The following is a 71,937-nucleotide window of genomic DNA, read 5'->3' as shown; positions in this document are numbered from 1 at the left end:
ACTATGTGCATGTGCCACAACTACTGAGCCTGTGCTCTAGAGCCTGGGAGCCACAACTACCGAGCCCATGTGCCACAATTACTGAAGCTCACGTACCCTTGAGCCCATGCTCTGCAACAAAAGAAGCCAGAGCAATGAGAAGCCCATGCACTACTAGAGCATAGCCCCTGCTCACAACAACTAGAGAAAAGTATGTATCAACAAGGACCCCGCACAGACAATAAATGAATAATAATTAAAAATATCATAAAAGACAACCGCTTATATTGTGGAATTTAAGTCATGGTGCACCCCCAAGGAAAGGCACACTGAAAAGCCTGTCAGTTTACATCTCATATCAATATACAGGAAAGAGACACTCTAAAAACATCAAAAACAAAACAAAAAAATAAGTAAAATAAAATAAAAAAATAAAAACATCAAAAACAAGAACCCCCCACCCCACAAACCCTGGTTAATGGCAAGCACAGTATCTTCAGAGTTACAACCATAAGATGCCAATGTTCAGTTTTCAACAACAAAAACTCACAAGGCATACAAAGAAGGAAAGGACAATAACAATCAACAGCTGCTGTACCTTATGAAAAGGTACAAGAAGAATAGATGGTAACCATACTTAGTTGTTCACTCATGTCCAACTCTTTGCAACCCTATGTCCATGGGGATTCTCCAGGCAAGAATACTGGAGTGGGTTGCCACACTCTCCTCCAGGGAATCTTTTCAACCCAGGGATTGAACCCAGGTCTCCCACATTGCAGGTGGATTCTTTACTGCCTGGGCCACCAGTAGAGCCCATAGTGACTAGAAAAAGATTTGTCTGAAAAAAGATGCTCAAACTGGTAAACAAATGAACCAAAAGAAATTTTTAAAAGCTGCCTCAACAAAATGGAACTAACAATAAAAGATACAGCAAGTTGTTTTGCTTTGTTTTTTTGTTTTTGTTTTTTTTTTGATAGTAAGTATTTAAAGAAAAAAGAAATTTGGGAGCTGAAAAGTACAATTGCTGAAGTGAAAAAAAGAAATCACTAGAGAAATCCAATGCAGAAAAACATCCCAGATTTGAGGCAAGATATGAATGTAAACATCCAAGAACATAAATGAACTTCAAGCAGAATAAACGAGAAGACCCACATCATGGCACATTATAATCAAACTGCTGATACAGAGAATCTTGAAATCAGTGAGAGAAGTGACTCATCACAGACAAGGGGTCCCAAACAATATCATTAGCAGATTTCTTATGGGAAACCTGAGAAGACCAGAAGACAGTGGGCTGATATGTTCAGATGGCTGAAGGAAAAAAACCTGCCAACCAAGATTCTTTCAAAAATGAAGGACAAATTAGCATATTTAGGTAAATTAGAAATTAGTATATCTAGGTAAATAAAAGATGAGGAAGTTCAAGAAATGTTAAAGGGAGTCCTTCAGGTTGAACCGAAAAGACACTAATGAGTAAAATGATACAGATAAAGCTGTATAGAAGCAGAAAAAAAATTTTTTTTTGGCCTGCCAGCACGGCTCTCAGTATTTTAGTTCCAGACCATGGACTGAACCCAGGCCCATGGCAGTGAGACTGCAGAGTCCTAACCACTGGACCACTAGGGAATTCCCAGAAATTTTTTTAATGTTACTGATGGTAAACTGGTATAAATTAAAATTAGTATACTCTAGCTTTAGGATATTAAATGTAATCCCCATGGTAAATACAAAAAAATAAAGAAGTTTTATTATGCACACAAAGGAAATGAAAAGGGAATTAAGATATTTCACTACCCCCCCCCCCAAATCAACTAAATACAAAAGGAGAAAATAACAAAAAGTAAGGAATGACAAAGCTCCAAGGCGTATATAGAAAACAAAGAGCAAGATGAAAAAAATAACCTTTCATCAAAAACTGCTCTAAAGTGAATAGATTAACCTCTCAGAGCAAAACACAGACTGGCAGAATAGATTCAAAAAAACGATCCAGGAAACTCCCTGGCAGTCCAGTGGTTAGGATTCAGCAGTTTCACTGCTGAGGGCACGGGTTCAATCCCTGGTCACAGGAGGAAGAATTCACAGGCTGTGTGGCACAATCCAAGACGACAACAACAACTGTGTGCTGTCGACAAAACACAAGTTGAAACTGAAAGGTAGGTAAAGATATTTCATGCAAATAGTAACAAAAAGCACACAGGAGTAGCTATAAATCATACCAAACAATAAGGATTTTAAATCTAAAGACTACGAAGGACATATATTTTGGGAAGATTCAATGTAAGATGATGCAATAAGTATAAATAGTCACGCACTCAACAGTAGATCACTGAAATACATGAAGCAAAAACTGACAATCAAGAGGAGAAACAGACAGTTCTACCTTAATATTTGGAAATTTCCATACTCTACTCTGGATAGGAACAATAGATTTAATTAGATAAAGTTTATACCAACTATCCTCTCTAACCACAACAGAATGAAGATCCATAACATAACATATGGAAAACTGAAATATCTACAAAATTCTGGAAATAAATAGGTTCAAGAAAATAATCACAAGGGAAATCAGAGAATATTTAATAGACCAATGTAAACAAAACACCACATACTAAAACTACAGGATGCAGCAAAGGCAGTACTAAGGAGAACATTTACAGCAATAAATGCTTATATTAAAAAAATAAATATCATAATCTTTACAACTTGATGAACTCCAAAAAAAAACCCCACACACATTAAATAGACAAAGCATTCTGAAAAAGAAAATGATAAAGATCAGACAAATAAAATAGCCAGAACATTCTGTTCTTCTTAATAAGGTAACTGACAAGAAAAACAAGTGCTCAATTCCAGCCCTCTCTACACATGGCTGTCCCACCTAATGGGAGGAAAATAAATTGAAAGTAACTTGTGAAGTTCATAGTCCAGACACACAAGCTCATTAAAAGACTGATAAGTAAACATACTATGAATCCTTCCAGTACTGTGGAGGCTTCCCTTCTCCACATCTTACCAACACATGAATAAAGGCCTACTTATAGTGGTTCCTCTTACTCCATACATCATGCCAGTTATCAAGAAAAAATTACACAGCATACTAAATAGTGAAAAGCAATCTGAAGAGACAAAGGAAACTTCAAAACCAGAATCAGCTATCACAAAGATGTTGTAATTATCACACTGGAAATACGAAGCGAGTATGATATATATGCTGATTAATGTTTGGTAGAGTTGGGAGTTTGTGATGGACAAGAAGTCTGGCATGCTGCAGTCCACAGGGTCGCAAAGAGTTGGACATTTGAGAAATGGAAATTCAAAGAAAGAACTCAAAATTCTAGAAGTCAAAAAGACTATAACAGACATGAAGAATGAATACGATGCGCTTATTGATACACTGGACACAGCTGAGGAAAGCATCTCTGTGCTTGATGTGTAGAAACTTCCAAAACTGAAAAGCACAGAGAAAAATGAAAGAAAGAAATGCAAATCAAAACTACAATGAGGTACCACCTCACACCAGGCAGAATGCCATTATTAAGAAGTCTACAGGGGCTTCCCTGGTGGTCCAATGGCTAAGACTCCATGCTCCCTTGCTTACCAAAAAAAAAAAAAACCAGAAAAGAAAACTTCATGCTCTCAATGCAGGGGGCCCAGATCCTATCCCTGGTCAGGGAATTAAGATTCCACAAGCTCGAGATAAGAGTTTGCATGTAGCACCTAAAAGCTCCCAGGTGTCCCAATTAAGACCCAGAATAGCCAAATAAATACTTACATACACACATATTAAAAACAAAAGTCTACAAATAACAAATGCTGTTGGGCAGCCATTATGAAAAACAGTATAGATGTTCCTCAAAAAGTTAAAAGTAATGTTGCCATTATGATCCAGCAGTTTAACTCCTGGGCATATATCCAGTCAAAAATTTTAATTCAAAAAGATATAGACTCCTATGTTCACAGCAGTCAAGTCAGGCTCATGAGGATAAAAACAGAGAACACAAATTAATAATAACACAAACAAAAAATTCAAAATAAAACATCACTGCGGATACCATGGAGATTAAAAGAATAATAATGAAAAATATGAGTAATCTCTAACCCCATGAATTTGATCACCTAGATGCTGCTAAGCTGCTGCTAAGTCGCTTCAGTCGTGTCCGACTCTGCGCGACTGCAGCCCACTAGGCTCCCCCATCCCTGGGATTCTCCAGGCAAGAATACTGGAGTGGGTTGCCATTTCCTTCTCCATCTTGCATCTCCTAGATGCAAGGGATCAATTCCCTGAAAGATAGTCTACCAAAACCCACACAATAGATAATCTGAACAGGTCTGCGTCAATTAAAGAAAATGAATCAGGGGGCCGCACTGGGGTTCCAATGGTTAAGCTCTGTGCTTCCACTGCATGGGGCATGCATTCAATTCTTGGTCAGGGCCTAAGATTTTTCTTTTTTTTTTTTTTTAAGATTTTTCATGCTATGCAGTGTGGCCAAAATGAAAATTCTTCCAAACATGTAATGAGAGAATGTATTATACAATTCTCTACAATCTCTTTCAGAAGACAGAAACAAAGGAAACAGCTCCTAACTCATTATTTGAGGCCAGTATTACTTTAATACCAAACCAAAAACATTAAAAGAAAACTATAGAATTATATCTCTCATGAACACAGACACAAAAAATTTAACAACTTTTAAAAATCAATTAAAAAACTATATAAAAAGAATTATATACCATGACCAACTGGGCAATTGAAACTGGTTTAACATTTGAAAGTCAGTTAACATAACACCTATCAATACTTAAAATACATATTGATTGGTATCCAGTTATATAAGTTCTTATATTTTGGAATATTTACCCCTTAAATATATGGCTTGCAAATATTTTCTCCCATTAGGTAGGTTACCCTTTGATTTTGTTGATAGTTTCTTTTGCTGTTTAGAAGCTTTTTAATTAGGAAAAGATATACTCATTGGGAAGGAAGGAAAATTGTCGTCACTCTCAAATGACATGATCAGGTACGTTAGAAACCCCAAATATAGACACCCTGCCAAAAATATCCTAGAACAAAAGTAATTACAGGCCACTCTTGCCTTCTGAGATGGCCCACATTCTGGGTGTATCTCTCTAAATACGCCTTCTTTCACTAAAAAACAACAAAGTTTTCAGGATACAAAGTTACAATATAAAAACCAATCACTGACCTACATACCAGCCCCACAAAAAACTGAAATTTGAGGCTAAAAACTAAATACCATGTACATTAGTACAAAAAAAGAGAAAAAGTGATATTTAGTTATAAATCTACCAAGACATGTACAAAAGGCAAAAGCTTCAAACTGTTGGATTTGGGCCTGATTTCTTGTCTATGACAACAAAAGCCCAGGCAACAAAAGAATAAATGAGATCCTGAACCTTAAAAAAAAAAAAAGAACATTTTGTTTGTTTGTTTCATACCTTTAACTTAATGTCATCTGTCAATTATACCTCAAAAAGGTATAGGGGAAAAGGAAAAAACTGACCTATTGTACATCACAGGGAACTATAAACATAGTAAAAAGGCAACCACAGAGTACAACAAGGAATTAATATCCAGAATATATGGATGAAGTCTAGAACTCAACAACTAAAAAAAACCAATCTGATGAAAAAAATAGGAAAAGGACCTGAATAGATATTTTTGAAAGATATACACAGGAATTCCCTGACAGTAGAGTGGTTAAGACTCTACATATTCACAGCCATTAGGCCCAGGTTCAATCCCTGGTCGGAGAACTAAGATCCCAGAAGTCAACATGGCTTGGACCAAAAAAAAAAAAGATATACAAATGGCCAATAAGCACACCATAAGGGAAATGCAATGGAAATGGTAAAGATATACCACTACACATCCATTAGATGGTAGTCATCAAAAGACAAAAAATAAAGCTGCAGGCACGTATGTAGGAAAACTACATACATGTAGGAACCTCGGAAAAGGTTGTGGGAAGAATAGCTCACCGTCTGTTTAGTAGTGCCCATGTCACTGACAACACTCTTCTGTACAGACAGGCAAAATAAATATCAGATACATGGTAACCATGGTCCACATGTAAGAAAGACAGAGCTGTCCCTGGGGAAAAGAAGGCAGAGCCTAGCTCAAGAGGATAGAGGAGGGAGTGGGGCCTTACCCAGCATGCATACAAGTGCAAAGTTTTCCAACATGACATCAAGGTACAGTTGTATCTGAGCCTCATCAAGAAGACACCATTCTTCCTGGGAGAAGTACACGGCCACATCCTCAAAGGTCACATGGCTCTGGTGTAACAGGGACAAACAAAATCATGAACAGTCTCACACTTTCCATCTTCTCACACATCTCCTCTACTGTCCAACCTGATGGAGTCTCCTGATACCTGGGGAAGAAAAACTCCCTCCTCTGATCTGAACTTCCTGTTGCCTCTGGAACACACAGGCATTTAATTTCAAGCTGAAATTCTGCTCTTCCCTGTTGTTTATTCCCACCAGAAAAAAAAAGACCCCCACTTACCTTAACCAGCTTAGCCTTACCTCAAAGCACTTCAACATACTGGTATGGGTTTCAATGTTCCATAATTCCTCCATAGAACCAGTGTGCACTCACTACCCCAGGCACAGGGTTGCCAAGGTCCCCAAACCGAAATGTTGGGAGAATGGCAGGTTAAGAGCCCCAAGACCCTCCTCAAATACAGAAAATGTGTGCGTGAGAGTGTGAACAAGTAAGGGACTGGGACAACCTCCATTTACTAAATGTTCTTCTGCAGCTGTGGGAATCTGTGGGAACATGCAGACCACAGAGGAAAGTGACCAGGGCAGTGCTCCAAGGACTCAGGACTTGCCAGGGCAGCTGCCTGGTACCATAGCCCGATAACCTCAGGCTGACTGGCTAACATCTACTGCATGACTTCATCCTCACTACTACGTTTTATCAGCTGTGAGCTCTGAGAAGCCATACTTTCCATTGCTCAAGTCCTCATCAACCCCTACAGACTTTTCTTCCACTGAACAGGCCTTGGAGAGCTTTTATTTATTTATTTATTTATTTTGGAGAACTTTTAAAAGCCCACAGATCATATGCTTCCTTTACTCAAAACTCTCCAGCGTTCCCAGTGCCCTGAGAAGAAAGGTACAACCTCTCATCTGCCATTCCACGTGCAGCCTGGCCTCAAACTTTGTTTTTTGAAGAAACACGATGGACTCCAGGTTCCCCAATGTTCCTGGTTCAGTTGCATCTCCAAGCCTCACCCACACCACATTACACCTGTGGTCAGAAACAGGGACACCACCCCTGAAGGCCTCACTGCGGTTGGGCCAGGCACATGAGATAAAGTGTGAAAAATGGGACACTTCCTGCCATATAGGTAAACAAAAAAGATGCCACAGCGATCAGCGACTGCAGCCCTCCAGTGTGAGCCAGTGAGCCCTAGGAATTCAGGAAGGAGAATACTTGCCATTTAGCAGTCAGCAGACTACAGTCACTCCTATGCTGAGTCCCGAGAAACTCAGGATATGAAAACACAGGATACTGGCACCAGATAGCCGAGGTGCATATCAAAGGAGTTGTGGAGCCCTATATCGAGATGATAGGACAATATCTCCATGATTAGCCAAGCTCCAGGGCAACCATTGTCATGTTCATTCTGTTCCTAACCAGCCAGCTCCAGCCTCCATATGACATAATACACAGAATCCTGACTATTGACCTAACATCACCCCTCTCCACAGGAATTTTCTTTTCCTTGAGGCTATAAAAATAGTCGGCAAGCCCTTGAGCCACCCGCTGTTCTAACAGTCTCCTGGTGGCTCTCCCTGGTCAGTTAGGGAGTCCGCCCTCTGTCTTTGCAGCACCCCTTTCTACCTCTCCGCTTTGTTCTCAATAAATTCGCTCTAGTCTAAAATGCCTTATGTCTGGAAATTCTTTTTCAACTACAGCTCAGACTGCCACGACAGAAATGATTTCAGTGAGCCCAGACTCACATCTTTCCATACACAGAAAAGTGCTTAATTCCTTAACTTGGGTTATCTGACTTTCCTTAACAATAATCTATTGATGTTCAAACACCTGCCCTTTGTTGCAAAACTTATATATACGCTGGCTTTGTTAGGGGAAGCACACTGAAACCGCCTGCCCTGGCCAGGTACCATAGTAACTATTTGCATGCGTTGTTTTACAACAGGAGGTCCTGGTAAGGAACACTGGAACTAATAAGCCACCACCAACACAGAGAGTTCTGGAAAGGTAAAAAAGTGACACCAGGTGTCCCAACACCTTCCAGAATCATCCTCACTGGCATCCATCTTGGCTGAACAAGGTGTGCACCACCCGGAAGGACTCTTGAGTCAGAAAGATTGGCTAAAGACAACCAAAGCTAATCCCGTCCCCATAAAACTCCAGACTGCAACCCACGTGGCAGAGCAGTTCTCCTGGGTTCCCTTACCCTACTGCTGTCCGACCCAGAGCCCCTTCCCAGTAAAATCTCTTGCTTTGCCAGCACAAGTGTCTCCTCGAACAATTCACTTCCCAGTGTTAGAGCCCACTTTCGGGTCCTGGAGGGGGTCCCCCTTCCTGTAACAGTTTCTCCCTTCACCTCCCAGGGTTCCTTGAGATGTTTCTTGGGCTGGAAATCCTAAAAATCCCCACGGAATAAAACACAACTCAACTTCTGAGTTGCACGTTTTTTAAGGCCACAAACAACGTGAGCAGGAAGCTGCTCACCTGGGGTGTTCTCATTCCGGTGGGGAAACGGGCAGCGGAGAACCCAGAACTCACTGCACTTACCTGACCGGGGTCCTTCAGGGCAGGCACCGCCATCAGAGCTTCTTTCCACAGAGCGGTGCGGCGACCCTCCACTGGTCAGGTCGGACTTGGCGCGGACACACCCTGCAGGCGGCAGTGTCCCCAGCTCTTACGCCGTCCCCTATGCAGTGCCTTCGAAGACGCCCCTTGCGCTCTCTCGGCCTGCAACAGGCCTCCCGACACCGCACGCTCAAACCTTCCGTCCGGCTCCACAGACTTGAGAGGAATCAAAATGTCCGCCAGGAAGACACCTGAAGCCCCTCCCCGGAAACGCTCCTTTTCTGTATTTTCATTGGATAAACGTCACTGCTCCGTAGCGCAACACTTCTGGGTAATGTAGTTCTAAGGCCTCAAGGAAGCATGGTCCACACCTGAAACACTGGGGCAGAAAAAGCCAAGATGAATTGCCAGGAGAGCTGAGAAGTGACCTCTAGGGCTAGAGAAGGAATTCATCCTTCCTAAGGGAGAGGGGGGAACCATTAGAACATGTAGCCTTTTTGTCGTTAGGCACAGATTTGATTGCGTTGAAACTGTGGATCTGGTCAGAAACTCTGCAGTGAGATGTTGGGAGGTAGGTGAGGGGCCAAAGGCGGAAGTGGAGGTTTTCTTCGTACTGCACAAGGTTTTAGACTTCGCCATTGGCGGGGAATAACCATGCGGAATCCGACCTGGTCGCCCTACTGTCACCACTCGGGTCCCTGCAGAGGCTCCGATGGCAGCAGTTGAGCTGACGCCCCCACCACAGGTAAATGCTGCGTGCTCAGGGTTCTCCCCTGCCTGTGTCAGCACCATAATATGAATGCCTCGAGTGAGAGGCGCCTGCTCACATTGCTTTATTTTGCACCATTGGTCCAGGACAGTGGGGCCTTCAGGAATGGTGTCCCTATTTCTGAGCACCACTGTGCTGTGTGGGTGAGGCTTGGAGATGGAACTGCAGCAGGAACATCTGGAATCCTGAGTCCATCCTGCTTCTGCAAGTCACATTTGAGGCCAGGCTGCACATGGAGTGGCAGATGAGAGGTTGTACTTTTTTTCTCAGGGCCATGGGAGTGGAGGAGAGTTTTGAGTAGAGGAAGAACACAGTCTAAGTTAGGTGTTTAAAAACTCTGGAAAACCTGTTCAGTGGAAGAAAAGTCTATAAGAGGTGATGAGGAATTTGAGGGAGAGGGAAGTGGCTTTTTCAAGGTCACAACTGATAAGCAATAGCACTGAGGACAGAGGCATAGAGGAGATGTTAGCCAGTCGACCTGAGGTTGTCGTCAGAATCTTGGCTCTGGGCACCAATGCCAAACAGGAATACTGAGTTATGGCAGTGTCAGCTACAAATTGGCACTTGCAAGAGCATTTGGTGGGCTTCACTGGTGGTGCTAGTGTTAAAGAACCTGCTGGCCAATGCAGGAGATGCAAGGGACAAACGTTTGGTCCCTGGGTGAGAAAGATTCCCTAGAGGAGGAAATGGCAACCCATTCAAGTATTCTTGGCCAGAAAATCCCATGGACAGAAAAGTCTGGCAGACTACGGTCCATAGGATCACAAAGAATCAGACACGACTGTAGAGACTTAGCTTGCATGCACAAGAGCATTTGCCAGCGATTGAACAGCAACAACAAAAGCATTTGCCTTCTGCCTCTGCAGAGACTGGACCCTGTGCTGCTCTAACGGCCCAGCTTCAACACCCCCCGAGGGGAATTCAGGGTAGACAGTGAGGCACTTTGTGCTCCAGGGAAACTGGTGGAACAGGTCTTTTAGATAGCTGGATATTTTGTGGAACTGATTTCATGATCCCAATCCTAGCATCTCTTCATATCTAGAAAAACACTAAATCCCTTCATGGTGACGTCAGTTCCTCATGACTAGCAGAAAACCTTTCTTAAGTGCCAGATTGTATGGAACTCACCCTTCACCAAAATCTTATATATTGACCTTCTGCCACAGCCTTTTTGGAGCATTCTCTCAGGGCTATTTGAAGCGCTGTTTCCAAGGCTGCAGTCCTCATTTTGCCCCAAATAAAGTTTAACGTGTGACTCTCAACATTGTGCATCTTTTTAGTTCATGGAGGAGAAAGAGTGGCTTTATTACTTTTCTAGGCAAAAGGGGAACACAGTACCTAGCACTTAAAGAACTGTGTACCCCTGCTTCCTGGTGAGTAGAGAAAGGTTATGTAGCCAGATGGGCTTCCCAGGAGGCACAGTGGTAAAGAATCCACCTGCCAATGCAAGGGATGCAAGAGACACAGGTTCAATCCCTGGGTTGGGAAGATCCCCTGGAGAAGGAAATAGCAACCCATTCCACTATTCTTGACTGGAAAATCCATGGACAGAGGGGCCTAACATGCTATAGTCCATGAGGTCACAAAGAGTCGGATGTGATTGAGCACGCACGCATGTAGTCAGGCAGATATATGTAGTAAGGATCAAGGCAGTAACAGTCTTGTATTCTTTCTTCCACAAAGTTTCAAAAGGGTAGTAGGGTTGCTGACAGGATTAGGATGTGTATAGGATCTTAGGTGATCCAGTCTCCTAATCTTGATGAGATTCTTTGGTTCTTTAATCTTGTTTCAAGTGGTTTCTTTGCTGTTCCTCTTTTGATTAGCAACTGTTCTGTTATATGGAGATGAGAGAAGGTCATGGAGACTGGAGTCTTGACTATAAGAAATGGAGGACAAAAAGGCCTCTGTGCCCAGGAGTCCCACAGGGCCCTTCTCAGCATCAAGGTTACCTGGCTCTGGTGTCAGGCAGCGGTCCCGGCAAGTCCTAGTCCCTGGAGCATGACCCTGGTCACTTTCTTCCATGGCTTGCCTGTTCCCACAGACTCCCAGGAGTGGAGAAACACCTTTGATAGGTGGAGGGTGTCCCAGTACCTCACTTGTTCTCACCCCCATGCACACATTCTCTATATTTGAGAAGGGTCTTGGGGCTCTTCACCTGGCATTCTCCCAGACCCTTGGAGAACCACATGATAAGGGTCTCGATTGAGTGCAGGCCAGGTTGTTGCCATTTCCACCACCACTGGAAGGAAGTGTGGAATCAGTACCAGTATATCCCATTTTAAGGTGACAGTTAGCTGGTTTAGGTAAGTGCAGGTCTCTCTTTCTTGCTCTTTTTTTTTTTTTTTTCCTGGTGGAAGAAAAACAGCAGGGAAGAGCAGGATTTACGCTTGAAATGATTACCTGTGTATTCTGGAGGCATTGGGAGCTAAAGCTCAGAGGAGGGATGTTTCTCACCCCAGGTTTTAAGAAGCTCCATCTGGTAAGCATCCTGGAATGTGAAGTCAAGTGGGCCTTAGAAAGCATCACTATGAACAAAGCTAGTGGAGGTGATGGAATTCCAGTTGAGCTATTTCAAATCCTGAAAGATGATGCTGTGAAAGTGCTGCACTCAATATGCCAGCAAATTTGGAAAACTCAGCAGTGGCCACAGGACTGGAAAAGGTTAGTTTTCATTCCAATCCCAAAGAAAGGCAATGCCAAAGAATGCTCAAACTACCGCACAATTGCACTCATCTCACACGCTAGTAAAGTAATGCTCAAAATTCTCCAAGCCAGGCTTCAGCAATATGTGAACCGTGAACTTCCCGATGTTCAAGCTGGTTTTAGAAAAGGCAGAGGAACCAGAGATCAAATTGCCAATACGCGTTGGATCATCAAAAAAGGAAGAAAGTTCCAGAAAAACATCTATTTCTGCTTTATTGACTATGCCAAAGCCTTTGACTGTGTGGATCACAATAAACTGTGGAAAATTCTTCAAGAGATGGGAATACCAGACCACCTGACCTGCCTCTTGAGAAATTTGAATGCATGTCAGGAAGCAACAGAACTGGACATGGAACAACAGACTGGTTCCAAATAGGAAAAGGAGTACACCAAGGCTGCATATTGTCACCCTGTTTATTTAACTTTTATGCAGAGTACATCATGAGAAACTCTGGGCTGGAAGAAGCACAAGCTGGAATCAAGATTGCTGAGAGAAATATCAATAAACTCAGATATGCAGATGACACCACCCTTATGGCAGAAAGTGAAGAGGAACTCAAAAGCCTCTTGATGAAAGTGAAAGAGGAGAGTGAAAAAGTTGGCTTAGAACTCAACATTCAGAAAACGAAGATCATGGCATCTGGTCCCATCACTTCATGGGAAATAGGTGGGGAACAGTGGAAATGGTGTCAGGCTTTATTTTGGGGGGCTCCAAAAATCACTGCAGATGGTGACTGCAGCCATGAAATTAAAAGACGCTTACTCCTTGAAAGGAAAGTTATGACCAACCTAGATAGCATATTGAAAAGCAGAGACATTACTTTGCCAACAAAGGTCCATCTAGTCAAGGCTATGGTTTTTCCAGTGGTCATGTATGGATGTGAGAATTGGACTGTGAAGAAGGCTGAGCGCCAAAGAATTGATGCTTTTGAACTGTGGTGTTGGAGAAGACTCTTGAGAGTCCCTTGGACTGCAAAGAGATCCAACAAATCCATTCTGAAGGAGATCAGCCCTCGGATTTCTTTGGAAGGAATGATGCTAAAGCTGAAACTCCAGTGTTTTGGCCACCTCATGCGAAGAGTTGACTCATTGGAAAAAACTCTGATGCTGGGAGGGATTGGGGGCAGGAGGAGAAGGGGACGACAGAGGATGAGATGGCTGGTTGGCATCACCGACTCGATGGACGTGAGTCTGAGTGAACTCTGGGAGATGGTGATGGACAGGGAGGCCTGGCGTGCTGCAATTCATGGGGTCGGGAAGGGTCGTACACTACTGAGCGCCTGAACTGAACTGATCTGCTAGGGCAGTAGAGGAGATGTACTGGAAGATGGAAGGTGGATTTTCAGAAGTGAGACTGTTCATGGTTTTATTTGTTCCTGTTATGTCAGAGCAGTGTGACCTTTGAGAATGGGCCATGTACTTCTCCTGGGAAGAATGGTGTCTTCTTGATGAGGCTTAGAAACACCTGTACCTTGATGTCATTCTGGAAAAACTTACACTTGTGTATATGTTGCATACAATCTGCACACCTACCTCTGTCCTCTGAGCTGGGCTCTGCCTTTCTCCTTTTCCCCAAGGGCGGTTCCATCCTTCTCACATCTGGACCATGGGCACCACTTTCTTAAAGAGCTGACTTATGTACTGGGGTTAGTATGGCTATGGAGTTGCATCCCTACTGAGAGGGTAACAGGCAGCCAGGGAGCTCCAAATGGAGGAAATAGGCTGCAAGTGTCAGACATTTTTTATCTCTTTTAAGCGGCAGGAGGAAGCAAACCAGTGTTATGTATTTTCCACTTCTCTATACAAATTTGAAAAAAGGTTTCTTAAAATTCTGTGTTGCCAGAATGACACCTGGTTCCACCTGAACTTAACTTTTCTCAAACCTTGAGCTAAGCAATGCACTTTTCTTATGGAAATGTTTGTCTCAAGCTCTGTTAATGTACTGTGTATTTACCCTAGACTCTGTCTTCAAGTCGGTTCCCCAAAGGCTCTGAACCGACTTGACAAAGCATCATGCTATACTCATACATTGTTCTCCTAACCTATGTTAGTGAAACTTATATATGTATGGAAATCTGCCTTTCTTCAAGATTCATACCCATCGTTCTGTGGCCCGGGATGACTCACCTGGTGCCTGCATTATCTCAAAACTCATGTTATGGGTGAGGGGCCTGGTGGCATTCTCTGAGTTTTGAGACATTTCCTTTCTTTAGTTAGTAGGCTGCTAGTAACTATATAGATTAGATCAGATCTGGAAACTACAACAGAAGGGTAAGACCCGCTCTGGACAGGGGAATCCTGAAGATCACATAGCCCTGGGATTTCTTTGGAAGGAATGATGCTAAAGCTGAAACTCCAGTACTTTGGCCACCTCATGCGAAGAGTTGACTCATTGGAAAAGACTCTGATGCTGGGAGGGATTGGGGGCAGGAGGAGAAGGGGACAACAGAGGATGAGATGGCTGGATAGCATCACTAACTCGATGGACGTGAGTCTGGGTGAACTCCGGGAGTTGGTGATGGACAGGGAGTCCTGGCGTGCTGCGATTCATGGGGTGGCGGAAGCGACTGAACTGAACTGAACTGAAGAGAAAACATACTCTAATCTAATCACCCCTGCCTCCGGACAGGTCATAAATTCTTTCTGTATCTATGGGAGTGTAACCGCAGGTTTATGGATTATTAACTGTTTGAACACCTAACACTTGATAACACTTGAATAATGGGGTTATTGTGATTGTATTTATCCTTCCTTTGTTTTATGTAAGTTTCAAGGAAACTGGGGTGGTGTATTTGGTGGTGTGATCTTCTTTTCCTTGTTCTTAAGGATGGTCTTAGTCTCTCGAGGGTCAACAGGGTCCCTCTGTGCAGTCCTCTCAGCGTTTTTGGGTCTGCGTGGTATGTTCTCTTCACTCTCGTATGATGGATGCAAGGGACAATACCTGCAACTTTAACTGCAGTAGGGGTAGTTAGAATAACATAAGGGTCCTTTCACCAAGGGGCTAGCAAATCATGTTTCCAATCTTTGGCCCATTCTTGATCACCAAGCGTAAATTCATGAATCTCTTCCTCAAGGGGGAACGGCACCCTTTCTTGTACAAACTTAGTTACTCGATTTATTACCTTACTCAGTTCCATCTGCTGTGAAATCCTATTCCCCCTTCAGATCAGATCAGTCACTCAGTCGTGTCCGACTCTTCGCGACCCCATGAATCGCAGCACGCCAGGCCTCCCTGTCCATCACCAACTCCCGGAGTTCACTCAGACTCACGTCCATCGAGTCAGTGATGCCATCCAGCCATCTCATCCTCTGTCGTCCCCTTCTCCTCCTGCCCCCAATCCCTCCCAGCATCAGAGTCTTTTCCAATGAGTCAACTCTTCGCATGAGGTGGCCAAAACACTGGAGTTTCAGCTTTAGCATCATTCCTTCCAAAGAACACCCAGGACTGAGCTCCTTCAGAATGGACTGGTTGGATCTCCTTGCAGTCCAAGGGACTCTCAAGAGTCTTCTCCAACACCACAGTTCAAAAGCATCAATTCTTTGGCGCTCAGCCTTCTTCACAGTCCAACTCTCACATCCATACATGACCACAGGAAAAACCATAGCCTTGACTAGACGGACCTTTGTTGGCAAAGTAATGTCTCTGCTTTTGAATATGCTATCTAGGTTGGTCATAACTTTCCTTCCAAGGAGTAAGCGTCTTTTAATTTCATGGCTGCAGTCACCATCTGTAGTGATTTTGGAGCCCCAAAAAATAAAGTCTGACACTGTTTCCACTGTTTCCCCATCTATTTCCCATGAAGTGATGGGACCAGATGCCATGATCTTCATTTTCTGAATGTTGAGCTTTAAGCCAACTTTTTCAGTCTCCTCTTTCACTTTCATCAAGAGGCTTTTGAGTTCCTCTTCACTTTCTGCCATAAGGGTGGTGTCATCTGCATATCTGAGTTTATTGATATTTCTCCCAGCAATCTTGATTCCAGCTTGTGTTTCTTCTAGCCCAGCGTTTCTCATGATGTACTCTGCATATAACTTAAATGAACAGGGTGACAATATACAGCCTTGACATACTCCTTTTCCTATTTGGAACCAGTCTGTTGTTCCATGTCCAGTTCTAACTGTTGCTTCCTGACCTGCATACAAATTTCTCAAGAGGCAGGTCAGGTGGTCTGGTATTCCCATCTCTTGAAGAATTTTCCACAGTTTATTGTGATCCACACAGTCAAAGGCTTTGGCATAGTCAATAAAGCAGAAATAGATGTTTTTCTGGAACTCTCTTGCTTTTTCCATGATCCAGCGGATGTTGGCAATTTGATCTCTGGTTCCTCTGCCTTTTCTAAAACCAGCTTGAACATCGGGAAGTTCACGGTTCACATATTGCAGAAGCCTGGGTTGGAGAATTTTGAGCATTACTTTACTAGCGTGTGAGATGAGTGCAATTGTGCGGTAGTTTGAGCATTCTTTGGCATTGCCTTTCTTTGGGACCGGAATGAAAACTAACCTTTTCCAGTCCTGTGGCCACTGCTGAGTTTTCCAAATTTGCTGGCATATTGAGTGCAGCACTTTCACAGCATCATCTTTCAGGATTTGGAATAGCTCAACTGGAATTCTGTCACCTCCACTAGCTTTGTTCATAGTGATGCTTTTTAAGGCCCACTTGACTTCCCATTCCAGGATGTCTGGCTCTAGGTCAGTGATCACACCATCGTGATTATCTGGGTTAGGGGCGGCGGCCGGGAGGATCAACCCCATGTCCAAGGAGCCGTGGCTTCGGGCACGCAGGAGGGCCTAGAGGAGCTATCCCACGTTGAAGGTCAGGAAGGGCGGTGGTGAGGAGATACCCCTCTTCCAAGGTAAGGAGCAATGGCTGTGCTTTGCTGGAGTAGCCGTGAAGAGATACCCCACGCCCAAGGTAAGAGAAACCCAAGTAAGATGGTAGGTGTTGCAAGAGGGCATCAGAGGGCAAACACACTGAAGCCATACTCACAGAAAACTAGTCAATCTGATCACACTAGGACCACAGCCTTGCCTGACTCAATGAAACTAAGCCATGCCCATGGGGCAACCCAAGATGGGCGGGTCATGGTGGAGAGATCTAACAGAATGTGGTCCACTGGAGAATGGAATGGCAAACCACTTCAGTATTCTTGCCTTGAGAACCCCATGAACAGTGTGAACCCCATGAACAGTATTCCCCCTTACCTGAGGCAAATTTGTTGACACCTGTTTTATTATGGGAGAGGGCCTCCCATACACAATTTCCTACGGAGAAGAGCCATGGGACTGTGGGGTCATCCCACTGAGTCTGAGCAGAGCCGTCAGAAGCAAGTCCACCCAGGAGCAGTCAGTCTCTATGATCCACTTGGAGAGTCTCTTTAATGTCCGGTTGGTTCATTCTACCATCTCAGAACTCTGGGCCTATAGACAGTGTGCAGTTTCCATTTGATGTTTAAAATTTTGCTTACTTGTTGTATTAAATCAGCTACAAAAGCCGGGTCATTGTCTGAACCAATGCTGGTAGGAAGTTCAAATCTGGAAACTATTTCCCTAAGCAGGCACCAGGCTACTTCTGATGCTCTTTCAGTCCAGGTAGGAAAAGCTTCTACCCATCCCGAGAACGTACAGACCATGACCAGCAGGTAATGGTAGTGTCGGTGAGGTTTCATCTCAGTGAAGTCCACTCCAGGTGTTCAAAGGACAGCGTGCCTTTCAGCTGAATCCCCGGAGGTTTCTGTCTGAATACCCGAGAGGCAGCGTTAACCTGTGAGCGGGCAGCATGGCCTAGGCGGGTCGCTTGGTGTATTTGGCTTACCAGAGTGGGTGCCAGCTCCTCCAGTACCAATAATTTGCCACTTGGCAATTCCCACCATCCCTTTTCAGCCTTGATGGCCCCTTCCGCTTTGGCTAACCTGACAGCCATTGTCCTTGTTTTATCAGGTGAGTGCCATCAGTATACAGGACCCAACTAGGGTGTGGAACCTTGTGTCCTTTAAAACGAACCCCAGATACCTGACCTCCTCCTTGCAGATCTGTGCCTTCTTCTTCGACACCCGGGAACCTGCTTCCATCAGCAGCTGGGGCAGTGCTTTTGTCCCTTCCCAGCAGTTTCCCTTGGTCTCGGCGGCCAGCAGCAGATCATCCCCGTATTGTAGGAGCCAACATCCATATTCTTCTGGATGGAATGAGTTCAGGTCAGAAGCCAAGGCTTCCCCAAAGATGGCTGGGGAGTTCTTAAACCCTTGTGGGGGAGTCCAGATGAGCTGTTGCTTGGTGCCCCCAACTGGATCTTCGCATTCAAAGGCAAAGAAGGGCTGTGACACTGGGGCGAGGCGTACGTAGAAGAAGGCATCCTTGAGATCTAGGCGAGTATAAACTTTAGTCCTCGGCGGGAGGAGGCTAAGTAAGGTATAGGGGTTTGGAACAGTGGGGTGTAAAGTCACAGTAGCCTGGTTGACTAGCCTGAAATCCTGTACAGGCCTATAGTCCTGTCCTCCTTCCTTTTTGACTGGCAGGATCAGCGTATTCCAAGACGACTGGCTCGAATAGAATGCCTGCTTGTTTCAATCTATTGATGTGGGGCAGTATGCTGGCCCAGGCCTCTATCTGTATCGGGTTCTGGCATTTTCTGACCGGGATGGTGTCTGGTTTGATTTCTACTATCACTGGGGCTTGATGTTTAGCCAGCCTGGAGGGAGGAGGTGGGGATTGTCTTCCGCCCAGACCTCAGGGAATAATTGAATTAGCTCGCTCTCATGCTCTTCTGGCCCACCAGTTCTTCCTTCAGAGGCTCATGCAACCTTCACTTATGTTGGGGTGATATTGAGAGAGAGAGCAAATAAGTCACAGTGTCCATCCGGAAGGTGGGCCTCTCCTCAGGGGAGAAAGTCACTTGTGCTCCTAGTTCGGAGAGCAAGTCTCTTCCCAACAGGGGTACTGGGCACTCAGGACTTGGTGCCCCCATCTGACATTTTCTGGGCTGGCAAAAAGATTTAGTCACGTCTTCTCCCGATACCCAGTTACAGCGGTAGTCTTTTTGGACAGTGGTGCCACAGGTTTTGTTACTACCGACAGTTCTGCTCCTGTATCCACCATGGAGTCAATGTTTCGGTCCCCCACTTTTAAGGTTACCATGGGTTCTCGGGGACCTGATATCTCTGAGCCCCGGCAGCCCTATTTAATTTCCAAGTCAGCAAGCCCCACCACTGCGGGAGCTTCCTCTTCCTTCCTTGCCTTAGAGCATTCATTCTTCCAGTGGCCAAAAGCTTGGCACCAGGCACACTGGTTTGGCTGTAACGGGACCCGAGACCTCCGTTGGGACCGGTTGAAGGACTGTCCTGTCCCTGGGGCAGATGAGGTTTTCTGGAGAGCCCGAGATAGACTTTCCCAGAGCAGCAGCTAGCACTGCAAATCTCTTGTCTGTTCTCTTTCGTTCCCTCCGGCTCTCTGGCAGAGCGCAGTCTCTGCTTAATTCCAACGTCTCCCTCCCCTTCTTGTCAGTACTCACCAGGAGAGGCGGGTATAGCTTGGGCGGTTTGGCTGGAGCCGGATCCTGGAAGTGTTGGCCAGAGGCTTCTGTCACCGGGATCGGAGCCTGCCGAGGTGGCGGCTCTACGACCTCGGGGAGAGCTGGCGGAGGAGCAGCGGCTGCTGCAGGACTTCACCTGGCCCTGGATGGGGCATTAAGGCGGCCTCCGGTCCTGGTGGAGCACTGGAAGGCAGGCGTATCATTATCCAGTATGGGGAAGGGATCAGGTCGTCCCCGTCCAAATCCTGTAGAATTTCCTTTTTTATTATCAATTTTTGTGCCATTAATATTTTTCCCTTTCCCTTCTGGATACAGAACCTTGTCCAAGTAGGAGGGCCTTGAGCTAACCCGAGCCATGAGTCAATATATGGATGTTGATCCAAGTGTCCTGGCTGTCCTGTGACTACTGTATAGGCTGCTTCCACTATTTGTAAGTTCATGGTGTTCTCTGGTGGCCGTCCTACTCCCACAGGGGGCCATTCAACCCCACAGAGTATGTGGAGGTGGTTAGGCTTCATCTTCACCCCATAGTCTCCTCCGAATCCCTTCTTTAAATTTTTAATCATGCGCTCCTATACAGTTGCCTTAGATTCACTTCCTTCCATCCTGCTTACCTTCACAGACCTTCTTCTACTTTTCCTTTTCGTTCTGTCTACGAAGTTCTCAGTACCCTATGCACTTCCGATATTTCCACTCAATGACACTTAAATTGCCATTCTGCCTCCTTCCTAATTGGGGTGAGAAGGGCCTTACCTGCCAGATCCCAGAAAGAGAAGGGGGATAGGCATGCCTTCACATGCCGGTCAGGACAGCCGAACCAGAATACCACCACGTGATCCAAGACTGTTTCTCCCTTAAAGTCCGTTCTGCCTTGGTGGGCTTGATCAGGTGCGGATGTAAACACAGATGGGTTAAATATCCCATGTCCCAGGCCATCTCTGGGAAAGCCAATTCATACTCACTTATTTATCCCCCTCCTTCTAGCCTAACAATTCCAAGGGGATCAAGAATTTCACAGCAGACGGGACACGTCCTGGGGGAGGGCAGAATACGAGCATACAAGGACCAGTTTCCTATCCTAAAAATCCCTTGGCGATCGCTGGTAACAATTTTCCCTGAGACAGCGTGGACACAACTCCTAGATGACCTTCACAAATTTCCTTCCTAAACCTAGCACGCTCGTCGACCTATGTACCAAGCGATCGCTGCTTCCTGCCTATTCCAGGCCCCTGTGGGTCCGTGCCCCTTCTAGTCCCTCCCAGGGGGGTGATCAGGCCCCCTCTTCCACCCTGCCAGGTGGGTTCCTCCTCACCTGAGCGCTCAGTTCCCTTGATGCCGTTCACTACCTGCCAAAGAGAAGAAACGGGGCGTTGAAAGGCTGAATTCTTCTAGAGGGGCGAGGGGCCTTCCCTCCTCTAGGAGATTCAAGCCACAAAGCCTCAGGGTGGCTTCAAATGAGACCTGTCTCCTCAAAGTGAGGAGTTTCCCAGCCCATGCACCAAATGTTGTAGCCACGCGTTCCGGGAAAGAAACTCACTCAGAAGGACAATGCAGATAGTGGAGTGCAGTTTATTACACCGGCGGGTCCATAGCAGACTCTCCTCTTAGCCAAGGACCCCGACCAGCATTTGCGAAAGTCTTTTATACCCCATGTGTTCGTGTCTGAACCCACCACTCCAAATTCCTTGAGACTCACATAAACCAAGGAAAATACAATCCCAATAACCCCATGATTCACGTGCTATGTGCTCATGTGCTCAAACAGTCAAACAGTTAGCCAATAATCAATAAACCTGAGGTTACACTCTGATAGATACAGAAAAATTTATGGCCTGTCTGGAGGAAGGGGTGATTAGTGCATGTTTTCTCTTAGGCGATGAGTAACCTAGATATGATCTTCAAGGTTCCCCTGTCTGGAGGGGGTCTTATCCTTCTGTTGTTGTTTCCTTAGGCACTAAACACAGAGTTCAGAGCCCATTGGAAAGGGTGGCCAAGCATGATCAGCATGAACAGGCCTAAGATGGAGTCCAGGCCCTGTGAATTCCTTCTTCATTAGTAGTTTGCATCCTATCTTGTTTTCATGTTTACAGTGAACAGAATTTTTTTATTTTGTCAGTCATATTAAAGAACCAACTTTTGGGAGGCTTTGTTGATTTTTCTCTGTTGATTTTTAAGTATTTTTTTCTTCTTCCTGTGGATTTAGTTTTCTCCTCTTGTGATTTCATAAGGTAGAAGCACAGCTAATTGATTTTAGGTCTTTTCTGATATCTGCATTCAGTGCTATAAATTGCTAGAATGCTAGATTTCTAATTTAAAAAATAGATATGCAACAAGTGACTAAGGTTTACTGTATAGCACAGGGAAGTATAGTCAATAGCTTGTAATAACTTATAATGGAAAATAATTGCAAAATAATGTATGTATATATCTATAACGGAATCATCTTGCTGCATGCTTGAAACATTGTAAGTCAACTGTACTTACAATGTTTTTGGGAATTCACTGCTGGTCCAGTGGTTAAATTATATATATATTAAGAAAAAAGAAGAAAAAAATAGATAAATTGCCTTATCAACACTGCTGTCACTGTATTCACATATTTTGAAGTGTTGAAATACTTAAAAATTTATCTAAAAGTTTCTTCTTTGGGGAATTCCTCTTTGACTCATGTTTTATTTGAAAGTATATTGTTTAATTCTCAGTATTTTGGGATTTTTTCCAGCTATCTTTGTGTTACTGATTTCTAGTGTTAATTCCTCTGTGCTCTGAGAAAAGACATTCCATGATTTCTGTTGTTTCAAAGTTGTTAAAGGTACGTTTTCTGGGTTAGGATGTGGTCTGTCTTGTGAATGTTATATATGGCAGCATGAGAAGACTATGTGTTGTTTTTGGATGGAGTAAACTAGTAGTCTATGGGTGTCCATATATCCAGTTATATCAAACACAACTGAGCAACTGAACTGAAATCCACTATCACGTAACACTCTGCGGCTTCCTGGGTGATTTGAATACCTTATAATTTTTAAAACTCCTAATTGCTTTCTCTCTTCCTTTTTATTATTTTTCTCAATTGTCCCTCTGCTTCCACAGAGGATTGGTTCCAGGAGACCCTGCCTATACTGAAATCATTGGATGCTAAAGTCCCATAGTCAGCTCTCCGATTCTGAAGTTTTTGCATTTATGATTCTTCCAAGTATAGATCCTATAGTCATCTGTATTTATTGAAAAATATCCATGTTAAAAAAAACCCATGTATGAGTGGATCCAAGCAGTTCTAACCCAGTTAGATCCAGAATTAACTGTACTGTATGATTATTCTAGGAGAAGGCAATGGCGCCCCACTCCAGTATTCTTGCCTGGAAAATCCCATGGATGGAGGAGCCTGGTGGGCTGCAGTCCATGGGATCGCTAAGAGTCGGACACGACTGAGCGACTTCACTTTCACTTTTCCCTTTCATGCATTGGAGAAGGAAATGGCAACCCACTCCAGTGTTCTTGCCTGGAGAATCCCAGGGACAGGGGAGCCTGGTGGGCTGCCGTCTATGGGGTCGCACAGAGTCGGACATGACTGAAGCGACTTAGCAGCAGTAGCAGCATGATTATTCTAACATGTTGAATATTTAAAATAATATCAACAACACCAAACTTAGATACAGACTAACAATTGATGCTTGCCAAAGAGGGGGAAGGTCCATTTATAAAATAAGTGAAGGGTGTGAGAAATTATAGATTTCTACTTATAAGATGAATGAATTTTTTAATGTAATGCACAGCATGATGACTCATTAACAAAACTGTATCTTATATTTAATTAATTAATTATTTATTTAGATGAGTTGCTTGTGGGATCTAGTTCCCTGACAAAGGATCGAATCCTCATCCTCTGTAGTGTAAGTGTAGAGTCCTAACCACTGGACTGCCAGGAAAGTCCAAAAACCATACTGTATATTCAGAAGTTTCTAAGAGAGTGGTTCTTAAAAGTTGTCATCATGGGAAAAAAGTTGTAACTCTGGTAACTAAAGTTAATTTGTTAGTTAGTGCAGTGTATATGCAGTGCTTAGTCACTCAGTTGTGTCCAACTCTTTGTGACCCGAAGGACAGTAGCCTGCCAGGCTCCTCTGTCCATGGAATTCTCCAGGCAAGAATACTGGAGTAGGTAGCCATTCCCTTCTCCAGTAAATCTTCCTGACATAGGGGTTGAACCCAGGTCTCTTGCATTGCAGGCAGATTCTTTACCATCTGAGCCAGCAGGGAAGCCAAGATCAAATCATGTTATACAGTTTGAAGATACACAGTGTTCCATTGCAGTTATATGTCAGTGAAATGTTTTAATTCTCGGAGGCTCTTACTTTCTCCATGAAACCCATATTTTTAACAAAGTATTTATTTTTATTTATTTTGGCTGCACAGGGTCTTTGTTGGAATATGTGGGATCTAGTTCCCTGACCAGGCAGGGATTGACCCCAGGCCCCCTGCATTGGGAACATGGAGTCTTAGCCATTGGACCACCAGGGAAGTCTGAAACCCAGATTTTTAGTTGATGTCATTTTTCATCTGTCTAAAGGATTTCCTCTACTATATTCCCACCATTTTTCTGTGTCTAAGAAAGTATTTCACCATCACTCTTAAAGATTAATGTTACGGATATTAAACTCTAGATTGGGGGTGTCCACCCTCCCCAAACCCCATCATAATCACCACACCCACTATTAAATATTTTATATTATTAAATATTTATATTATTAAATATTAAATATTTAAATATTTTAACTCCATACCATTCTTATTTGCCTGATTTCTGAGGAGAATTCAAATGTCATTGTTTTTGTTGCTTCTCTAAAAGCCATTTATTCCTGTGGCTTCCTTGAGGATTCTTTTTTATTTCCTGCATTTGAATGTGATATACTTACCTGTAGTTTTTTTTATTTCAATCTGTCTGGTGGTTTGTGAGCTTTGTGGATCTATGGGTTGGTATCTAACATTAATTGGATTAAAATTTCTTCATCATTATTGCCTCAATAATTTCTTCTATTCTTTTTTCCTTTTCTCTTTGACATGTTTCCATATGTGTATGTTAAACCTTTTGCAGTTTTCCCACAGGTCTTGAATGTTCTGGTGTTCTTCAGTTTATTTTCTATCATTTTTTTGTTTGCTTTTTAGTTTTGGAAGTTTCTACTAAGAGAAAATCAAGCTTAAACATCCTTTTCTCAGTTGTGTTCAGCCTATGAATAATATGTGCATCACAGTCATTCTTCATTTCAGTTACAGTGTACTTGACTGTAGCTTTGTTTTTTGGTTCCTCTGTTAGAATTCTCATTTCTCAACTTACATTGTCCTTCTGGTATGGTATGCTGTTTTCTTTATTCTTTAGCAGAGGTTAATTAGCTTATTCATAATTATTTCATATTCCCAATGTGATCATCTTAACCTCCATGTGATATCTGATTCTGGTTGTGAATCTTTATCTCTTCAAACTCTGTTTCGTGGGACACTGCAGGTATTCAGTAGGCTCAATAGTTGCAAAAGTGTTAGATAAATTAGACTCTGTTAGTACAATTATTCGGAGAAGGCAATGGCAACCCACTCCAGTACTCTTGCCTGGAAAATCCCATGGATGGAGGAGCCTGGTGGGCTGCAGTCCATGCGGTCGCTAGGAGTCGGATACGACTGAGCGACTTCACTTTCACTTTTCACTTTCATGCACTGGAGAAGGAAATGGCAACCCACTCCAGTGTTCTTGCCTGGAGAATCCCAGGGACGGGGGAGCCTGGTGGGCTGCGGTCTCTGGGGTCGCACAGAGTCGGACACAACTGAAGCAACTTAGCAGCAGCAGCAGCAGTACAATTATTAATACGTTTTGGTGGAGATAGATTCCTAAAATTCCTAAATTCTATCCACTGTCCATCCCTTTCCCTGGATCCACTGAATTTTTTTAGTGTAATATTTAAATGCCATATATTGTGTTACTGAGTTCCTCTGGGCCAGTGTTACCATTCACCCATCTTGACTGAGTTAGAAGTTGTATAGTTTGTGTCCTGTGTAGTCTTTCAGCTTGCAATGGAGAGTCCTTGGGGCTTCACGGTATGGACATCATTCTGGTCTCAACATAAAGTGCTCAGAGGTACCCTGGGGAAATAAACGGCAGCTGGGTGAGGGCTTGATATCAGGTCTGTGTTCATACCAGAAAGAATGCCTTTCTTCCTTTGGACAAGTGTCATGGTGCCATCGTCAGTGGCTACAAATCATTTCTCTCATCTTTGTCTATTCTTGACCTTTTGTCAATTTGTCATTTCTACTACTTCCCAGTTTTCCCAGTTTCACTGCAGCCTACGATTCTTGCAGGTGCTTCCTCAATTTGACTCCAAGCCTATTTCCGAACATACTCCTGGGCAGTGGTTCTTTCACGTGTCCGACATGGATTTGTGATGTCATCCTTCCCTCCAAAAAAGTCAACAAGGACTTCTTTACCACTTCTTTGTTTTCATGTTCTTGGCATGGAGTTCAGGATAAGGAGACACCTTTTGAACAGAGCGAATTGCAGAAGGAGTCTCACAGATGAGGACATCCAGCACAGGTTTGTCTCCTGAGAAGGTCCAGCTCTGTAAGATGTGCATTCTAGTCTTGAGAGACATTTTGCATTTGGCTGAAGAACAAGGAACAAACAGCAGGCAGAAAACTGCTGTATGTGTATGTGGGTCATGTGGGAAATAGTTCTGTTTCGCTGCCAACATTCAGCAGCACCAGAAGCAGCCTGTTGGGGAGAAATCCTGCCGATATGATATGGGCAGACCCACATTAAAAAAATATATTTATTTATTTATTTGGCTGTGCTGGGTCTTAGTTGGGACACTTAGTATCTTTTAGTTGAAGCACATTTTACCAAAGCTGGGAGCTCAGTAACCATAGGAAAATCCACACTGCAGAAAAGCCATATCAGTTCAAGGAATATGATAAATCTTTTACCAGTAAGTACTCTTTCATTGAACATCAGGGAACTCATACTGGAGAAAGGCCTTATGAGTGTAAAGTATGTGGGAAATCATACACTTTTCTGCCTGGTTTTCATTATCATCAGGGCATTTACAGGGGAGAAAGGCTATATAAGCCTGGAGAATTTAGGACATCCTTTACCAAATCCACCACCTCAGTTCCCATAGGAAAGTCCATCTTGGAGAAATTTACAAGTGCAGTGAATGTGGGAAATGTCTTATTGGTAGTTCAAATCTTCATTGTCATCAGAGAGTTCACACTGGAGAAAGGCCTTATGAATGCAGTGAATGCAGGAAATCTTTTATTAGTAAATCCAGTCTCTTTGTTCATCAGAGATTTCACATTGGAGAAAGAACCTTATGAATATCCCAAATATGGCTGGCTGTTACTTTGAAGGAGTTTAAGGCTGTTCAGTTCAGTTCAGTCACTCAGTCGTGTCCTGCTCTTTGTGACCCCATGAATTGCAGCACGCCAGGCCTCCCTGTCCATCACCAACTCCTGGAGTCCACCCAAACCCATGTCCATTGAGTCGGTGATGCCATCCAACCATCTCATCCTCTGTCATCCCCTTCTCCTCCTGCCCTCAATCTTTCCCAGCATCAAGGTCTTTTCCAATGGGTCAGCTCTTCGCATCAGGTGGCCAAAATATTGGAATTTCAGCTTCAACATGTCCTTCCAATGAACACCCAGGACTGATGTCCTTTAGGATGGACTGGTTGTTAGAAGATGCAAAGAATCTCTGCATCAAATGGACACTTTCTAGAGAGGAAGCACAGAGACATAGTATCATCTGTTTGTGATCTCGGCGATCTTGGCACAATGGATATGGACCTGGGATTCAGTGTTGCCTGGTTCAGGATTTGAGGAGTCTGGTCATTTCAGTCCTCTGCTGCCTCTCCCCACCGCTAAGTTTGGGGACTAAAAGAACACCTCCATCTTAACGCTTCAGCATTCCCACTCCCTACCGCATAAGCCCTGCCTGTACCATAGCCAAACCAATGCTGTGAGGGACTTACACAAGTGCTCACTACTGCCAGACCTTCATGAGAGTGGTCCCTCTACACTGCATGTATACACTGACTTCTACCCCTCAGCACAAGGACTCTGTCTCCTGTGTCCTGACCATGAATTACACACATCTTCCTGCCTTACCACCAGGGACTCCAGCTTCATTTCCACCCATGCATGTCACCCTCCTGCTTGGGAAGTTCCTCACAGGGACAGCAGCACTAAGCCAGGCATTCCAGACTGGGTCATTGGTATCACCCCAGACTTCTTCACCACCATATGCAATGTTTGGTTTCTAAGGTCCTTTCCATCTTCATATACAGACTTCAGCATATTTCTAGTTGTTGCTGATTAGTCTCTCAGTCATGTCCAACTCTTTGTGACTCATGGACTGCAGCACACCAGGCTTCCCTGTCCTCCACCATCTCCTTGAGCTTGCTCAAACTCATGTCCATTAAGTCGGTGATGCCATCCAATCATCTTGTCCTCTGTCATCCCCTTCTCCTCCTGCCTTCAATCTTTCCCAGCATCAGAGTCTTTTCTAATGATTTGGCTCTTCACATAAGGTGGCCAGAGTATTAGAACTTAAGGTTCAGCATCAGTCCTTCCAATGAATATTCAGGACTGATTCTTTTAAGATTGACTGGTTTGATTAGCATGTCCCTATTACTCCATTATTTAGTTGACCCACTGATGGTTCTAGTTAATGTGAGGGACAATGAAGGAATAAGAGCATCCACTGTGGTTCCCACATGGACTGGTTCCCAGGTTCTTCCTCCTGTCCTTGTTACTGATCTTCTCACTGCTCCTCCCATCCCCACACCCTTCCATAAATGTAAGAATGCAAGTCACCAAATGATTGTTAAGCAACAAGTACTTGCCTACCCATTTTGGGACCCACACTAGACCAAGCTATCTTTTTTCTTTATTTTTAATATTTACTTTTAATTGGAGGATAATCGCTTTACAATGTTTTGCTCGTTCTGCCATATAACAATGTGAATCATCCACAAGTATAAATATGTCCCCTCCCTCTTGAATCCGCATCCCATCCACACACCCAGTTCCACCCCTCTAAATTGTCACAAAGCACTGGGCTGAGCCCCCAGTTCTATATAGAACTTTCCCAATAGCTATCTGCTTTATGTATGGTAGAGGGTGTTTCAGTCCTATTCACTCCATTTTTCATACCCTCTCCTTCCTCCAGTGTTTCCATAAATTTCTGTCTGTGTCTCTATTCCTGTATATGCATTAATATATGACATTAATGTATATGTATATGCATTAATGTATATACATGTATACATTATATGCATTAATATATGACATTTTTTTCCTGACTTCACTCTGTTTAATGGGCTCTAGGTTCATCCACCTCACTAGAACTGACTTGAATTGATTCCTTATTACGGCTGAGTAATATTCCATTGTATACGTGTACCACAACTTCTTTATCCATTCATCTGTCAGTGGACATATAGTTTGCATCCATGTCCTAGCTATTGTAAATAGTATGCAATGAACACAGGGGTCCATGTTTCTGTTTGAATTATGGTTTTCTCAGGCTCTATGGTGGGAATATACATGGATATCACCATTATGCAGAACAGAATGGAGATTTCTTAAAAAGCTAACAACTACCATATGACCCAGAAATCCAGCCTATCTCAAACTCTAAGACTGAATGCATGCTGACACCTCCAATGAAGACTGTAAGATAGCAGTATGAAATCATTATGATTTTAATTGCATTTCTCAGGATTTTGGATGTTGAGTGTTGTTGGTTTTTAATGTCTCTTTTCCTGTGTGTCTTGTTTGGGTATCTTTCTGTTCCTATCTTTTTGCCTACTTTTATTTTGTGGGATTTCCCCATTTTCCCTTTTTGTGACAAATAGGCGAGCAGGGAAACAACAAAGATATCCGTGATATTTCACTTATTCTTCAATAATGTGAGTGTTTCCTGCATGGAATTTGAATTTGGAATACTGAGAGAACATGTTCTCATGTTTTCCTCAATTTCTTTACTACGCATAATGCAATAATCAAATACATTATACACATTTAAGATAAATGTATACTATTAACATAAGCTACCTCAATCTTAAGTGCAGACATTCAGTTACAAAGTAAATCCTTTTTTATATTATAGCGTTTGCCAATTTCCATGAGTGTAAATACTTCCATAGCCAATGTCGGACTGCAAACATAATGTCACTGAACATGGAGTTGGGAAGCATTGCCAGTAGTGCACCACTGTATACTTTCCCCCTTACAGGTTCAGTAGCCAAAAATAACTTTTAAGAATGCTACCATAGTTGAATGATCATATGGTGACAGGTTTTGCATATTTTAAAACTCATTTTATGGTTGTGCAGTAGACTTAAATTTTACGTATTTAATAAGTAAATGTCAATATTCTGATACTTTGTGTATACCCCTCAAACCAGTTTCTACCTGCCATTTTAATTCATCCTCAACATTAAAATTACTGATGTAAGAGCACATTCCACTTTTTACAATATGTAATTTTATTTATTTGTGATGGTGCTGGGTCTTCATTGTTGCACAGGCTTCTTCTAGTTGTGGAGAGTGAGGGGTACTCTCTGGTTGTGGTGCACGGGCATCTCATTGCAGTGTGCTAGAGCAGGGCTCTAGGGCACTAGGGCTTCGAGAGTTTTTGCATATGTGCTTAGTAGTTTTGGGTCCCAGGCTCTAGACCATAGGCTCAATAGCTGTGACCTGTGGTATTTCCTGGACCAAGGATTGAACCCTTGTCTCCTGCATTGGCAGGTGCAGTCTTTACCACTGAGCCACGAGGGAAGCCCACTACTTTTGTGATGACTGTTTTCAAATGTTTATATAAATGGCATGACTATTGCATCCTACCCCTTTGTGAGGTCATTTATCATCTCATGTATTTTGTGTGTGTGTTTTGGTAACATCATGGCATCTGGATTGTGAGCAGTTCAAGAAACAGAATGTCCCAGTCCTAGGTTCTATGTGGTGGACTGGTTGGAGGCACAGTGGGACAGACAGAAAAGTTGCAGGAGCCTGAACCCTGTTTAGTAGGAGTTTGCTTGCTCACTCCTGGCCCTTGAGCCTGGCAGAGTGAGGCCTGCTTTATCAGCTGCTGGTTTCCAGTGAGCAGGTTCACATACACCCCAGCCAAGGAGAAGACATGCTCTGGCTCCACTGACTCCATGCCCCAACGTGTTGCTGGATCTGGTGCAGTCAAGACCAGGGTAAGGACTCGATTTTTGGGTGCAAAGGCAAGTCCCAGGGCAGAGCCCAGGTTGGGCTGCGGTGGCGATTGTTGGCAGTTACTCCATGGGTGCATGAGGAGCAGCCCACGTTTCTGACAGCTGCTTAGCCACAGTTTACCCACCCCAGCATACCTACAGAGAAACCACCCTGGCCCTGCCTCCTCCCTGTGGAACTGTGCCAGGCAGGGCTGGAGTGGCAGAAACTGGAGACACTGATCAGCTGTGAGAGACAAAGGGGTCTAGTCTTAAAGTCAGGATAACATATTAATAATCGTTCAGCCTGAATAGCAAATACAGAGCCCAGAGACAAGGACGAAGACATCACAAGGTCCAGGAGAGACACATCACCGTGGTCAGACACAGCAGGCAGGATGCGGCGGTAGGCTTTTTTTTTTTTTTTACTGGGGAGGATAGGGAGGTTACTTGCTTTAGAGGGAATTGAGGTGAGGCTGGCTCGTCAGTTGACAGGGAAACCAGGAAAAAAGCAGACCACTTACAGTCTCTGAGAAACTCAATGTGAAGTAGTTACTATCTAATGACAAAAACAAGGACTATCCGGGGCTAGAGCAAGAAGGTAGGTATTGATATATGAGGCTTTATTATTAAGTGAAAGTTCAGGCAGGTGAGTAGGGTATAGGTGAATCAGACTGGTGGGGCAGGGGATGTACAAAGAGGAAGAATACAGCCATTTTGGGTGTCCTGATTATCCATCATTGTTTCTCACTTAGTTGCACACCATCACTGACTATGCAGGCACGACAGCCTTTTCTGGGGGACGAAAATAAGTGTTTTCTCTCTTGTTCAGCTGTAGCAGGCCTGCCCAGTATCAACTTTCAACATTCCCAGTCAGAATCCTGTAGTCTTTTTTTCTTTTCCCTGACCATAATTTACAGATGACTTGAGCACTTCAGGTTGCATGCATTTCAAGAGCAATAAGATAATGTTTTCTTACTTCCAGTTACCAATGGCTGTCAGCTACATTATCCCTACACTTCAGAGATCAGTATCATTAAAGACTTAAATTCTCTGAAGCACCCTCCCCCTATTTCGTCATCGACTCCCCATCTCTTTAATGAGGACGGAGGCCCCCGACACGTGATTTCCCAGCGCTCCTCGCGGTGCTGCTTGGCTTTCCTCCTTGCACTTCCAGTGTGGCGCCATGCCTTGAGGCCTTGGCACTACATTACCCAGAAGAACTTGCGCTAAGGTGAGGTAGCTGCTAAGTCGCTTCAGTCGTGTCCGACGCTGCGCGACTCCATAGACGGCAGCTCAGCAGGCTCCCCCGTCCCTGGGATTCTCCAGGCAAGAACACTGGAGTGGGTTGAGCCCTTGAAAATTCAGAAGATGCGCGTTTCCTGGATCCGGCAGTGTGACTTCCGGCGCGTTTATTTCGACGTTGTGTTTGTTGTTGAGACCGGGGGGCTGGTGAAAAGCTCACGAGTGAGGAGTTTGCTGGGCAGTGAGGGGCCTTAGGCGGAAGCGGAGTCTTCGTGCACACTGCACAGGGTCTGTGCTTAGTGTCACCTGCGGCGAGTTATCGTGCGGAAACCGACCTGGTCGCTCTACTTTGGAAGCTCCGCTCGGCCCACAGGCTCGGATGGCGGCGGCTTCGCTGCCGGTGCCACCTCAGGTAAACGCTCTGCCCTGCCCCCTTTCCCGTCAAAGTATGAATGCCCCGTGCGAGAGCGCCTGCTCAGGCCGCTGTATCTCAGGGCCCTCTCCCACGACAGGCGGCCTTCGGGGTGGTGTCCTTATTTCCGAGGACCTGTGTAATGTGTGAGTGAGGCTTTGAGGTGCAACTGAAGAAGGAATGTTGGGGAACCTGAGGTCCGTCCAGCTTCTGTGAGGAACAACGTTTGCGGGCAGGCTTCACCTGGAGTGGCAGATGAGAGGTTGTCATTTCCTGCTTGGACCTTCTGGAAGCGGTGAAGAGTTTTGAGCACAGGACGGACGTCATCTGAATTGGGGTTTTTAAAATTAGGCTTCGAAACTGTTTAGTGAAAGAAAAGTCTGTTGGTTTGTGATGATTAATTTGAGGCAGAGGGAATTTCTGGCTTTTCCTTGCTCACAACTCATAAAGAGGTAGTCTAAGGATGGAGTCACGAAGGAGACCTTAGCCAGCCACCGTGCCATACCAGGGCTCTGGTCCCAGGCAGAAGTCCTGGGAAAGTTTGAGCCCCTGGAACATCACCCAGGTCACCTTCCTCCGTGGTCTGCCCGTTCCCACAGATTCCCAGGTCTGCAGAAGCACTTTTGGTAAATGGAGGTTGTCCCTGTCCCTCAATTATGCTCAAGCCCATACACGCATTCTTTGTATTTGACAAGGGTCTTAAGGCTCCTCACCTGCCATTCACCTAGACCCTTGGTTTGGGAACCCTGGAGAACCCCATGTTCAGGGTCCTGAATGCAGGCCGGGGTCTGTTGAGGTGGTTCCTATTTTCCATCATCAATGGAAGGAAGTGTGGAACTGGTCACTTTTAATGTGAGGCTGAACTGGTTTAGGTAAGTGCAGGGTTTTGTTTTTTTTTTTTTTTCTCCTGGTGGGAATAAACAGTAGGGAAGAGCCGGATTTTGGCTTCAAAGGACTACCTGTGTTTTCCGGAGCCAATGGGAAGGTCAGATCAAAGGAGGGAGGTTTTTTTTTTAACTCCAGGTTTCAGGAGGCCCCATCTGACTGGGCAGTGGGGGAGATGTGCGAAGAAGTTGGATGGTGGTTTTCTGGGAGTGAGTTCGTTCACTGTTTTATTTCTCCCTATTGTACCAGGGCAGTGTGACCTTTGAGGATGTGGCCGTGTACTTCTCCTGGAATGAATGGTGTCTTCTGGATGAGGTTCAAATACGCCTGTACCTTGATGTCATGCTGGAGAACTTCGCACTTGTGTGCATGCTGGGTAAGGCCTACACACCCACCTCGCTCCTCTGAGCTAGGCTCTGCCTTTTTCCTTTTCCCCTGGGGTAGGTATGTCCTTCTCACATACGGACCATGGGCGCTACTTTCTCAAAATGCTGAGTTATGTCTGGGGTTAGTATAGCTAGGAAGAGTGCAACCTCAGCGCCAGAACACCTGTATCCCCAAATTTGCAGCTGAGGATTCAGGGTCAGTAGTCTTTTCGGTTTTTTTGTTTTTATAATTTTATTAAAATATTCTGTTCAGTTCTCAACTTTATGTTAATTTTGCTGCACAGCATAGCTACTAAGTTTTTTTAATACACACACATACACACAGATATATATATATATATATATATATATATATTCCTTATTCATTTCCCTTACGATTTATCACAGGTACTGAATATAGTTTCCTGTAGTATGACATCAAGACCTTGTTTATCCATGCTATGTTTACTAGTTTGCGTCTGCCAATCCTATACCCCCAATCCTTCCCTCACTTACCTCCCTCCCACTTGGCAGACACAAGTTTGTTCTCTATTCCTGAGTCTGTTTCTGTTTTCTGTATGTTTATATGTAGATATGTAGTGTCATATTTCAGATTCCATAAAGAAGTGAAATCAAATGGTATTTGTCTTTCTCTTTCTGACTTACATCATTTGCAAATATTTTATCCCAGTTTTTAGGTTGTCTTTTTTGGTTGCTTTTATTTTGTTTTTAGAATTTTTTTTTTTTTTTTTTTTAATTTTTTGATTGCATTGGGTCTTTGTTGCTGGGAGGATTTTCTCTAGTTGTGGTGAGCAAGGTTTACAGGTTGGTTCAGTACTTGTGGCCTGAGAGTTTAGTTGCCCTGTGGCATGTGGAATCTTCCCGGACCAGGGATCTTACCTGTATCCCCTGCAGGTAGGTTGTTACCCACTGGACTGCCAGAGAATTCTTGATATGGATTCTGTTTATTGATTTTTGAATGTTACATTATCCTTGTGTACCTTGCAATAATCCCAGTTGATCATGGTATGTAATTTTTTTTTTTTTACAGTTTTTGATTCAATTTACTGATATTTCATAGCATGTAGATCTTTTAGTTGAGGCATGTGAACTCTTAGATGCAGCATGTGATATCTAGTTCCCCGACCAGGGATGGAATCTGGGCCCCTTGCTTTGAGAGTTAGGAGTCTTAGCCAATGGACCACCAAGGATGTCCCTTCTCTTTCATTTTTTTCCCCTTTTCTTTCATTTTTGATATTATTAATTTGTGTACTGCCTCATTTTCACAGACTGACTAGAATCCTTTTTATATTATTGGCCATTTTAAATAACAAGGTTTTTTGGAGCTTTGTTGATTTTTCTATATAGTAGTTTCATAAGGTAAAAGCACAGATAATTGATTTTAGGTCTCCTTTTGCAATATGTTCATTCAATGCTATAAATTGCCTTATAAACACTGCTTTCACTTATTTTGAAAAGTGTTGTGTTTATTTGAAAATACTTAAAAAAGTTTTCTTCAGTTCAGTTCAGTCGCTCAGTCATGTCCGACTCTTTGCGACCCCATGAATCACAGCACGCCAGGCCTCTCTGTCCATCACCAACTCCAGGAGTTTACCCAGACTCATGTCCATTGAGTCGGTGATACCATCTCATCCTCTGTCGTCCCCTTCTCCTCCTGCCTTCGGTCTTTCCCAGCATCAGGGTCTATTCAAATGAGTCAACTCTTCACATCAGGTGGCCAAAGTATTGGAGTTTCACCTTCAATATGAGTCCTTCCAATGAACACACAGGACTGATCTCCTTTAGGATGGACTGGTTGGATCTCCTTGCAGTCCAAGGGACTCTCAAGAGTCTTCTCCAACACCACAGTTCAAAAGCATTAATTCTTCAGTGCTCAGCTTTCTTTATAGTCCAACTCTCTCATCCATACATGACTACTGGAAAAACCATAGCCTTGACTAGACGGACCTTTGTTGGCAAAGTAATGTCTCTGCTTTTTAATATGCTGTCTAGGTTGATCATAACTTCCCTTCCAAGAAGTAAGCGTCTTTTAATTTCATGGCTACAGTCACCATCTGCAGTGATTTTGGAAAAATAAAGTCAGCCACTGTTGCCACTGTTTCCCCATCTGTTTGCCATGAAGTGATGGGACCAGATGCCATGATCTTAGTTATCTGAATGTTGAGCTTTAAGCCAACTTTTTCACTCTCCTCTTTCACTCTCATCAAGAGGCTCTTTAGTTCTTCTTCGCTTTCTGCCATATGGGTGGTGTCATCTGCATATCTGAGATTATAGATATTTCTCCTGGAAATCTTGATTCCAGCTTGTGCTTCTTCCAGCCCAGCATTTCTCATGATGTACTCTGCATATAAGTTAAATAAGCAGGGTGACAATATACAGCCTTGACGTACTCCTTTTCCTGTTTGGAACCAGTCTGTTGTTCCATGTCCAGTTCTAACTAAAAGTTTTCTTAAGATTTCTTTTTGGGGACTTCTTCTTTGACCCATGTTTTATTTGAAATGTATAGTTTAATTCTCAAAATTTGGGATTTTTTTTTTCAGCTATCTTTGTGTTACATATTTTTTCTTTTTGAAAGTCGCTCAGTCATGTCCAACTCTTTGCAGCCCCATGGACTACACAGTCCATGGAATTCTCCAGGCCAGAATACTGGAGTGGGTAGCCTTTCCCTTTTCCAGTGGATCTTCCCAACTGTGTTACTGATTTTTGTTATAATTCCGCTGCGCTCTGAGAAAAGACATTGTATGATTTCAGTTGTTTCAAATTTGTTAAGGTGTGTTTTCTGACCTAGGATGTGGTCTATCTTGTGAATGTTGTATGTCAGCATGAATAGACTACTGTGCTGATTTTGGATGGAGTATACTGGTAGTCTTTAGGTGTCCTTACATCCAGTTGATTGATGATGGCACTTTTCAGTTGAACAGCATCTTTACAGATTTTCTGTTTGCTGAATCTGGTCATTTCTGGTAGAGCAGTTTTGAATGAAGTCTCCAACTATTATAGTCTTCAGCTATTATATCTGTTTCTACTTGTAGGTCTGTTTTGCCTCACGTTTAAATATTCTGTTGTTAGGCACATAAATGTTAAGGATTATTTTGAAATTTGAAAAATTGACCCCTTTATCATTGTGTAATTCTCTTTATCCCTGATGACTTTGTTTATGTTAAGTCAGCTTTGATATTAATATAGTAACTTTTTTTTTTTTTTAATCTTTTCCTCTTTTTTTTTTTGGCTGTGAGACATGTAGGATCTTAGTTCCATGGCCAGGGATTGAATTTACACTCCCTGCATTGGCAGTGCACTGTCTTAACCACTTGGCTGTGAGAGCCACATCCAGTCCTTGTGTCCTGGGCATAGTGAGACCAGCTGCTTCATCAGTTTAATCCCAGTTCATGTCCTGAACACGATTCCATGGACTGCCTCTTTCATGTATCAGATGTACAGTTGTAATGATGTTATTCCCTCCAATAAAGTCAAACTGTTTGTTTTCAGGTTCTTGTCATGGAGTCCAGCATGCAGAGACATGTTCTGAACAGAATGTATTTGCAGAGGGAGCATCACAGATTAGTACTCTCAGGGCAGAATTGTCTCCTGAGAATACCCAGCCCTGTAAGATATGTGTCCCAGTCTTGAGAGACATTTTACATTTAGCTGAAGAGCAAGGAACAAATAGGGAGCAGAAAGAATACACGTGTGGGACATGTGGGAAACAATTCTATTTTACTGCCAATGTTCAGCAGCACACTGGAGTGAAATTCTGCCAGTGTCATATGGGAAGATCTGCATATTTGAAAAGCTGTACGATCCATGCAGCAAGGAATGTGTCTACCAACATGGAGATTGGGAATGACTTCCTGGCCAACATGGGAATTCAGAAACAAGCCACTAATACCAGGATGCCACGAAACAACAGTAAGGAGTATGATGCTGTTTTTCACAGTGGAAAAAGTCATCAGAGCTGGGGAGAAGACAAGATAGTCTCCAACCCCACAGACATACTTGTTCAGGATGAAGAAGCCCTCACTGGTGAAGGATTTTGTGAGTTCAGCAAATTTAGGGAAGCCTGCATCCAAAGAAATAGCCTTATTCAGCACGAGGAAGTTCGTGCCAGAGAAAGGTCTTATGAATGCAGCCATTCTGGAAAATTTTTTGCCCACAAATCTGGCTTCCTTGCAGGTCAGAGATTTAACTCTGGAGGAACACTATATGCCTGTCCTGAATGTGGAAAGTCATTTAGCCAAAGGAGGTACCTCAGAATCCATAGAAAAATCCACACTGGAGAAAAGCCTTATAAATGTAAGGAATGTGGTAAATCTTTCATCCAAAAGGGGCGGTTAATTGACCATCAGAGAGTTCACACTGGCGAACGGCCTTATGAGTGCAGTGAATGTGGAAAGTCTTTTGTTGCTCTCCGTGGCCTCCAGTATCATCAGAGAGTTCACAGTGGTGAGAGGCCCTATGGGTGCAGTGAATGTGGGAAATCTTTTATCGCTAAATCTGACCTCCATTATCATCAGCGAGTTCATTCTGGAGAAAGGCCTTATGAATGCAGTGAATGTGGGAAATGTTACATTGATAAGAGAGGTCTTCAGTATCATCAGAGAGTTCACAGTGGAGAAAGGCCCTATGAGTGCAGTGAATGTGGGAAATGTTTTATTTTTTCAAGTGGTCTCCGGTACCATCAGAGAGTTCACAGCGGAGAAAGGCCCTATCAGTGCAGTGAATGTGGGAAATCTTTTATTGTTAAGAGAGGCCTCCAGAATCATCAGAGTGTTCACAGTGGAGAAAGACCTTATGAGTGCATTGAATGTGGAAAATGTTTTATTGACAGGTCACGTCTTCATCGGCATCAGAGGGTTCACAGTGGAGAAAAGCCTTATGAGTGCAGAGAATGTGGGAAATGTTTTACTGATAGGTCAGGCCTTCATCGTCATCAGAGAGTTCACACTTCTGAAAGGGCTTAAATGTTGGTAATCCTTTAGCCAGAGACAGTTTCCACATATCCCTAGGAAAATCCACACTGGAGAAAAGTGTTTCGAGTGCAATGAATATAATAAATCTTTTTTCCAAAACTGGAACATAATTGTACATTACAGAGTTCATGGTGGAGAAAGGCCTTACGCCTGCACCAAATGTTGGAAATTCTTTAGCTGAAGGAAGTACCTCAGTACCCATAGCAAAATCCATAGTGGAGAAAAGCCTTATCAGTACAAGAAATATGATAAATCTTTTACCTGTAAGTACTGTTTCATTGGACATCAGAGAATTCATACTTTGCTGCTGCTGCTGCTGCTAAGTCGCTTCAGTCGTGTCCGACTCTGTGCGACCCCACAGACGGCAGCTCACCAGGCTCCTCTGTCCCTGGGATTCTCCAGGCAAGAATACTGGAGTGGGTTGCCGTTTCCTTCTCCAATGCATGAAAGTGAAAAGTGAAAGTGAAGTCGCTCAGGCGTGCCCGACTCTTAGCGACCCCACGGACTGCAGCCTACCAGGCTTCTCCATCCATGGGATTTTCCAGGCAAGAGTAATGGAGTGGGGTGCCATTGCCTTCTCCATTCATACTTTAGAAAGGCCTTATTAGTGTAATGTATGTGGTGAGTCTTATATATTCTGTCTGGCTTCCATTATCATCAGGGCAGTCACAGAAGAGAAACACTGTATATGTGCAGTGAATATAGGACATCCTTTAACCAAGCCCACCAACTGAGTTCCTTTAGGAAAATCCACACTAGAGAAAACCCTTCGGAGTGCAAGGAATGTGGTCAGTCATTTTCCTGAAAGTGCCACTTGATTAGCCATCAAGTAGCTCACACTAGAGAAAGGGCTTTATGGGTATCACAATACGGCTGGCAGTGAAATTGAGGGATTTGAGGTAGTAAGAAGGTGGGACATACCTATGCCGCAAACGGACACTTTCTAGAGGAAACTGAAGCACAGAGATGCTGTATCATGTTTGTGATCTCTTTGCAATGGATACGGATCTGGGATTTAATTCCAGGTTACCTGTTTCAAGATTTAGGGAGTCTGGTCATTTTACCCCCTCCTGCTCCCTCCAGGTTTGGATACTGAGATAACACCTTGTCCGTCCTAACATTTCTGCACCCCTCATCCCCTGCCTGATGAGCCCTGCTTATACCCTCGCCTCACGCTGATTATCTTTTTTCTGAAAACCAACATTGATGACTTTCCTGTAGATTGTTCCATTTAGCTACTCAACCAAACCAGTGCTGTGATTCAGTTTTTATTATTGCTATTTGAGAAAGAAGGGGCATCCATCTCAGAGAGGTAGAGGGCTTTTCATAAGGGCTCTCTCGTGAGAGTGGTTCCTCTTCACTGCACATATACGCTGGCGGCTTTGCTGCTGCTCAGAGCAGGGACTCTCCTGTGTTCCGACCACACCTGATGCCTGCATCACCACCAGGGGTTCCAGCTTCATTTCCACCTATGCACAGTTCTTGCAAACACTCTCCCCTTGGGAAGTTCTTCACAGGACAGCAGCACTAAGCCAGAGACTCCAGCCCCGCTCGCTGGGTCACTGCATTTTACACTGGCGTCACCACTTCAGGCTGTGCCTGTTGTCCCATTATGCAGTTGACCCACTCATGTTCTAGGCAGTGTGAGGAACACTGAAGAACTAAGTATCCTCTGTGGTCCTCACATAGCCTGGTCTCCAACGTTCTTCCTCTTAACCTCTGCGTGTCCTGCCACTCCTCCTCCTACCCCCACTCACTTTGAAAAATGGAAGTTGCCCAGTAATGATTGTTAATCAGTAAGAACTTGCCCCCCCTCCCCCATCATTAGGAAGCAGAGTTGACGAACATTTCTAAAAAATATTTTTGTTTAGAAACTTTCTTTACAGTATGTTGGTTTCTTTCATACAGTGACATGAATCAGCCATAAGTATACATATGTATCCTTCCTCTTGACCACTCTCCCACTCCATCCCACCTCTCTAGGTTGTCAGAGAGCACTGAGTTGAGCTCCCTGTGTTGCACAGCAACTTCTCACTAGCTATTTTACACGTGGTAGTTGTATATTTCAATGATACTCTGAATTCCTCTCACCCTCTCCTTCACCTGCTGTGTCCATAAATCTCTTCTCTGTGTCTCTATTTCTGTTCTCTCCCTGCAAATAAGTTAATCAGTACCGTGTTTCTAGATTCCATATGTGTGCATAAGTAAACTATAATTTGTTGTCCTTTTTTGACTTTGTATAATGGGCTTTTAAGTTCATCCACCTCACTAGAACTGACACATTGATTACTTTTTATGGCTGCCTAATACTCTATACCGCAACTTCTTTATCCATTCATCTGACAGTGGGTATCTTGGTTCCTTCCATGTCCTAGCTATTTTAATTTTGCTGCAGTGAACATTGGAACACATATGTTTTTGAATTACGGTTTTCTCAGGGTATGTGGTGAGAGTGGAAATTGATATAAACATTATGGAGAACAGTATGTAGATTTCTTAAAAACTAGGAATAAAGCTACCATATGACCCAAAATTTGAACCTATGTTAAAATCTAAGACTGGATACATGCTGATACCTCCAATGATGACCATTAACAGCAGTGTGAAATCATGATTTTAATTGCATTTGTCAGGATTCTTGAGGTTGAGTGTTGTTTCTTAATATCTCTTTACCTATGTGTCTTGTTTGGTTCTTATCTCTTGTCTTCTTTTATTTCCCCATTTTCTCTTTTTTTGATAAATAGGAGAGCAGGTAAACAAGAAAGACATCTGTGAGAGTTCACCCATTAGCCAGTAATGTCAATGACGTCTGCACAGAATTTGGAATACTGAAAGAATATGTTCTCAGGTTTTCCTCAATTTCTTTAGTATGCATGATGTAATGACCAGATATATTATACACATTTAAGATAAGTCTGAATTTTTAACATATGCTACTTCTGTCTTAAGTGCAGACATTAAGTTACAAAGTAAGTTAAGGCCTATTTTATAATGTTTGCTGATTTCTGTGGGTGTAAATACTCCCATAAACAGTGTCAGATTGCCTGCATAATGTCACTTAACCTGGAGTTGGGGACCTTTGCCAGTAGCCCACCATTGTGTAACTCCCCCTTTACAAGTTCAGTATTTCTACATATAATTTTAAGAATTTTACATTACTTGAATGCTTATAAAATGATAGGTTTTGGATATTTGTTTTAAACATTTCATGGATGTATAGTTGACTTAAAATAAATTTTACTTATTTAAAATGTGCGTTTTGATACTTATGTACACCCCTTGAAGCAGTGTCCTCCTACCATTTTTAATTCATCCTCAGCATTAAAATTACTGATGCAAGAGCATATTCTACTTTTTAAAATATATAATTGTATTTACCTACTTATTTTTGACTGTGCTAGATATTTATTCCTGTGCAGTCTTTTCTCTAGTTGCGGAGAGTGGTGGTTTCTCTTGTTGCACACTATGGGCTCCAGGTCATGGGCTTTGGTCATTGTTCCCAGGCTCTAGAGCGCAGGCTCACTAGTAGTGGTGCATGGGCTTAGTTGCTCTGGGGGTATGTGGGGTCTTTCTAGACCAGGGATCAATCGAATCTGCGTCTCTTGCATTGGCAGGTGGGTTCTTTACCACTGAGCCTTGAGTGCAGCCCACCACTTTTGTGAGACTATTTTCAAATGTTTATATAAATGGAATGACTATTGGGTCCTTCCCCAATGTTATATCATCTATCTTACCATGTGCATTTTTTTGTGTTTTTGTAGCATCATGTACTTCTGTGTTTTTCAAATTTATAATCCCAGGTATGTCATTGAATACATAACTTCTTAGAATGCATTTGTAGACTAAGAGAGCCCTTATGTAACGCCAGTAACATTATTGCACATGAAAATATTCTAAATATTGCTGCATGTTAGCCCAACAGGGGACACAGTGTGACAGAGTTTGAATGCTGACCACCCTTCATTGCGGCCTGGATCTACAAACTCATGTACCACAGCACAAAGGGAAATGAGAAATAAGACCTTATTGGGAAAATACAGTGGGAATTGCAGACCCAGGGCCAGAGAAACACACAAACACTCCAGAGAGATGTTGGGACAGGCATGTGAGATGGATGCCCAAAGTTCTGGGCTTGTTACAATATGGATGAAAGATTGAGTTCAATGTTAAAGTAAAGACAGTTGAGAATTTATAGCCAAGAAGAAATGTTAGGGGACAGTGGATGGAAAAACACTGGCATGAAACAGCATAAGGGGCTGTTCTTTGCAAGCCAACTTGAGACTCTTGCCATAGAAATCAAATAGTAAGCATAGGAAATAGGTGTTTGATTAGATATCAATATGGGAGTTATACTTGCTAAGTTGTCTTTATCTCTTGTTAGGCTTCATCAAGCCTGTTAAATATCAACTTTCTGCATTCCCATTCAGGGTATTGTAGACTTTTTTCTTAAATGACTTCAACACTTCAAGCTGCATGCATTTCAAGAGCAATAGGATAATGTATGTTTACTTCCAGTTACCAACGGATGTAAAATAGGGTGGGCTTCAAGAAGTCTGAGATTAAGTCTATAATACTTCAGTGATCAGTAGCATTAAAGACTTAAAATGCTCTGAAGCACCCTATTTCCGTTCCCTCATGGGGCCCCCATCCTCTTTAGAATTGTGGAACCACTCTCCTCCACCTCAGGTGATTTCTCTGCGATCCTCTTGGTGCCAGGGGAGTGGGGGGGTGGGGGCTTTTTTTCTTGGGGCTTCCAGAGTGGGGCGCAATTGCTCAAGGCGTTGGCACTACATTACCCAGAAGATTTTGCGCTGAGGCCTTCAGCCAATGAAAATCCAAAGGCGATGCATTTCCTAGAGGCGGAACATCCGGTAGTGGGACTTCCGGTGTTTCGGTGGCTGACATTTTGGTCGCTACTGAGACTGTGGAGCTAGGCAGAAACTCCGGAGTGTGTTGTTGGAGAGGGAGATGAGGGGCTGAGGCGTAGTTGGAAGCTTTGTTCGTACTACGCAGGGTTGCAGACGTCGCAGTAGGCCGAGAATAACCGTGCCGAGTCCGACTCGGTTGTTCGAGTGTTGTCGCTCCGCCCACAGGCTACGATGGCCGCGGCTGCGCTGTCGGCCCCACATCAGGTAAACGCTTCGTGCTCCGGCTTCTCCCCTGCCCATTTCCTTACTGAAATACTGATGCCCAGAGTTAGAAGCCTGCTCAGGTCGCTTTATCTCAGGCCCCTGGTTCAGAACATGCAGGCCTTCGGAGGTGGTGTCTTTATTTCTGAAGACAAGTGTAATGTGTGGGTGAGGCTTGGATGCAGCTGAAGCAGGATCGTTGGGGGAATCTGTAGTCCATCCTGTTTCTGTGAGGAGCTAAGTTTGAGGCCAGGCTGCAGCCCGAGTACTAGATGAGAAGTTGTACTGTACCTTTCTTCTTAGGGCCTTGGGAGCCGACACGATCTAGTCGAGCTTTTAAAAGTTCTCCAAAGACTGTTCAGTGGAAGAAAAGTCTGTAGCGGGTGATGAGTACTTTGAGCAGAGGGAAGTTGCGGCTTTTTCACGGTAGCATCTGGTAAACACGGAGGAGACGTTAGCCAGTCAGCTGAGGCTCCCTGGCCCTGGTACCAGGCAGTGGCCCTGGCATGTCCTGAGTCCCTGGAGCACCGCCCTGGTCACTCTCCTCCGTGGCCTTCGTGTTCCCGCAGATTCCCAGGGCTGCAGAAGCACTTTTAGTAAATGGAAGTTGTTCCAGTCCCTCACTTGTTATCACTCCCAGGCGCTAATTCTCTGTATTTGAGTAAGGTCTTGGGGGCTCTTTACCTGCCATCCTACCAGTTTTTTGGTTTGGGGACCTTGGGAACCCCATGCCTGGGTTATTGAGTGCAGGCCTGTTCTATGGAGGAAGTATGGCACATTACTCCTGGAACCCGTGTCAGTCCATGGAAGTGCTTTGAGGTAAAGCTGAGCTGGTTTAGGTAAGTGCAGGTCTCCTTATTTTCTGGTGGGAATAAGCAGCAGGGAAGAGCAGGATTTCAGCTTCAGATGACTGCCTGTGTATTCTGGGGGCAATGGAAAGTTCAGATCAGAGGAGGGAGATTTGCTTCCCGTTGTTTCTAGGGGGTTACATCTTACTGGGCTGGGAGATATGTGGCAAAATAGATGGTGGCTTTTCAGGAGTGAGACTGTTCATGGTTTTATTTGTTCGTGTTATACCAGGGCAGTGTGACCTTTGAGGATGTGGCCATGTACTTCTCCTGGGAGGAATGGTGTCTTCTTGATGAGGCTCAGATACAGCTGTACCTGGATGTCATGCTGGAGAACTTTGCACTTGTATGCATGCTGGGTAAGGCCTGCACACCCACCTCTATCCTCTGAGCCAGGCTCTCTTTCTCCTTTCCCCCAAGAACAGCTCTTTACTCCTCACATCACTGCTTTCTGCAAGTGCTGAGTTATGTGCTGTGGTTAGTGTGTCTATGGAGAGTGCATCCCTACTCCTTAGTGCCGAACACCTGTAGTCCCAGATTACAGCTGAGGATTCAGGGTCAGTGGTCTTTTTGTTTTGTATTTAATTGTATTGAATTATTGTTGATTTACAATTTTGATTCCTGTTGTACATTAGATTCTGCTAGTTATCCATTTTAAATACAGCAGTACATGTCAGTCACAAACTCTCTAACTATCCGTGCCCTTCTCCTTTCCCTTCTGGCAACAGCAAGTTCATTGTCTATATCGTTGAGTCTGGTTCTGTTTCCTAAATAAGTGTGTATGTATCAGTTTCTTGTTTTTTTTTTTAATTTCATTTAAACGATATTATATTTATCTTTCTTGCCTGAGGTCCTTTCTCAGTGACCTGGTTTAAAGAAGCCCTTCCCCAACACATACACACATTAGGCACCCTCTGGGATGTTATCCTGTTCCTAAAAGCACCTTTGAGGTGTCCTGGTTTGTTTGCTTACATGTTTATGATCTACCAAGAGTGCTTTTATACCTGCTTCACAGCTGTGTTCACAGCCTGGGAAAGAGTGCCTACTGTATAGAAGGTGCTCAGTGTAATCCGGCACATTAACTGGTTGAATCATTCCAGTAAAGAGAAATATGATGTTTCTTCCCACAGAATACTTTGTTTTGGTTGGTTTGAATCTATTCTAGTTTTCCTAAGTTTTTATTTTGTAATGGGTTATAGCCGATTAACAATGTTTGATAGTTTCAGGTGAACAGGGAAAGGACTGGGCCATCCACGTACAGGTATCTGTTATCCCCCAAACTTCCCTCCCATCCGGGCTGCCTCATAACATTGAGCGGAGTTCCATGTGCTGTATAGTAGGCCCTTGTTGGTTATTCATTTTAAATACAGGAGTGTGCACATGTCCACCCCAAATGCCCTAACTATCCCTTCTTCTAGTCCTTCCTCCTGGCAGCCATTCTCTGACTCTCTTTCTGTTTTGCAACTTCATTTGTGTCGTTTCTTTTTAGATTCTCCATATAAGGTGTGTCATAACTATTTCTCCTTCTCTTTCTGACTTAACTTCTCTCAGTATTGACAATCTCTAGGTCCATCCATGTTGTTGCAAATGGCATTATTTCATTTGTTTTAGTGGCTGAGAACTATTCCATGGTATATAAGCACCACATCTTCTTCATCTGTTCATCTGTCGACAGACATTTAGGTTGCTTCCATTTCTTGGCTATTGTAAACATTACTGCAAGGAATATTGGGGTGCATGTATCCCAAACTATGTTTTTCTCTGTAGACATGCCCAGGAATGGGATGGGTGGATCATAAGGTAACTCTTATTTCTCTTGTTTTAAGAGCCTCTGTAGTGTTTTCCATAGTGGCTGTACCAATTTACGTTCTCACCCACAGTGTAAGAGGTTTCCTTTTTCTCCGCATCCTCTCCCAAATTTGTTATTTGTAGACTTTAAAAAAATTAGTTAATGAATTTACTTATTTTAATTTTGGCCACCCTGGGTCTTCGTTGCTTTGCTGGGTCTTTTCTCGAGTTGTGGAGAGAGGGGTCTCCTCTCTAGTTGCGGTGTCTTCTCTTGTTGCGGACCATGGGCTGTAGCCCGCAGGCGTCAGTAGTTGTGGCTTGTGGGCTCTAGAGCACAGAGCTAGTAGTTGTGGTGCACAGGCCTAGTTGCTCCGTGGCACGTGGGATTTTCCTGGATCATGGATTGAACCAGTATCCCTTGTATTGCAAGGTGGATTCTTAACCACTGGACTATAAGGAAAAACCATATTTGTGGACATTTACTGATGGCCATTCTGTCCGGTATGATGTGGTACCTCATTGTATAATAGTTTTGGTTTGCATTTCTTTGATGATTAGTGATGATGGGTACCTTTTCATGTGCCTATTGGCCATCTGAATTTTTTTTTCTTTGGAGAAATGTCTAAAAAACCCAACCCAGAAGAAAGGTCTTTTGGGTTGGTTTTTTTTTTTGTTATCAATTGTACTCCTCTTTATATATTTTGGAAATTAAGCCCTTGTTAGTCACATTATTTGCAGTAGTTTGTCTTTTTGTTTTGTTTATGGTTTACTTTGCTATGCAAAAGCTTTTGTTTGATTTTGTTGTTGATCACTCAGTTCAGTTCAGTTCAGTTCAGTCGCTCAGTCGTGTCCGACTCTTTGCGACCCCATGAATCGCAGCACGCCAGGCCTCCCTGTCCATCACCAACTCCCGGAGTTCACTCAGACTCACGTCCATCGAGTCAGTGATGCCATCCAGCCATCTCATCCTCTGTCGTCCCCTTCTCCTCCTGCCCCCAATCCCTCCCAGCATCAGAGTCTTTTCCAATGAGTCAACTCTTCGCATGAGGTGACTGGAGTTTCAGCTTTAGCATCATTCCTTCCAAAGAAATCCCAGGGCTGATCTTCAGAATGGACTGGTTGGATCTCCTTGCAGTCCAAGGGACTCTCAAGAGTCTTCTCCAACAGCACAGTTCAGAAGCATCAGTTCTTCAGCGCTCAGCCTTCTTCACAGTCTAACTCTCACATCCATACATGACCACAGGAAAAACCATAGCCTTGACTAGATGGACCTTTGTTGATCATTCAGTCGTGTCCAATTGTTTGCGACCCCATGAACTGCATGCTAGGCTTCCCTGTCCTTCACCATCTCCTGGAGTTTGCTTATGTCCAGTGACTTAATGGTACCATCCAACCATCTCATCCTCTGTTACTCTCTTCTCCTCCTGCCCTCATTCTTTCTCAGGATCAGGGTCTTTTCCAGTGAGTTGGCTTTTCGCATCACGTGGTGAGTGCATTGGAGCTTCAGCTTCAGCATCAGTCCTTCCAATGAATATTCAGGGTTGATTCCTTTTAGGATTGACTAGTTTGATCTTTTTGCTGTCTAAGGGACTCTCAAGAGTCTTCTCCAGTGCCACAGTTTGAAAGCATCAAGTCTTAAGTGCTAAGCCTTCCTTATGGTCCAAGTCTCACATCCATACATGACTGTGGGAACACCCGTACATGACTATGTTTGATCAGGTCCCTTTTGTTTTTGCTGATATTTCTCTTGCCTTGAGAAACTGTCAAGGTCAGTAGTCTTCCATCAGCCTGATTTATTTCTCCTTGTTTGCCGTCTTTTTGGCCAAGTGACTTTCCAAGTGAATGGTACCGAAGTTTTACTCCATTCCTATACCTGACATTTTTTTGTGTGTGCCTGACTCTGCAACAGTGTTGTCACTGACATGGTTACTACTGAAACAGACCATGAGATGTTTCTGCAAGATCTTTTTTCAAGGTTCCAATTTCTTTATATCCATGCCAGCATCTGTTATTTTCTGTTCTTTTGTTTTGGTCTCCCCAAGGGGCATGCAGGGTGTTATTCCCCTGAGAAGTGATGGCCAGGGATTGAATATCTGCCACCTGTATTGGCAGTATGCAGTCTTTTTTTTTTTTTTAATATTAGGGAATTGGAGGTGTGAGTGCAAGGTTTTTCTATTTGTGTTTTGTTTTTTATTTATAGTATTTATTCATTTGGCTGCCCTGGGTCTTAGTTGTGGCACTTCAGGTCTTCGCTCTTCAGTCTTCGTTGCAGCATGTGGCATCTTTAGTTACAGCATGTGAACTCTTAGTTGTGGCGTGTGGGATCTAGTTCCCTGACCTGGGATGGAACCCGGGGCCTCTGCACTGGGAGCCTGGAGTTTCAGCAACTGGACCACCAGGGAAGTCCTTGTTGTTTTCTTTTCTTTTAATCATTGCCGTCCTAATGGATGTGAAATGGTATATTTTCCCATTCTGGTTACATTCCCTCATGGTGTGCTTATTGGTCATTTGTATATCTTTAAAAAATATCTACCCAAGTCCTTTTTTAATTTGTTAATCTGGTTGGCTTTTTAGTTGTTGTTGAATTACAAATTTATCCATAGATTCTGAATATCAGTCCTTTACAATTTATTTATTGGGTTGCGCTGGGTCTTCGTTGCTGTGCACAGGCTTCTCTTTAGGGTGGCTTCTCTTTTGTCACGTGAAAGAGGCTCTCTCAGTCTCCAGTGCACAGGCCTCAGTGGTTGCAGCACCAGGGCGCCAGAGTTGCCGTGGGGGCTCTTGGATGTGTGGGCTTCAGTAGTTGTGGCACACAGGCTTATTTACTTACGTGTGGAATCTTCCCAGACCAAGGCGAGAACCTGTGTCCCCTGCATCGGCAGGTGGATTCTTATCCACGGTGCTATCAGAGAAGTCTGATATTAATCCGTTTTTGTATTTGTGTTTTGGAAATGCTTTCTCCCAACCTATGGTTTCTTTTTTACTGTGTTTATAGCGTCCTTTGATGTACAAAACTTTATTTTTTTCTCTTTTCCGCACAGCTTTCTTGAGGTACTATTGACACATGATACTGTATAAGTTAAAGGTTTGCAACCACAATTGTTCCTTTTTATGAGGCCCAGTTTGTCTTGTTTGTTTTTCCTACGAATTCGTAATCTTATCTCCTAAGTTTAGATCTTTGGTATGCTTTGAGTGAATTTTTGTGTATGGTGTTAGATAAGGTTTATTTTCATTGTTGTACATGTGGGTATCCAGTTTTCCTAGCATCGTTTGTTGAGAAGACTGTCTTTATTGAATGGTAATGGTCCTCTTGTTAGTAAGTATTGGATTTTGTATTTGAGGGTTGATGTTTAGACTCATTAGTCTCTGTTTTATTCCGTTAGAATATATATCTGTTTTTATGTCAGTAGCATACTGTTTTGCTTTCTCTAGCTTTGTAAGAATTTCAGATTCATGTGTTGTGGTCCTTAAACTTTGTTCTTTTTAAATAAAATGTTTATTTGTTTAGCTGTGTATTTATTTTGGCTGCGTTGGGTCTTAGTTGCATCATGTGGGATTTTTGCCTCATGTGGAATCTTTTGTTGCAGCATATGGGCTCTTTACTTGTGGATCACAGGTTCAGTAGTTGTGGCTTTTGGGCTTAGTTGTTCCAGGGCATGTGAAATCTTAGTCCCCCAGATAGGAATCTAATCCAAGTCCCCTGCATTGCCAGGAGGATTCTTAACCATTGAACCCCCAGCATTAACATCTGGAAGTTCACAGTTCACGTACTGTTGAAGCCTGGCTTAGAGAATTTTGAGCATTACTTGCTAGCGTGTGAGATGAGTGCATTTGTGTGGTAGTTTGAGCATTCTTTGGCATTGCCTTTCTTTGGGATTGGAATGAAAACTGACCTTTTCCAGTCCTGTGGCCACTGCTGAGTTTTCTAAATTTGTTGGCATATTGAATGCAGCACTTTCACAGCATCATCTTTTATGATTTGAAATAGGTCAGCTAGAATTCTGTCGCCTCCACTAGCTTTGTTCGTAGTGATGCTTCCTAAGGCCCACTTGACTTCACATTCCAGGATGTCTGGTTCTAGGTGAGTGATCACACCATCATGGTTATCTGGGTCATGAAGATCTTTTTTGTACAGTTCTGTGTTTTCTTGCCACTTCTGTTTAATATCTTCTGCTGCTTTTAGGTTTATACCATTTCTGTCCTTTATTGAGCCCATCTTTGCATGAAATATTCCCTTGGTATCTTTAATTTTCTTGAAGAGATCTCTAGTCTTTCCCATTCTATTGTTTTCCTCTATTTCTTTGCATTGATCACTGAGGAAGGCTTTCTTATCTCTCTGTGCTGTTCTTTGGAATGCTGCATTCAAATGGTTTTGTCTTTCCTTTTCTCCTTTGCCTTTAGCATCTCTTCTTTTTTCAGCTCTTTGTAAGGCCTCCTCAGACAACCATTTTGCTTTTGTACATTTCTTTTTCTTGGAGATGGTCTTGATCACTGCCTCCTGTACAGTGTCACAAACCTTTATCCATAGTTCTTCAGGCACTCTGTCTATCAGATCCAATCCCTTGAATCTATTTGTTACTTCCACTATATAATCATAAGGGATTTGATTTAGGTCATACCTGAATGGTCTAGTGGTTCATTTCCAAGGCACACCATTCAATATCACAGTAATCCAAGCCTATGCCCCAATCAGTAATGCTGAAGAAGCTGAATTTGAATGGTTCCATGAAGACCTACAAGATCTTCTAGAACTAACACCCAAAAAAGGTGTCCTTTTCATTATAGGGGACTGGAATGCAAAAGTAGGAAGTCAAGAGATATCTGGAGTAACAGGCAAATTTGGCTTTGGAGTACAAAATGAAGCAGGGCAAAGGCTAACAGAGTTTTGCCAAGAGAACGCACTGGTCATAGCAAACACCCTGTTCCAACAATACAAGAGACGACTCTACACATGGGCATCACCAGATGGTCAATACTGAAATCAGATTGATTATATTTTCTGCAGCCAAAGATGGAGAAGCTCTATACAGCCAGCAAAAACAAGACCGGGAGCTGACTGTGGCTCAGGTCATGAACTCCTTATTGCCAAATTCAGACTGAAATTGCAGAAAGTAGGGAAAACCACTAGACCATTCAAGTATAACCTAAATCAGTTTATTTATATTCTCTTAATAACTTCCTGGGTATTTGATTGGGATTACATTGAATTGATCTGGAGAAGGAAATGGCAACCCACTCCAGTACCCTTGCCTGGAAAATCCCATGGACGCAGAAGCCTGGTAGGCTACAGTCTGTGGGGTCACAAAGAGTCGGACACGACTGAGTGACTTCACTTTCGCTTTCACTTTCACATTGAATTGATAGGTGAAGGTGGGCATAACTGACATCTTGACAAAAGTGGAATGTGAAATATCTTTGACACTTTTGGAATGTGAAATATCTTTCCATTTATTTAGTTCTTTGATTTCTTCATCAGAGTTTTTATCATTTCCCTCATGTAGATTTGTACGTGTCTTTTAGATTATAACTATTTCTTCCTTTCTCTCTCCATTCTTGAAATTTCAAGGGGTGTTAATGTACATGGTATTGTGTTTTGGGGGGACTTCTCAGGTGGTGCTAGTGGTAAAGAACCTGCCTGCCAGTGCAGGAGATGTTAGAGATTCTGGGATAATCCCCTGGAGAAGGAAATGGCAACCCACTCCAGTATTGCCTGGAGAATCCCATGGGCAGACGAGCCTGGCAGTTTATGGCCCATAGGGTAACAAAGAAGTCAGATACGACTGAAGTAACTTAGCACATTGTGTTTTTAATTTCAAACTTCACTTGTTTATTGTTGATGTATAGGAAAGTAATAATTGACTTTTGTATACTATTCTTGTATCCTGAAACCTTGCTGTAATTGCTTTTGAATTCCAGGATTTGTGTGTGTGTGTGTATGTGTGTGTGTGTATTTTGTTTTTATATAGCTGGTTATGCCATCTGAGAATGAAGGCAGTATTATTCTTTCACTCCCTATCAGTATAACTTTTATATAACTCTGTTTTCTCACTGCATTAGTATGACTTACAAAGTCATACTTGAATTCTTCATCTTAGTAGGAAGATTTTTAGTTTTTGTCTAGGAAGTATGATGATACCAGTAGGGTTTTATTTTGATTGTGAAGTTAAAGAATTTTTCTATTTTTAGATAGCTAGGAGAGGGAGATTTTGATCATGAATGGGTATTGGATTTGGCCAGATCCTTTGTTTTTTTGTGTTTTTTTTTTTGCATCCCTTGATGAGATCATGTATTGGTGGGTGCTTTTGTTTGTTTTTTGGACATGCCACAGCTTGCAGTGTCTTAGTTCCCTGACTGGGGATTGAACCCCAGCTGAAGCAGTGACAGTGCTGAGTCCTAAGCACTAGACTACTAGGGAATTCCTGCATGTTCATATTTAAAGTGGGGTTTTTGGAGGGAATATGTACTTGACTCCTCTTTCTGAATTCACTCTTGATAATATCTTTTTTCATTGGTGTATTGAGACTATCAATGTTTAATATAGTCATATAGTTAAGTAAATATCTAATGAAGTTGTTACCATTTTCTGCCATTGCCTTTCTTCTTTTTCCTATGTTTGTTGTCCAGTCTTTTTCATTTGTTAATGGAGAATTTTGCATGATTGCATCTTCTCTTCTCTGTTAGCGTATCATGCATACTTTTTTCCTTTCATTTTTCTTTAATGTAATTGCGCTGGAGTTTGCACTATGTATTTACATCTGATTGTAGTCCACTTTCATATGACCCTGTATGGCTCCCTTGGTAGTTTGAATGCTTTATAGTTTTAAAAAATTCCTAATTGCTTTCTCTGCTCCATTTGATAATTGTTCTCATTTGTTTTAATGTTATGTAAACATACATATATGGGTGTTTTAAGAAAATGCGTAATGGGGTACACAGTTGCTGTTGTTCTTTAGAATACATATGTATGGGAAGCAGCTATATGAAAAGATGCTCAGTATCATAAATGGTTGGGAAAATGCAAATCAGAAGCACAATGAGATACCACCTCATACATGTTACAGTGTCTGTTATAAAAAGGACAAAAAAATAAATGTTGGTAAACTGGTAGGGAAAACGGACGCCTTGTGCACTGTTGGTAAAAGCGAAAGTGTTAGTCACTCAGTCAGGTCTGACTCTGCGACACCGTGGACTGTAGCCCTCCAGGCTCCTCTACCCATGGAATCCTCCAGGCCCGACTGCTGGAGTGGGCAGCCTTTCCCTTCTCCAGGGGCTCTTGCCAACCCTGGAGTTAAACCCGGGTCTCCTGCGTTGCAGGCAGATTCTTTACTTTCTGTGGGTAGGAATGTACTTTATTGCAACCACTGTAGTAAAGATTATGGAGACTGATTACAGAATTAAAAAAGGAACTTACATATCGTCCATCAAGTCCACCTTTGTGTATTTATGCAGAGGGAGTAAAATCATCGTTTCAAAAAGGTATCTGTGTCTTATGTCTATTGTAGCTTATTTATAATGTTCAAGAGATGGAAACAACCTAAGTGTCCATTGATAGATGAGTGGATAACAAAATGAAATATATATGGGATATTATTCAGTATTATATAACCATAAAAAAGATGCCTGTATTGCCATTTGCAGTAGCATAAATTGACCTGCAGAGCATTATGCTAAGTGAAATAAATCAGGGAAAGACAAATCCAGTTGTCCCACTGTGTCCACTGAGGATTGGATCCAGGATCCTCTAAATATACTGAAGTCTAGAGGCCCATAGTCAGTCCTCTGATTCTGAAGTTTTCCCATTTGTGGATTCATCCAACTACACAGAGCATATAATTCTGTGTGTATTTATTGAAAAGTGTTCCTGTAAAAGTGGACCCAAGCATTCAGAACTCAGGTTGTTCCACATTTACCTGTACTGGATGGTTATGCTTACATGTTGAATCTTTAAAACAATAACACCAACACCAAACAGATACAGACAAAGGATTAGTGACTGCTAGACCAGAGCAAGGTGGGCAGATAAAATGAATGAACAATGTCAGAAGTTACACACTTCTAATTATGAGGTGAGTAAGTCCTGGGGATGAAAGGCATAGCATAGTGACTCTAATTAACATGACTGTGTGGAATATTTAGAAAGTTCCCAAAGAGGGCGTCCCTGGTGGTCTCCTGGTTAAGAATGCACCTGGCAATGCAGGAGACGGGGGTTTGATCCCTGGTACAGCACTGCTGCACACGTGCTGTGGAGCAGCTAAGCCGTGGGCAGCAGTTACGGAGCCTGCCTGTCGCAGCCGCGGAAGCACTCCTGCCTTAGAGCTTGTGCCCCGCCGCAGAAGACGCCATCGCAGTACGGAGCCCATCCAACACAACTGGAGACGAGCCCTGCTTGCCGAAACGAGAGAAAGCCGGAGACCAGCAACCACCACCAAGTGGTCATAAAAGGCTAATAAGTAAAAAGAAAATATCAAAAGAGTAGATCTTAAAAGTGCTCATCACAAGAAAAAAATCACAGTCAGATTTTCTGAGGCTTGGAGATCTGCTTCCTTACAGTGTCACAGGTTGAGGAGATGTGCTCCTGGGAAAAGCCATTGACAGAGGAGTGAATTGTAGAAGACGCCTTTCTCCGTGGGCCACATCCAGTCCTTCTGTCCTGCGCTTGGGGAGAGCAGCTGCTTCTCAGTTTTATCCCAACTCCATTTCCTGAGCACAGTCCTGTAGAGTGATTCTTTCATGTGTCAGATGTAGAATTGTGATGGTGTTCCCTTCCTCCAGTAAAGTCAACGTGAACTTCACTGTCACTTCTTTGTTTTCAGGTACTTGGCGTGGAGTTCAGGATGAGGAGACACCTTCTGAACAGAGTGAATCTGTAGAAGGAGTGTCAGATTAGGACTCCCAGGGCAGGTTTGTCTCCTGAGAAGGTCCAGCTTTGTAAGATGTGCATCCCACTTTTGAGAGACATTTTGCACTTGGCTGAAGAGCAAGGAACAAATAGTGGGCAGAAAGCATACACATGTGGGTCATGTGGGAAACAGTTCTATTTCACTGCAGACATTCAGCAGCACCAGAAGCAGCACATTGGAGAGAACCCCTTATGCTGTATCATGGAGAGACCCTCATTTTTGAAGAACTGTACAGTTCTTGCATCAGGGAATCTCTCTACCTTCATGGAACTTGGGAATGAATTCATGGCAAATATGGGAGCTCAGCCACAGGCCACTAATACCAGGAAGAAACTGAACAATAGTAAGGAATGTGAAGCTGTTTTTCACAGTGGGAAAAGTCATCAGAGCTGGGGAGAAGGCAAGATAGTCTCCAGCCACGCAGACATACTTGTTCAGGATGGGCGAGTCCTCACTAGTGAAGGGTTTTGTAAGTTCAATACATGTGAGAAAGGCAGCACCCAAAGAAATACCCTCATTCATCATCAGAAAGTTCATGCTAGAGAAAGGCGTTATGAATGCAGCCATTGTGGAAAATTATTTAGCCACAAATCCCGTTTCCTTGCACATCAGAGATTTAACTGTGGAGGGATGCTTTATGACTGCAGTGAATGTGGAAAATCCTTTAGCCAAAGGAAATACCTCATTGCCCAGAGAAAAATCCACACTGGAGAAAAGCCTTATGAGTGCGAGGAATGTAATAAATCTTTTATCCAAAAGTGGATCTTAATGGAACATCAGAGAGTTCACACTGGAGAAAAGCCTTATCAGTGCAACCAACGTGGAAAATTTTTTGCCCGCAAATCCGATTTCCTTGCACATGAAAGACTTCACACTGGAGAAAACCCTTATGAGTGCAGCAAATGTGGCAAAGCTCTTACTACTAGCTCTGGTCTCTATTATCATCTGAGAGTTCACACTGGAGAAAGGCCTTATGAGTGCAGTGAATGTGGAAAGTCATTCACTACTTGGTCCATCCTTTCTAATCATCGGAGAGTTCACAGTGGAGAAAGACCTTTCGAGTGCAGTTCCTGTGGGAAATTCTTTAGCCGGAATGAACAGCTAAGTGCGCATATGAATGTTCACACTGGAGAAAAGCCTTATGAGTGCAATAAATGTGGGAAGTCTTTTACAAGTAGATCGAACCTTTGTAATCACTGGAGAGTTCACAATGAAGTAAGGGATTTTGAAGGCAGTGAATGTGGGGAATTCTTTCGCCAAAAGGCACGTCTCAATGCCCATAAGTTTCATGCTGGAGAACAGGCTTATGAGTGTAATAAATGTGAGAAATCTTTAACTGCTAGGCTGAACCACCAGTGTCCCCAGAGAGTTGACACTGGAGAAAAGCCTTTTAATTGCAATGAATGTGGAAAATGTTTTACTAGTAGCTCGAGCCTTTTTCGTCATCAGAGAGTTCACAGTGGAGAAAGGCCTTATGAATGCAGTGAATGGGGGAAATCTTTTATTGCTAGGTTGAGCCTTCGTGATCATCAGAGAGTTCACATGGGAGAAAGGCCCTATAAGTGCAGTGAATGTGGAAAATGTTTTACTAGTAGTTTGAGCCTTCTTCGTCATCAGAGTTCACAGTGGAGAAAGGCCTTATGAGTGCAGTGAATGTGGGAAATCTTTTGTTGCTGTGAATGGCCTCTGGTATCATCAGAGAGTTCACAGTGGAGAACAACCTTATGAGTGCAGTGAATGTGGGAAATCTTTTACTGCTGGGTGGAGCCTTCGTGATCATCAGAGAGTTCACACTGGAGAAAGGCCTTATAAGTGCAGTCAATGTGGGAAGCATTTTATTAGTTGCTCGAGCCTTCTTCGTCATCACAGAGTTCACACTTAAGAAAGGCCTTATAAGTACAGTGAATGTGGCCAGTCTTTTACTAGTCAAACCAGTCTCTGTGATCATCACAAACTTCACACTGGAGAAAGGCCTTTTGTGTGCAGTGAATGTGGGAAAGCCTTTAAGCAAAGGCAGCTCCTCCGCACACATTGGAAAATCCACCCTGGAGAAGAGCCTTATGAGTGCAAGGAATGCGGTAAATCTTTCAACCGAAGTTGCTGCTTGATTAAACATCAGTGAGGTCACACTGAAGAAAGGGCTTTATAAATACTGCAAGTATGGCTGGCAATGATGTCAAAGAAGTTTGAGGTGGTGACAGAGTGGGCAGAACCTATGAAGCAAATGGACCCTTTCCTAGAGCAGAAACTGAGGCACAGAGATGCCGTGTCATCTGTTTATGATCCCCGTTGAAGGGATAAGGATCTGAGATTGAATGCCACGTTGCCTGGTTCAGGCATTTGGAGAATCTGGTGACTTCATTCCTCCCCTGCTCTATGCATGCCCACCAGGTTTGAGGACTGAAAGAACACCTTGTCCATCCTGACACTTCTGCTCCCTCTGCCCCCACCCCATGAGCTGTGCTTACATCCCAACCCATGCTGATGGTCAGGATTATCTTTTCTTTGGAATCAGCATTGATTACTTTTCTGTGGATGACTCCATTTATCTACCCATCCAAACCAATGCTATGACTCAGTTTTTTATCATTGTCCTTTGAGAAAGAAGAGCTGTCCAGCTCAGAGAGGCAGAGGGATTTCCACAGGAGCTCACTACTGCCACACCTTTCATGAGAGTGGTTACACTGCACATGTCCACTGGCTTTTCTTTTGCCGCTCAGAGCAGGGACTCCAGTTCCCATATCCTGACCATGAGCTCTGCATACCTGACAGCTCCATTACCACAAGGGGATGCAGCCTCATTTCCATGTGTGCACATCTCCCACTAACACCCTCCCACTTGGGAAGTTCTTCACAGAAGAGCAGTGCTAAGCTAGGGACTCTGGATCAACTCATTGGCATTTCCCCAGATCTGACACTGGCCTCACCGCTCTCTGCAGTGATTGGTTTCCCAGGTCCTGTTCATCATCTTTACATACCCACCTCAAGATGTCCCTGTTCCCATTACGTGGTTGACCTGCTCACTGTTTTGGGCAGTGTGAGGGACACTGAAGGCCTGAGAATGTCCAGTGTGGCCCTCACATGGTGTAGTCTCTAAAGCTCTTCTTCCTTTACCCCTTTACTCATCTCCTCACTTTTCCTTCTACCCTTCCAGAAACATGTTACCTAGCAAAATAATGATTATTTATTAGTGTGAGTTTGTCCTCACTTTCTGAGACCCACACTTGATCAACCTGGCTTTAAAACTAACAGGAATGCAAGGTGACCCCTCCCACGAAGACCAAAACCTCTGTATTAAAAAATTGTGATGATTTTAATTACATTTTTCTCAGATTATTTATTTACTTAACTGTGCCATGTGGCATGTGGGATCTTAGTTCCCCCAACCAGCAATCTAAATGTCTTGTGATGTGGACACGGGGAGTCCTAGCCACTGGACTGCTGGTGATTCTCTTTTTCAGGATTCTTGATGTTTTTGTTTTTCACATGTCTGTCTTTTACCTGTGTGTCTTGTTTCATTAGACTTCTATTCGTACTTTTGCCAACTTCTGTTTTGTGAGATTAGGCTATTTTCTCTTATTTTGACATTAGGAAAGCAAGGAAATAACGAAGACGTGTTAGATTTCACTCATTCATGAATGTGAGTGGCTTTTTTTCCTGCATGGAATTATAATTCAGAATACTGAAAGTTTGTGTTCTCTATTTTTATACGATGTATAATATAATGGCCTTATACATGATACATGTTTTGGATAAGTTTCTTTTATTAATATATGTTACCTTCAGATATAATTACACAGTAAATCAATCCCTGTTTTGTAGTGCTTGCCAATTTCCCTGGTGAAAATATTCACACCATTACCAGTGTCAAATTGTGAACGTAACGTCACTGAAATGGAGTTGGGAAGCATTGCCTGTAACCCACCATTGTATGCTTTGCCCCTTACAGGCCCAGTAGCTGCAAAATGTTTTAGGAGTGTACCTAGTAAACCATAGTACAGTGATTACGAATACATTTTTCTAATTTGTTTGAAAAATCACTTACTGGTTGTATAGTTGACTTAAATTTTGTATATGTACATTTAAACATTTTTGTGTACATCCTTAAAATCAGTTTCCTTCTGCCATGTTAAATTCATCTTCAACATTATAATTACTGATAAAGGGCCTACTCTAGTAATAACTGTTTTCAAATATATATGTAAATGGAATGACTGTGTTGGACCCTTCCTGTATATTATCATCATTTATCATAATTACACACATTTTTGTTGTGTATCATGATTTACCTAGTCATTTTTAAGTTTTGTAATCGCAGGTTTCACATCTTTTCGCATCATACATAACTTCTTAGAATGCTTTTCAAAAATGAAACCTTTTCGTAATGCCAGCAATGTATTACACGAGAATGTATTCTAAGTACCAGTGTTTATCCGCACAACCTGGGGGCAGTGTAACAAAAGGTCGAATGCTCACACCTTCGATGCAGCCTGGATCTGCTAACTCATGTACCATAGCACAAAGGATGTGGGACAGAAGGGAGACCTTGCTGGGGAAATACAGTGGGACGTGCTGACCCCGCACAGCAGGTGTGGGTACAGAATTCACAAGCGGTGAATTTTTGGGCAGCCAGGCATGTGATACTGATGCTCAAAATTGTGGTGTGTGGACCAGACACAGTCACACTGTTCTCATAGATCCCTTATGATCAGGTAAGTGCAGACGGGATTAGAAAGACAATCTCCCACGTCACTTCAAGTTTGATGCACTGATTGTGTTCAGATTAGGGACTGAGTCACAATTGTGTTACCAGCTAGAGATTCACATCTGTGAGCAGCTTTGTTTAGCAGAGAACTTCGGTTTGGGTTTTTGAAGCTTTATGGGAGGTGTCGTCATTCCTTGAGCCCTTAGCACTTGGACTAAAGTTTGTCAAGGTTCAGTCCCCAGAAGATGTGGGTAAGTTCTTGCTGATTATCTTGCTAAATAGCAATCATTTGGTGATTTATATTTTTCTGGTGGGTAGGAGGAGCAGTGGGGTGATGGGTGAGGGGATTAGGAGGAAGAGCCTTGGAGACAGGGAGAGGTCCACTTTGGACATTCGTAGTCTTTCAAGTGGGGAGAAGACAGTGGCAACCCATTCCAGTGCTCTTGCCTGGAAAATCCATGGACGGAGGAGCCTGGTAGGCTGCAGTCCATGGGGTTGCTGAGAGTCGGACACGACTGAGCGACTTCACTTTCACTTTTCACTTTCATGCATTGGAGGAGGAAATGGCAACCCACTCCAGTGTTCTTGCCTGGAGAATCCCAGGGACGGGGGAGCCTGATGGGCTGCCGTCTATGGGGTTGCACAGAGTCGGACACGACTGAAGCAACTTAGCAGCAGCAGCAGTCTTTCAAGGTCCCTCACAGTGCTCAGAATAGTGACTGGGACAGTTTGGGCAAGATGTATCCTGAATTGGGTTCATGAAAAAGATGGGCAGAAGCTTGGAAAGAAATCACTGCATACTGCATGTGGTGGAGGCCATTGTCACATCTGGGGTGACACTGAAGACCATGGGTGGCTTGCTGGTTTGGTGCCCCTGTCACTTTGCACAGCATCACAAAAGGGAACGTGTTTGCAAGGAGATATGAACCGGGGAAGGTGGAGCTGGAGGCCCAGTGAAGATGTAGACACCAGAGTAGGTAGTTCGTGGTTGTGACACAGTTGATGGTGTGCATATTAGGAAGTGCAGAAGAGAAGCCAGTGCATCTGTTTGGTGTAGTGTAAGCACTCGTCAAAGGCCTGGCAGCTGTGTGTCCTTGTGGAAGCTATTCAGCTGAGATGCAGACCCGTCCCTCCACAAATTTGAAGAATAATTACAGATTCTGAGCCCAGGGAAGTTTGCATAGATAAATGGGATCATTCACATTAAAATTATGAATGTTTGTTCCCACTGAAAAGAAAGGTGTGTCCATTAGCATGGGGCTGTGGTATGACTAGGGCTGTTGTGGGAGGGAGACGGGACATGTATGTGGTGGTCTTTGAGTCTCCAGTTGGATAGGGTGGACATGGGGTACAGAGACAAGACTTCAGTAAATGTGAAGAAATTATGATCTAAAGATTGGAACAGTCACTAGCTGAGGCCAGGGCGAGAAGGTAGTCCTTGACTGATTAGGCCTTATGATAAAGATGAAAAGTCAGCCGCGTGAGTAGGTATAGTTGAATCGGACTGGTTGGGCAGGCGATGTTCAGCGAGCAAGAGCACAGCCATTCACTGTGGCCGGATTACACATCGGTGTTTCTCAGTGAGTTGGGCACAGACTCTGCAGGCAAGAGAGCCTTTTCTGGATGTACAAAAGCAGTGCTTTCCCTCTTGCTCACCTGCACTAGGCGTGCCCAGTGTCTCCCTTCCAGATACCCAGTCAGGGTGCTTTTTTTTTTTTAAGGCAAGGCTTTGTTGGGACTTAAGCTGCAGCACCAGAGAATAAAAACATGTAACAGGTTCCTTTGCTTGGTCTCAGAGGGGCCCTTTCTGACATTTTTATTGTCCTTGAGCAAAGCTTGCAAAATGAATTCAAACTTTTTTTTTCCTTCTTTTTTTTGACTGGGAGAAGGGGCTTGCTGCATCGTATTTCCTGGAATACCCATTGAACCCCACCGCATGGCAGCCGCAAACATAGTAAATCCTAGTCACTGAACCACCAGGGAGTTCCCCCAAATAGCTACCACTTCAGGCTGTATGCATTTCAAGAGCAATTGTTCAGTCTCTAAGTGGTGTCAAAGTTTTTGACCCCATGGACTGCGGCATGCCAGGCTTTCCTGTCCTTCACCATCTCCTGGAGCTTGCTCGAACTCATGTCCATCAAGTCGGTGATGCTATCCAACCATCTCATCCTCTGTCATCTCCTGCTTTCAATCTTTCTCAGCATCAGGAATCTTTTCCAGTGAGTTGACTTTTCGCATAAGGTGGCCAAAGTATTGGAGCTTCAGCTTCAGTATCAGTCCTTCCAGTGAATACTCAGGGTTGATTTCAAGATCAATAGGATAATGTTTGTTTGCTTCCAATTACCAGCGGCGGATGTCAGCTTGGGTTGGCTTTAAGGAATGAGGCCATGTGCAGACACTTCAGTGGTCAATAGCATTAAAGACAAATGGTCTTAAGCCCTTCCTCTGGTCCAGAATCTTCCACCCGCCTAAGAAGGATGAAGCCCTTCCCCCACACAGGCAGTTTCTCAGTGCTCCTCCCCTCAGCAGTTTAGCTTTTCTTGTTGGTCTTCTAGTGTGGGGTGCCATTTCTTGAGACCATGACACTACATTTTCCAGAAGACCATGTGTTATGACAGCGTTCAACCAATGAAAATGCAGAGTCTGGACATTCCTTGGAGGCCAAGTATCCGCAGTAGACGTCTGGTCTCTTCTTGGCAGGCATTTTGATTGCTGTAGAGATTGTGGAACTGGTTGAAAGTCTTTGTGTCTCATGTTCGTGCATGTCTGCTGTAGAGTAAAGTGACTCAGTTACATGTATATATATTCTTTTTCTTTTCTTTTCCCTTATGGTGCATCAGAAGATACACAATATAGTTCTCTGTGCTATAGAGTAGGACCTTGTGCTTTATTCATCCCATATATACTAGTTTGCACTCCCAATCTTTCCCTTGCTCAGCTGCCTCCCACTTGGAAATCTAAGTCTGTTCTCTGTGTCTGTGAGTCTGTTTCTTAGATGTATTCATTTATGTGATATTTTAGATTCCATATATAAATGAAACATGGTGTTTTTCTTTCTATTTCTGACTTGCTTTACTTAGGATCATGATGTCTTAAGTCCATGCATGTTGCAGCAAATGGCATTATGTAATTGTTTTTATGAACTCAGTAATGTTCTATAGTATACATGTACCCTATTGTCTTTATGCCTTCATCTGTTAATGGATATTTAGGTTATTTCCATGTTTTGGCTTTGAAATTTTTTCTTCCTGTTTTTTCTGCAGTTTTATAATGTCTTTTGATGTACAAAAGTTTTTTAGTTTTTTCTTTTTTTCCTCCAACTTTCTTGAGGTTCAGTTGACACATTATATGATGTAATTTAAGGTATAAAGTGGTAATTGTTCTTTTTTTTTCAAGTCCAGTTTGTCTATTTTTTATTTTGTCGATTTTGCCTTTATTGTCATGGGCAAGAATTTGTCTGATTCAACATTTTGAAAGTTTTCCCTTTTTTTCCCATAAGAATTTTGTAATTTTAGCTCTTACATTTTAGTCTTTGATATATTTAGAATGCCTTTTTGTATATGGTATAAGACTCTTAACTTCATTCTTGTACATGTGGCTATCAAGTTTTTCCAACATTATTTGGTAAAAAGCCTCTCTTTATTGAATGGTAATGCTCTTACTGTCAGTAATTATTGGATCATATATATGAGGGTTGATATTTACAATCTGAAGTCTCCATTCTATTTCACTGGAGTGGATATATGTCTTTATGCTATTAGCATGCTGTTTTGATTACTATAACTTTGTAATATGGTGTGAAATAAGCCTTAGGTGCCTTTCATGAATCCCACTTGGTCATGATGTATAATCATGTTTATATAGTTTTCAAATCAATTTACTGACGCTTTGTGGTTTGCATTTATGTTCATCAGAGATACTAGCATATACTTTTTTTTACGTTTTTGGTTTGGTATTAGAGTAATGTTGGCCTCACAGAATTAGATAGGAAGCAGTCTCTCTGCTGCTGTCTTCTGAAAGGAGTTGTAGAGAATTGTATCTTCCTGAAATGTTTGTCATATTTCACCAGTTAACCAATCTGGGCCAATTACATTCTGTTTTGGAAGGTTATTCCTTATTGATTCAGTTACATTAACAGATGTATACATATTTAGATTGTGAATTGTTGTGTGGGTTGTGATAGACTGTATATTTCAAAAAATTAATCTATTTCATTTAGATTATCACATTTATGGTCTTGGAAATGCCCATATATTTCATTATGCGTTTAATGTGCATTGTCTCTATAGTGGTTTTTCCTCTTTCTTTTTTTCATTCTTTCTTCTTCTTTTTTTGGCTGTGCTTCGAGGCATGTGAAATCTTCATTTCCAAAGCAGGGATCAAACTGTCCCCTGCAGTGGAAGTACAGAGGCTTTACCACTGGAACACTGAGGAAGTCCTCTTTTATTTTTGATACTAATAATTTATGCCCTGTCTTGTTTTTGTGATTAACCTGACTAGAATCTTTATTTTATTGGTCATTTTAAGGAACCAACTTTGGCTTTGTTGATTTCTATCTTGATTTTTAAAAATTATTTCTTCCTTTGGATTTTATTTTCTCTTTTTCTAGTTTCCTAAAGTGATTGCTTTTAGATCTTAATTCTTTCTAACATATACATTCAGTGCTATAAATTGCCCTATAACCACTGCTTTCACCATATGCATATTATTTTGAGAAGTGCTGTGTTTATTTCAAGATACTTAAAATCTTACCTTGAGATTTCTTCTTTGATCCATGTTTTCTTTGGGTTGTTTAATTTCTTCTCATTGTGCGATTTGCCAGTTATCTTTCTGTAACTGGTTCTAGTGTAATTCCACCATACTCTGAGAACAGACATTTTCTGATTTCTGTTGTTTCAGACTTGTTAAGGTGTGTTTTTTGGCCCATGGTGTGCTCGTCTTGTAAATTTTCCATGTCAGCTTAAGATTATTCTGCTGTTGGATGGAGTAGACCAGTAGTCTGTAGAAGTCCATATATCCAGTTGGCTGTGCTGGGTCTTCATTGCTGTGCAGGCTTTCCTCTAGTTGCAGCAGGAGGGGGTACTCTCTAGCTGTGATGCACGGACTTCTCATTGCGGTGGCTTTTCTTGTTCAGAGTACAGGCTCTCAAGTGTTCAGGCTTCAGGAGTTGTGGCTCCTAGGCTCTAGAACACAGGCTGTGTAGTTGTGGCACACGGACTTAGTTGCACTGTGGCACGTGGGATCTTCCCAGACCAGGGATTGAACCTGTGTCTCCTGCGTTGGCTGATGGATTCTTTACCACTGAGCCACCAGGGAAGCCTCTGGTAGATATTAATATAGTTAATAGTACTTTTTATTGTTTTGAGTTCTGTTAATCTCTATCGTTTTTCTTTAATGCATATTCAGGTTTTATTTAAAGTGCATTTTGTTGTTTTAAATTTCATTTACTTAAAGATTTATTTTGGCTGTTTGGTCTTCTTTGTGGTGTACAGGCTCTGGAGTGTGCAGAGTTAGTAGTTGCGGAATGTGGGCTTAGTTGCTCCGTGGCATGTGGGATTTTAGGTTCCTGACCATGGATTGAAACAGTGTCCCCTGAATTGCAACGCTGATTCTTTACCACTGGACCCCCAGGGGAGTCCTAAAGCGGGTTTCTTAGACAACATATGGTTGAGTCCTGTTTCTGAATCCACCCTGATAATCTCTCTTTTAATTGGTACACTGAGACTATCAATATTTAGTATATTGATAAATACTTAACGTGTTTGTTACCATTTTCTAAAATTGCCCTTGTTCTGCATTCCTGTGTTAGTCTACCACTCCTTCTTTTTTGGTGTTAATTGAGCATTTTGTATGATTTTATTATCTCTCCTTTGTTAGCTTACCAGCTATATTTGCTTCTCTCCAGTTTTAAATTCAGTGGTTCTAAATTTGTGTTATGTGTTAACAACTGATTTAAGATCACTTCCATATAATCCTATATGATTTCATGGGTAGTTTGAATAAATATATATTTGTGTCTTGTGGAATCTTAGTTCCCCTACCAGGGATTGAACCTGGGCTTCTGGCAGTGAAAAATGTGGGATTGTAACCACTGGGCCACCAGGGAATTCCTATGTAATTTAAAAATATCCTGAGGTGAGGTTCCATGGTTGCCTACTGGATAGGATTCCATTTTTTCGTTACTGTGGACCAGTTCACCCCAGCTGTTATCTGTTAGATATGAAAAGATATTTTTTGAAAGGAGACATGCTAATGGGAACCTTGTACATTAAAAAATGCTCAATATTACAAATGGTAGGGGAAATGCAAGTCAAAATGACAGATACTACATCATACGGTATAATGTCTGTTATGAAAAACACAAGAAATAATGTTGGTAAAGATGTGGTGAAAAGGAACCCCTTGTGCATTTTGTGTTGATCCTTTGTTAAAATTCCAATCTCTCTGCTTATATTTTCCTTCTAGTTTCAATGCTGTCTGCCCTATCCATTAGTAGACATTAATTAGCTTATTAATCATAATTGTTTAAAATTATCAACATGATCATTCCAGTATATCTGTAGTATTTGATTGTAGTTTTGAAGCTTTGTCTCTTCAAGCTCTGTTTTATGGGACACTGCAGAGCTTCAGTAGGCTCAATAGTTGCAAAAGAGTTATATCAGTTAGATTCTGCCAGAGCAGTTATGTTTATGTGGGGAGATGAAGTCTTAAAAAGTTTGTACTCCATCCACCATACATCCTTTCCTCTGGTTCCAATAGAGATTATTTATTCATTTACTCATTTTAACTTCTTATTTTATATTATAGTTTGGTTGATTTATAATGTTGTGTTAGTTTCAGGACTTTTTTTAGTATTTAAAGATTATTTAAATGTTTTATTTGTAGTATTTGATGTCATGTATTGTGTACTGAGTTCCTCTGAGCCACTGTTACTGTTCTTTTGTCATAACTCTGTTAGGACTTGCATCATTTTGACTCTTGTAACTGGGAATGGAGAGTCCTTGGGCCTTATGGAATGGACATGACTCTGGTCTCTGCAAAAGAGCTTGGAGATTCTCTGGGCCCAGATGAATGTCAAGTGGGGAAGGACTTGTTATAGGTCTTTGTTCGTCATACCAGGAACATATGACTTCCATCCTTTGACTAGTGTTGTGGTGCTATTGCCAGTGGCTACAAATGACTTCTCTCATCTTTCTCTATTCTTGACATTCTGCCAACTTGTCATTTGTACTACTTTACATTCTTAGTCTGACTCCAGCCTAGGATTCATCTCCTACCACCTGTGTAAACCTCATGTGGTCTTCACATTGTTTTCCCTCTGTTACTTGGTGGCAAAATTGTTTATGTCCTCAAACATGCATGTATGCTTTACTGTTTGTTGAACTCCAGCTGCATGTTGCAGCCAGATTTTCAGTGGCATGGATGAACAGTATACTTCTCCACAGTGTCACAGGTCACCAGAGGATGTAGTCCTGGTAAACCCATTGAGAGAGGAGTGCCTTTCACCTTGGGTCACATCCAGTCCTTGTGTCCTGGACATGGAGTGAGCACCTGCTTCCTCAGTTTGACCCCGGCTTCATATGCTGGACGTGATTCCATGGACCTGTGTACGCTTTCTGCTCCCAGCTTGTCCCCACTGCTTCTTTCATGTGGCAAATATACAGTTGTCGTGATATCATTCCCTCCAATAAAGTCAACCAGAACTTCACCATCACTTGTTTGTTTTCAGGTTCTTGGCGTGGAGTCCAGGATAAAGAGACACCATCTGAAGAAATCAAACCTGCAGGGGTGTTACAGTTTCGCACTCCCAGGGCAGGTTTGTCTCCTGAGAAGACCCAACCCTGTGCGATGTGCATCCCAGTCTTGAGAGACATTTTGCACTTGGCTGAAGAGCAAGGAACAAATGGGGAGCAGAAAGCATACACATGTGCAGCCTGTGGGAAGGCGTTCTATTTCACTGCTAACATTCAGCAGCACCAGAAGCAGCACGTTAGAGAGAATCCTTTCCTATGTAATACTGAGCGACCCTCATTTTTAAAGACCTGCACAGTTCACTCAGCAGGGAATTTCTCTACCTACATGGAGATTGGGAATGACTTCATGGCCAGCATGGGAGTTCAGCCACAGGCCACTAATACTGGGAAGAAACTGAACAACAGTACCGAGTGTGAGGTTGTTTTTCACAGTGGAGAAAGTCATCACAGTTTGGGAGAAGGTAAGATAGTTTCCAGCCACACAGACATTCTTGTAGAGCATGAGAGAGTCCTCATTAGTGAGGCAGTTTGTGAGGTAAACAAATGTGAGAAAGCTGGCACCCAAAGAAGTAACCTCATTCAGCATGTGCAAGTTCACACTGGAGAAAAGTCTTACCAATGCAGCCGATGTGAAGAATTTTTTAGCCACAAATCCCAAATCCTTTCACATCAGAGCTTTAATTGTGGAGGAATGCTTTATGACTGCAGTGAATGTGGGAAATCCTTTAGCCGAAGGAAATACCTCATTTCCCATAGGAGAATCCACACTGGAGAAAAACCTTATGAGTGCAAGGAATGTAATAAATCCTTCAGACGAAAGGGGAACTTAATTGAACATCAGAGAGTTCACACTAGAGAAAAACCTTATCAGTGCAAACAGTGTGGAAAATTTTTTGCCCGCAAATCCATTTTCCTTGCACATGAAAGAATTCACACTGGAGAAAACCCTTATGAGTGCAACAAATGTGGGAAAGCTCTTACTACTATCTCTAGTTTCTATTATCATCTGAGAGTTCACACGGGAGAACGGCCGTATGAGTGCAATGAATGTGGGAAATCTTTCACTACTTTGTCAACTCTTTCTAATCATCAGAGAGTTCACAGTGGAGAAAGACCTTTTAAGTGTAGTGAATGTGAAAAATTCTTTAGCCGAAAGGAACATCTCAGTGCCCATATGAATGTTCACACTGGAGAAAAGCCTTATGAGTGCAATAAATGTGGGAAATCTTTTACGAGTAGGTCAAACCTTTGTAATCATTGGAGAGTTCACATTGGAGAAAGGCCTTTTAAGTGCAGTGAATGTGGGAAATGTTTTACTAGTAGCTCAAGCTTTCTTCGTCATCAGCGAGTTCACACTGGAGAAAGGCCTTACGAATGCAGTGAATGTGGAAAATCTTTTGTTGCTTCGAGTGGCCTCCGGTATCATCAGAGAGTTCACAATGGAGAAAGACCTTATGAGTGCAGTGAATGTGGGAAAAATTTTACTGCTAGGTCGACCCTTCGTGATCATCAAAGAGTTCACACTGGAGAAAAGCCTTATAAGTGCAGTGAATGTGGTAAGTATTTTACTAGTAGGTCGAGCCTTCTACGTCATCAGAGAGTTCACACAGAAGAAAGGCCTTATGAGTGCAGTCAATGTGGGCGGTCTTTTACTACTCAGACATACCTCTATGATCATCACAGAGTTCACATTGGAAAAGGCCTATGAGTGCAATGAATGTTGGGAAAACCTTTAAGAAAAGACAGTTCCTCCTCATCCATTGGAAAATCCACATTGGATAAAAGCCTTTTGAGTGCAAGGAATGTGTTAAATCTTTCATCTGTTGGTGCCAGTTGATTAAACAACAGAATTCACACTAGAGAAAGGGCTTTGTGAATATTGCAAATATTGCTGACAGTGATGTTGAAGAAGTTTGAGGTGGTAACAGAGCATGAAGAACCTGTGCAGCAAATGGACTCTTTCTGAAGAGTAAACTGAGGCACAGAGACTGTATCATCTGTTTGTGATCTCCTTGGAATGAATAGGCATCTGGGATTCAATGCCAGGTTGCCAGGTTTAGGATTTAGGGAATCTGATCACTTCTCTCCTGCTCCCCACCCTCTTCTGCCCCCCAACACACCAGGTTTGAAGACTGAAAGAACACTTTGTCCATTGTGACCCCCCACCCTAGGAGCCCAGCTTATACCCCAGCCTCATGCTGATTGGACAGGATTGTCTTCTCTGCCATCCAGCATTGATGCCTTACATGTGAATGACCACATTATCTACCCAACTAAACCAATGCTTTGGTTCAATAATTATTATTTCCATTTGTGAAAGAAGGGGTGTCTAGTTCAGAGATTTAGAGGGACTTACACAGGAGCTCACTACTGCCACACCTTTCATGAGAGTAGTTGCTCTACGCTGCAAATGCTTCTCTTCTGCCCCTTAGAGCAGGGACTCCATTTCCTGTGTCCTGACCATGAGCTACACAGACCTGAAGCCTGGATTAACCCCAGGGACTCCAGCTTCATTTCCACCCATGCACATCTTTCACTAACAACCTCCCACTTGGAAGTTTCTCAGGGACAGCGGCATTAAGCCAGGGACTCTGGACTGGCTCATTGGTATTGCCCTAGGTTTGGAACTGGCTCTACCACCATAAGCAGTGATTGGTTTCCAAGGTTCTGTCTACCTTCTTTATGTAGCCACCTCAAGATGTCCTTGTTGCCCTGTTATATGATTGACCACTCGTTGTTCTGGGCAGTGGGAAAGACACTGAAGGCCTGAGAATGTCCAGTGTGTTCCTCACATGGCGTGGTCTCCAAGATTCTTCTTCCTTTACCCCTTTACCCATATTCTCACTTTTCCTCCCACCCCTCCAGAAAAATGTAGCTCAGAAGAATAATGGTTGTTTATTAATATGAACTTGCCCTCCCTTCCTGATAGCCTAACTTAAAAACTAGCCCTGAATGCAGACTGACCTCTTCCATGAAGACTAAAACCTCTGTGTAAAAAAATCATTATGATTTGAGTTGCCTTTTTTCTCAGGACTTTTCTTCCCCTTCACTGTGCCATGTGGCTGTGGGATCTTAGTTTCCCTGTCCAGGAATCTAAAATGTGCCCTATGATATGGACATATGGAATCTTAGCCACTAGACTGCTGGGGAATTCCCTTTCACTGGATTCTTAATGTTAATTTTTGTTTTTCATGTGTCTGTTTTTCGCCTGTGTGTTCTATTTGGGAAAATTTCTATTCATATTTTGGCCTACTTTTGTTTTCTGAGATTTGTGTGTTCTCTTTTTTTGACAAGAAGGAAAGCAAAGAAACATCAAAGACATCTGTTAGATTTCACTCATTCAGCAATAATGTGTGTGACTTTTTTTCTGCATGGAATCGTAATTCATAGTACTGAAAGTATATGTTCTAAAAGTTTATACTATGGGTAATATAATGGCCACATGCATTATACATGTTTTCAATAAATCTGTTTTATTCACATTTGTTACCTTAGTCTTAAGGCCAGACATTTAATTGCACAGTAAATCAAGCCCTGTTTTGTAGTGTTTGCCAGTTTCTTTGGTGTTAATATTCCCATCCTTGCCAGTGTCGAATCGTGAACATAATGTCACTGAAATGGAGTTGAAAAGAATTGCCAGTCGCCCACCATGTATTCTTTTTCCCCCTTAAAGGTCCAGTATCTGGAAAATATTGCAGGAATGTAGCTAATAAATCATACTAGAATGATTATTGATAGATTTTGCTGAATTGTTTTAAAAATCATTTCATTTAAATCGAGTTCATGTAAATTTTATGTATTTAAGATGTACATTGGACATACTTGTGTACATCCTTCAAACCAGTTTCCTCTTGCCATTTTAAATTTACCTTCAACATTATCGTTACTGA

At 42.8% G+C, this 71,937-nt stretch overlaps 3 protein-coding genes across 5 annotated transcripts in view; 2 read left to right on the top strand and 1 right to left on the bottom strand.

Annotated features, from left to right (window-relative positions):
* The window catches only part of LOC509810 (zinc finger protein LOC509810), a 13,658-nt gene extending 4,659 nt beyond the window's left edge, over window positions 1-8,999 (bottom strand). The window contains 2 exon segments of the mRNA NM_001077894.2: window positions 6,150-6,276; window positions 8,777-8,999. Coding sequence (NP_001071362.1) covers window positions 6,150-6,276; window positions 8,777-8,809 — 160 coding nt within the window. The 5' untranslated portion in view covers window positions 8,810-8,999.
* Window positions 9,000-32,439: 23,440 nt separating this feature from the next.
* On the top strand, window positions 32,440-42,174 carry LOC790009 (zinc finger protein 211-like). Its single transcript, XM_003587353.6, has 3 exons — window positions 32,440-32,682; window positions 33,817-33,943; window positions 37,443-42,174. Exons 1-3 carry the CDS (start codon window positions 32,650-32,652, stop codon window positions 38,912-38,914), a joined length of 1,632 nt encoding a protein of 543 aa, XP_003587401.2. The 5' UTR covers window positions 32,440-32,649; the 3' UTR covers window positions 38,915-42,174.
* A 1,649-nt stretch (window positions 42,175-43,823) lies between these two features.
* Window positions 43,824-71,541, top strand: LOC100124497 (zinc finger protein LOC100124497). Of its 3 annotated transcripts, NM_001102541.2 has the most exon segments (3): window positions 43,824-44,055; window positions 45,133-45,259; window positions 68,023-71,541. In NM_001102541.2, coding segments are annotated over 3 exon segments (1,893 nt in total). In that variant the 5' UTR covers window positions 43,824-44,022; the 3' UTR covers window positions 69,756-71,541.
* The last annotated feature ends 396 nt before the right edge of the window (window positions 71,542-71,937 follow it).

Source organism: Bos taurus, chromosome 18, assembly GCF_002263795.3.
Source record: "Bos taurus isolate L1 Dominette 01449 registration number 42190680 breed Hereford chromosome 18, ARS-UCD2.0, whole genome shotgun sequence".
Taxonomy (NCBI): Eukaryota; Metazoa; Chordata; class Mammalia; order Artiodactyla; family Bovidae; genus Bos; species Bos taurus.
The sequence above is the reverse complement of the archived record's forward strand: the minus strand, read 5'-3'. Positions and strand labels throughout refer to the sequence as shown.

Coding starts and splice junctions, on each gene's coding strand:
- LOC790009 (XM_003587353.6), top strand. CDS start 32,650: ATGGCGGCGGCTTCGCTGCCGGTGCCACCTCAG. Junction 32,683..33,816: donor CGCTGCCGGTGCCACCTCAG/GTAAACGCTCTG, acceptor CTATTGTACCAG/GGCAGTGTGACCTTTGAGGA. Junction 33,944..37,442: donor CGCACTTGTGTGCATGCTGG/GTAAGGCCTACA, acceptor GTTTGTTTTCAG/GTTCTTGTCATGGAGTCCAG.
- LOC100124497 (XM_015458440.3), top strand. CDS start 68,142: ATGTGCATCCCAGTCTTGAGAGACATTTTGCACTTGGCTGAAGAGCAA.